Source organism: Leptidea sinapis, chromosome 42, assembly GCF_905404315.1.
Source record: "Leptidea sinapis chromosome 42, ilLepSina1.1, whole genome shotgun sequence".
Lineage (NCBI taxonomy): Eukaryota > Metazoa > Arthropoda > Insecta > Lepidoptera > Pieridae > Leptidea > Leptidea sinapis.
Genome location: NC_066306.1, coordinates 2,526,802 through 2,598,890, shown reverse-complemented (window position 1 = coordinate 2,598,890; position 72,089 = coordinate 2,526,802). Strand labels below are relative to the sequence as shown.

Sequence of the window (72,089 nt, the reverse complement as noted above, 5' to 3'; positions counted from 1 at the left end):
GTTGACTGAGGTTGAGGAATGTAGATTGAGACCAAGTAGATGTTTATCACATTCGCTGCAACAATATTTATACCTGGATGAGGATTAGGAAGGATAATTGGGGAAAAGGGAAGGGAGCGTCTTTTAAATAAGGCGCAGCCCACACCAATGCCTTCTGCCCGATCATCTCTGAGGTCACATAACCGGGGACCCTGAAGTGTGATCCAGGGACCAGCCATGTCTCAGAGATAGTGATAGCAGAAGGAAGATATTTATTAATAAGGTGAATTAGACTGGATTTCTTAGGACGAAGGCTTCTAGTGTTCCATTGCAGAATGGACACTGGTGCTATGAATGTTACTAAAGGAAAGGATTTGAGACAGTTGTTGGGCAACATTGGACGGTAGGGTAAGATTATTTTTTGTTATAAGTGATAATATGTTGGACAGGAGCACCTTCAAGAGGTTGTCACCCTGTGTTGATGAAGAAGAAATAAATAGGGGTGACTGAGGACTTCAGAATATGGCCTAGTCGACTTTGGGCAACGATTTGCTGCCTCTTCATAGGAGATATTTTCTTGAGACATAATTATTATTAATAGCCTAGAATTCTCAGGGCATCCCTTATTGGTAGCAAAATGATGACCTGAACAATGTATACAATTGGCATCTTTTTCTATAACATCACATGTATCACTAGCATGAGATTGGGAGCATTTAAAGCATCTGGGCTTAGATCTACAGACGGTTTCAATGTGCCCAAATCTGCAACAATTTTGACACTGGATCGTAGGGAAGAGGTATGTATCTACAGGAAGGGAATTATGAAATAGGAAATTTTTTAACTATTGTTTGTGTCGGAATCCAACTAACTTTACCCTCATCAATAACTTTTCTATTAAATCTCCTAGCTTTTAACATCTTGCCGAAACCAGCAGGAAGATCAACTGACTCCACAAACTCATTCATTGATAAGTCCACCGGAACCTGGCGGACTATACCCATTTTAGTGATATAAAAATTTGGGATAGTAGCTGTGTATTTCCTAACAATATCGGGTTATCAAGGAATTTGTTCGCATCTGCAGCTGATTTAAAAGTAATAGCTTTTTTGTTTCGCCCTACTTTTTTTATACCATCAGTGCAGATATTAACAATTTTGTGCCTGTGGAGTAGCTGGCCGAATTTAATAGGTTTAATGATAAGTCCTGAGGAAGGGTCTTCTTCGTTACGGGAAACATGGATAAGGAATGGTATTTTGTCTTGAGCAGTATATTCTTTGATACCGACTAATAGTCGGTATTAAAGAATATAATATATTACGTTGGATTATTATAGACATTTTGGATTGACGCTAATGCCAAATCCGTGTCTGTCTTTTTTTGCAATTGCGTCTGTAGAGCTAGCCTCTAGACGCCCTTTCGAACCGGCCACCATAGAAATATCCGGTGGGTCCAGGGGTTCTGGAGGGAAATATTCACTTTCACCGTTCTTCTCAGGTCTGAGGCATTCATTTTGGAATGGGTGGTAGTTTTTGACTTTCAATAAGTGATGTCACATCCTATTTTGAATAAAAATATATGAATTTGAATTTGAGCTATCTCCCTTTTTTTCAAGATTATAGACTGCACATTTTATACAATCGAATGAATCGCTTTTTTCTCGTTAAAAGAGTTTCGCTAGCCTTACGATTTATATTAGAGGATGAACCTCGGAGTAATATGGTTCTGTCATGTCATCTGTAGAGTGTGGACTGCGAGTAGTGACTTGTGACCACAGAACACTGTGACCCGTCACGACGTAAGTTGACGAACTCATACTCCGTAATGGGAGAATTAAAAAAAATTACGGACTTAATTACAAATCGTAGGGTATGATATCTGTTTTAATGTTTTTTTTAATATTGGTTATATTTAATAAATACTATTGAATATATAAAACAATGTGTGAGCCAGGTGTTATAAGAAAATTGGATGAAGAAGTTGTAAATCGAATAGCTGCTGGAGAAATAATTCAAAGACCGGCTAATGCTCTAAAAGAGTTAATAGAAAATAGGTAAAGTGTGTGTTTCTTGTCATATCACAATAACTAATTATTTATTATTTTATTCGTTGTAACCAAAACAAAAATCGTAAAGTCGTTGGGTTACTTAATAGGACTTAATGAAACTTTTTTTTTATTCCATTCTCTAAATTCTGTTTGTTGCTTGCGGCGGCGTCGTTTACTGGGTCGTCTCCCTCCCACAAATATATGCGAGAACAATGGAACAATTAATAAATCATTGCATTTGTTTGATGTGATTACTAACTATGACAGTAAATATTTACTTAATATTCATTACATCTTACACTATTAATTAATTCAAGCTCTAAAGTTTCAATCCAATATATTATGATATTTTATGCAGAAGTTTATTTTTTATGAAATAGTTCATATTTATAACACTTTTTAGTTTTGAATTTTATTCATGATGATGATGAGATGTACCATACAAGATATTTTTTTGTAAGTAAGTATATTAGAGCTATTATAAAATACTCATTAATTCATATGATGAAGTATTTATAATGATGATTGTAATGGGTGCACCAAAGTTCACCTAAAATTTCAACTCTGATAATTGGAAATCCGAAAATGGTCTTCCTAACATTTTTCATCCTAACAATCACAATTTCTAATTAATTGTCTCTCTAATGTTAATAATTCCGAAGCATTCAACTTCATAATGTCATTAGCAATAAACATCTATTATACTTTTATTTGTTTTCCTATATTTTCTCAACATAACCATTGTTTATACTATTATTCAAAGTCATATCTTTTTTGTTTAGATTTCTTTTTATTCATAATAATCAATATTATATACATTAATTTTGCATAACTTTATTTTCACATAACATGTAAGTATAACATATAAGAATAATAGTACCGTGGTACAAGTAGCTTTCATATATACATTTCAATTAAATGAGTTTAATATTAGCGGCTATAGCTTTCAAATAATCACTTTTATTGGTGTATTTTGCTTTACAATTCAATATATTTCCTTCTATTCATATAAAATAATGAATAACATGAATACATATGAGCCCGGCCACAGGCTGGGCTACTACCGGTATTTATAGTTATATTTCAGAAAATAGAATCTAGATCTTAAAACCAAATTTTTTTTCCAGAAACTAAAGGTAGGTTAGGTTAAGTTAGAACATAAATACATATGAGTGATTATTTATAGTAATATCAGAAAACAGAAAACAGAATCTAGATGAGATTAAAGATTAAAGGTATACCAAGCTGAAACTTGTCTGAAAACCAAATCCTTTTCCAGAAACTAAAGGTAGGTTAGGTTAAGTTAGAACATAAATACATATGAGCCCGGCTGTCGGCCGGGAAACACCCATTATATTATATAGTAATATTTCAGAAAACAGAATCTAGAAGACTCAAAGTAATATACCGAGTTTAAGTACTTAATAAAACCAACGAAATCGTGCCATTTAAATGTTATTTATTAATTTTTGAACATTTTATTTATTTATTTAAGATGTACCAACAATAACTCAACTTAACATTAACAATTGATTTGCACTTACATACTAATTCTAGGTTGGTTATTCTAATTAGGTACATTCAGCATTTTTATTATGAAAAAAATTAAGTAACTTCGTAATAAATCTTAATTCTAGAAACTATACAATGTAAATAATTATAAAGTGGTAAGTGTGGAATTACAAAAAATAAAAGTAAGAATAATAAGTCATTAACAATCTAATACAAACTATTATCTACCGTGGTCGTTATTTTTTCTAAAACTTTATTTCTAAATGACTTAAACGTGTCGTGAAAAATGTCAACGTCATGATTCAACATTTTGAGGTTATGAAATAAAAAAAATCTAATTTTTTATTACACTTGGTAAATGTATCTTTCTGAGTATGAGTGAAAATATTATGGTATGTTTAAGGATAAAAGCGTTATAATAAAAAAACAGTAGGATTTTAAATATATTTACATTAATGATGTCATTAATTACAATTTTCGGAAACATCAGTGTTATGAGCATCGCCGGTAGCACTACAAATAATATGAATGAAAACTTTAGAATGATCATTCGGATTACAAATAGTTAGGAAGAACAATTTCGGGTAAAGTACTTTAAGTTAGCCAATATGGAGCCAAATGAATTGCACTAAGTTTAAGTCTATCAGCTGAGCTGATAACACACTTAGCCTCTTGATTGGGCCATTGTGCGTTTTTAAAAATGTCTTCTTACTCCCACCAGCCCAAATCATTTCAGAAGTCTAGCAGTCTTTTTAAGTTTCTGCAGGCATCTGGAAGCGATGCTGGTGACTGTTGTTCGGCCACACTGCTGTACTCGATAAGCACGTGTTCTGGCGTTTCCTCTGCCTCCATGGGGGCCTCTCCATATGACCTCTTTGGGGGCACCGGAACCACATTCTTTGTTTGACTGCAACCTTTGCTGTTTCTCCATTCTGTTAGGAGGGATTGTTCCATTTTCTTTCGTAGCCATTTTTTTATTTGGGCCTCAGGTATGGGTAGTAGTGGCTCAGGTCCATATGTTACGGCTTTGGATCCCCTTTTGGCTAGTTCATCTGCGGCATCATTGCCCTGTGAGTTGCTGTTTCCTTTAATCCATTGCAGAGTGAATCTGTTCTGGTTTGCAATGGATTGAAGAAATTTTATCTATGTGGCACTAGATAAGAATATATGGTGGTATAACTAGCCAAAGCGCCTGTGGTTCCTAATTCATATCTATTCAAAAAAAATTAATCTACAAAGTGGCTGTGTGAGACGCAAAGTGTAGCACGGTTGTAGAATGCCAGATGTTGTAGTGATAGGGGTGGATTTCACATTTTGTCGGTATATCTGGTTATAAAATTCCGCTGCTGGTATCAATAGCTGAACAACTCCTTTGCATGAAATATGTGGTAGAAATGCAGCATGAAGATCCAGGGAGACCACACATCTCTACGCAACTTCAAAGAATAAAGCAGTTTGGAGATGACTTGATTGTTGATGATTCATTCAAGAACAGTACTCCATGGAAGGCCGAATTTGAGTCTTATATACTATTAGGTGCTGGCTTTAATGCAGTACTATCTTGTCTTACCGAGTACTAGGTGCAATTTTAGAATATTGTTAAAATCAAAATAACTGTTTTTTTATATATTAACTGGCTCCATCGACTGAATATCGACCATTCGACAAACATCAAGGTGGAGAGATTTTTTATTTTAATTTAGCTGATTGAAGTATATAAAGAGCTGATTTAAAAGGAAAATGATCGGTTGAAATAGCTGTGGTTTTTTTTTGTGAACTGAAGAATAGGCAACAAGAGTTAGTACGGTTAGTAATAAGCACCCATAATATTAACTACCTTGTTAGTATCTAATCTAAGTTAGTATCTAATTCTAAGAAAATGGTCACTACCCTAGAGAAGGAGATGCAAGAGGAAGGTTTGGCACACTGATATTTTGTGCTGGTGAAACTCTACGAGTGGCAGATCCATCATTGAGGATACATAAATTTATGTCATCAAGAAGATCTAAAAGGAACGAGGAAGATGGGTCAATACAATGAGAACCCCAGATGGTGTGTCGGCAATTAAAATCACCTAATACCACCATGGGGCTAGGTATTGAGGAAAGGATATTATTTAGTTCGAGAATGATGTTAGAATTGGGGTGAGGAATATAAACAGAAACAAAAGATATATTAGCAGCGCTGGCAGCTACTACATGTAAACCTGGATTATGTATAGGCACAATAATTTGGGAGAATGTCATACATGTATTAATCAGCAGTGCACAACCTGCGCAACCATCATCCCTGTCATCCCGGAGGCAAGAAAAGCCTGAAATCCTAAAATGGGACCCAGGCATGAGCCACGTCTCCGAAATGGCAAGGATAGACAATTTGTGTCGATTTATCAAATATGACAAATCATGTTTATGACGGCGAATGCTTCTACAATTCCATTGGAGAATCTAGAGACCTATAGGAGCCATTATTGCGCTAAAGGACTTCAAGTAACTGTTCAACCAGGGCAGAGACATTGTTCGGTAAGGCGTCCGAGAATTTGGACTGCATATTAATAAGAGAGCAAAGAAGTAGTTCAGCAAGTGCATGTAAGTGTGCATGTAAACATTCGATCTTTAATCAAGAATTATGATAAGTTATTAGTCTTGATCAAATCATGTAAAACTCCTATTGATTTAATTGTATTAACGGAGGTCAACTTAAAAAATAGTACCATCAATTTATATAATATACCAGGCTATAGAATGCACAGTGAGCTTCGCTCTTAACAAAGGGGAGGAGGGATAATAGTCTACGTTAAAAATTATCTTAAATTTACAACAATATCCACCAAAACAACAAGCTTTGAGACAATAACTGGCACGTTAATTGATGCAAATAATCACCCGGTCACTCTCTGTGCATTATATAGACCACCACACACGGATAAATTAACTTTCATAAACGAATTATCACGAATTTTAGGTAATATTAAAACTGATGATGCATTCGTGTTAGGTGACACGAATATTAACTGAAAATGTGACCACAGCACAAAAACTAAGTATTTGGACATGCTCTCCGAACTCGGATTATTATGGGAATATCAGATTACACTAGAATCGAATTAAGATTAAATAAAGTCACAAAAAGTTGCATTGACCACTTGTTTACGCGTCTCATTCATTTGAATCCGTGTACGGCGACTGTCGATACAGTTCTGGCAGATCATCGTATTATTGTACTAGCTTGCGAGTGTCCAGGCATGAGCAATATACAGCGTGTTCCAACAAAAAAACATCTTTATTATTGTGATAGTGAAACCTTGCAACAAGAATTAAATAAAATAGACTGGTCTAGCACAGTAAGCATGACATGTCCAAGCAAGATATATAGCTTTATAAATTCAGGTTTTCAACATGCGTATACTAAATCTCGCAGACCTAATAAAGATAAATACAAAGTGAAGAATTTTAAGCAACCATGGATAAAACCGTATATTATTCAGTTATCAAATCAAAGGGAAAATATTTTCAAAGAATGGAAAAAAGATACATCAAACATGTGTCTTAGATATAATAAAATTCGAAATAAAATAAATAAAATAGTGGAACTAGAGCGAAATAAATTCTATCAAAACAAAATTAATATGAATGCAAAAAATCCCAGGGAATTATGGCGAATAATAAATTCTGTTTGTGGTAGAATTTCGCATAGTATTGATGATGTTATATCTAATGCATTTAATACAGCAAAAGAATCACACTCGGATATTGCAAATCGCTTTGCATGCGAATTTAAGGACGCAGTAAAATCTATACTCCCAACCTGTGACGTCAAATTATTAGAACATAAAACTAACAATAAGTCTAATGTGAGCTTAAACTTCAGAAGAGCTGGGAAAGAATCAGTAGAGAAAATTATCAGTAACTTGAATAACTCAAAAGCTCCCGATACTGATAGTATAAAAATTAAAGATTTGAAATCTATTTCTAGCAAAATATCAAGTACAATCTCACATCTTATTAATTGCAGCATTCTAACAGCAAATTACCCTGACGAATTAAAGCTAAGTTTTATTCGCCCCATATATAAAAACGGTAAACAAGATGAAGTAACTAATTACCGACCCATTTCTATACTATCAGCCATCGATAAGGTAGTGGAGAAATACATAAGTGCCTTGATGCAGTCATTTTATTCTAAACATAAAATAATATGCAAGAGTCAATATGGTTTTCAGCCAAAAAAAAGCACAACATCCCTTCTATCAGATTTTTCGGATACTGTTAACCAATACCTGGATAATAGGAAGCATGTGCTAGCACTATTTATAGATTTCTCCAGGGCTTTGGATACCTTAGATCATGGTTGCTTAATAAACAAATTAGAAGACTCCGGTATAAGAGGTCATCTACTTCAATGGTGTGGAAATTACCTCAAAAATAGGTCATACTATGTAAAGGTGGGAAATGCTTCTAGCAAGGTGATTCCCGTCACTGAAGGCACAGCTCAGGGATCAATGCTCGGTCCGCTTCATTTCATTGCTTATGTTAATGACATGACGAGTGTTTTAAAATATTGCACCTCATACCAATATGCAGATGACACATGTCTGTTAATAGGTGAAAAGAATGTCAAAGACGCTCTCGATAAACTTCAAAGCGACTTCGATTTAATCAATAAATGGTGCCATGACAACGGACTTGTCCTAAAAAAACCAAACTAATACACATTCGATCCCCGTACATAAAATCAACAATTGATACTACCCAAATAGTAAAAGCGCATAGTCACATTTGCTTTCACCACAACTTGGACCCTAGTATTTGCAGCTGTCCTACAATTGACTCGGTTAAAACGCACACATATCTTGGATTAATTATAGACCATAAATTTAACTGGCACCCTCAAATAAATTCAGTTTGTGATAAGCTTAGAGCTTTCCTCGCAAACATTAAAATAATTAAAAGTAAACTACCTTATAAAATTTTACTGTTGCTTTATAACACATTGGCCGATACAATAGTAAGTTATGGTATTAGTTCGTACGGTAGAACTTACAAAACGTATTTAAATGAGATCGAAAAGTTGCAAAACGGAATTTTAAAACAAATTGTTTCAAAAAACATAAAAGAAACTGGTGAAAAAGGTGCTACCAGTACAATCTAAATTTTACTACAATATATTAAAAGAACAAATGTTCAATGAGAACATTATACAAAAATATAATCATGAAACCATTACACGCAATCAAACAAATAAATTTTATAAAACGGTGAAAGCCAGAAATGTATACGGTGAGAGAACTACAGCATACTTAGTACCCCGCCTACTTAATACAATCAATCCTGAAATAAGAAACAAGATAAATACAAAAAATATTAAAACTAAATTAAAGTTATTCTTTTTAAACAACCTGTATATTGGTCATAACTTTATGTCTTGAGTTGCCTTTCGTTGTCGAAGCCATGATTAGTGCGTAGCGTGATGTGCTATCCGCAATTGAGTACTTAACTATTCGTTATAAAGTTGAGTATTGTTTACTAATTAATATATCTAAACAGACGGTCATTCAAAAATTCAATACATTGCGGTGGCAGGCCATGCCACTCACCCGTGCTACAATAAGTACTGTTGTTGATGTACCTACATTAATTTTTTCGTTTGTATTGTACCTATATTATTAAATTGTGTATTTATAAGTTAATATTAATGTTTATTGTAATTGTAATCGATAATAGTATTTCTTCTAACATGCCGGACAAACCTCTGTGGTTTTTGGCCTGTTATATAATAATAAATTGTAATTCTATTTTTCATAATAAAAAAATAAAAAAAAAAACTGCTGCTGCTTGTACTCGTCAATGGGTAATTCCATCAAGGCGCTCAAACGTTCCCATGCAAAATCAGTTCTGCTTCAAAATATTCTAGAAATGACATTACTGATGCTCAGTAAATATCATGCGAAACTGTTTTAATGTACGAATTTGTGGAGTCTATAGAAGTTCTCGTCTGTCCTCGCGTTCTCGGCTCTTTTGTCTCGCGCCAAAAACCGACAAAAATTGGAGAACAAGACGGGAACAAGGAGAGCTCCAGTTTGTACATCTGGTATGACAGGAGAGGGTATCTGTGTCTCAGTCAAAAAAACTAGGCCCTCTTCAGATGGAAGAGTATGGCATTTAGATTAATACGTAGCCCTTGTTACAAAAGTCCATGGCGAATTTAGTAGTTGGCGGTTTGAGCCTCATACTCTGCTTGCCCCGAGCTAGCACGTTTTAGCCACCATTAGTAATGGTCCTAAAGTGGCCGTCCAGAGCTGTTTCTCTAGGACTCCTTAATCTGGTACAATCCTGTTGTACTCTTTTGGAATCGGTTTTTAAGTGGAAGCGTTGTACTACCCCAGGTGCGCTGCCGCTACTTTTTTTTATGAAACTAGGCGACGAGACGAGCAGAACGTTCAGATGATCGTAATTGATACGCCCTGCCCATTACAATGCAGTGCCGCTCAGGATTCTTGAAAAGCCCAAAAATTCTGAGCTGCACTATAATTGCGCTCGTCACCTTGAGACATAAGGTGTTAAGTCTCATTTGCCCAGTAATTTCATTAGCTACGGCGCCCTTCTGACCAAAACAAAGTAATGTTTACACATTACTGCTTCACGGCAGAAGGTATGGAATTAGTATATTAGGTATGGGAGAACCATTCGACTGGTGTCAGCTCTGGTGGTTTCAAAATATATCTGTCTTATTATAACAATGTTAGATATTTTATAATATCTAGATAGGGCCTCTTGCTGACTAGACACCCGATGAAAATAGGCCAGGTTTATTAGTTTAGTGCGCGTGACAAGGTAAGTGTTAAACGCGTGATTTGTATGTCACTTTGTGTTCTGGATGCCTATAATAAGATCAGATTGGAGCTGGCACAGGACCGTGATACATGGAGTAAAGCAGGGGAAGCCTTTACCCAGTAGTCGAATTATGTTACAGTGCGTGAATTCCTTAAAATAGAGGTTAATTGTTAACCTCAATTTTTTGTCATTTTCACAGCTGTCACAGTCTATCTATACGTATGAATTATTCAAAATAGGATGTGACATCACTTATTGAAAGTCTAAAACTACCAGCCATTACAGAACGAATGCCTCAGACCTGAGAAGAACGGGAAAAACTACAGTTGGGAGACAGGAGCTCAAACTAGGTAGAACCTGTGCTATGAGTCTCCTGGTCCCCCCCCCCCCTCCTCCCTCTTAAGTAATTACATCGTTGCATTTAATAGATGGTCTATATTATTGAGACTAAATATAAAATACATTTGTGCATTATTATGAAAGCTTCCCAGAGAGTGTCATTCTCTTTTCTGTTTGTCTGTGTTCAGTGTGAGTAAAGATGATGGATATTAAATGAACAGTAACATTGGGGCTCTAAGATTTTCTGTTTCATCATAATCGTGTTTAAGTAGCCATGTTATTAATTCTTTCTTGCAAGAATAATATGTTTTATTAATGAAATTTAATGTATTATTTCTCTTGTTACATAAAGTCGGACCTTGCTAGCAGTATAACTTCCTAACGTAGGCAGTCCTAAAACGAGGTTTGTTTTTCAAACTTCATATCGCCGGTATTGTCTTTGTTTGATGATATCTATATAACTAATAATATAACCAAAACAGGCTGCCTTGTACCCTGGGCCTACTCCTAAACCTGTTCGAGCCAATGACAATATCTGCTCGAGTAGTAAGACATCTAATATTTCTTTCAGTTTGGACGCTAAAGCAAATAATATCGTAGTCACAGTAAAAGCTGGAGGTCTGAAGTACTTGCAGGTAACAAATTAATAATTATTCTTGTATTAATGCACTATCATCATGCAATTTGTACATAATATAAAAATCTTTTTTTACCAGTGGGAGGCTCCTTTGCACAGGATGCCGGCTAGATTATGGGTACCACAACGGCGCCTATTTCTGCGGTGAAGCAGCAATGTGTAAACATTACTGTATTTCGATCTGAAGGTCTCCGTAGCTAGTGAAGTGTCTCTAGGTGACGATCTTATTGTAGTGCCGCTTAGAATTTTTGGGCTTTTCAATAATCCTGAGCGGCACTGCATTGTAATGGGCGTGGCGTATCAATTACCATCAGCTGAACGTCCTGCTCGTCTCGTCCCTTATTTTCATAAAAAAAAGTCGAAATTTTTCAATTCCTGCAATAACTATAGTGTATATATTACAATAAAATTATATATTCAATTCCTGCTGCCGAATTCCACCTTCGCACGACACGCTACAAGTAAGTATATCATCTCCACCATCTGGATGTGTGGCGTTCCTCCACAGTGCGGTTTTCAAGGAGCTTTCTTACACGTTCTACAAAGCTGTGGAATGAGCTTCCTTGTGTGGTGTTTCCGGGACGATACGACATGGGTACCTTCAAAAAAAGCGCGTACGCCTTACCTCCTGTGATTCCTCTGGTGTTGCAAGAACATGTGGGCGGCGGTGATCACTTAACACCAGGTGACCCGTACGCTCATTTGTCCTCCTTTTACATAAAAATATATAATTTTTTTCTAAACTGAAAAGTTTGCGCGAAAGACACTCCCAAAGTGGTAAAATGTGCCCCCCCCTGTAACTTCTAAGATACGAGAATGATAAATCTAAAAAAACTATATGATTTACATTACCATGCAAACTTTCACCGAAAATTGGTTTGAACGAGATTCAGAATTTTTTAATACGTCATAAATTGTATAATAAATAATTTAAAAAAATACACTATTATTAAAACATCGATCAAAGTTACAACAACTTTTATGTTATATTACTTGCTGCTACGGAACCCTTCATGGGCGAGTCCGACTCGCACTTGGCCGCTTTTTTAAAGTGATAACCCTCACTTCTGTATCACTTTAAAACATAACAAATTCTTTAGATTTGCAAGACGGACATCTCAAGTCAATTTCCTAATATGCAAGTATTTGGGTTGAGCAGGTTATCAACTGTAAAGTGGATCCTGTAGATGAAGCCACAACCTGAGTGTTGAACAAGACATACAAGACTTATGAACGATACGTCACTCGAACGGTAGTAATCACGGAAGTAGCGCTCGCACGGAACGTGAGAGGTCGTGGGTTCGAGTCCCGCATCGTTCATCGTTATTAGCCGTTTTTATTATTTAGGTCTCTCTCTTTATTACTCCAGATTCAGGATAACGGCACGGGCATCAGAAGTGAACACCTAGACATAGTGTGTGAGAGATTCACAACATCGAAACTGCGAGAATATGAGGACCTGCAGGCGATCACTACTTATGGGTTCAGAGGAGAAGCGTTGGCCAGTATTAGCCACATAGCGCACCTCACTATGCTGACGAAGACCGCTGGCGACAAGTGTGCTTATAAGTGAGTAACTTAGATGATGTATACGTCTAGATAGTCTCTTGCTGTTAGACAACAGATGAAAAGACGCCGGGTTTATTACTTTAGTTTTCGTGACAAGTTCAAGTTCAAATTCAAATATTTTTATTCAAAATAGGATTCAAAATCACTTATTGAACGTCAAAAACTACCACTCATTCAAAATAGACTTCCTCAGACCTGAGAAGAATGGGCGCAAGAAACTCAGCGGGCTTTTTTTAAATAAAAATATGGATTACAATGTGATATTGTACAATAAACATTTATAATTAAAAAGACTGAGGGTGTTCACTTCATTAACAGTCTGTGGTACCTAGGTAACACTGAAAATGTTTACAAAATGAAAAACGGCTTAATGTAGAAAGTTGCCAATGCTTTTATTGTTTTTCGAAGTAATCTCCGTTCCTCTCTACACATCGTCGCATTCGATGGAACCACTGAGAAAAGCAGTGAGCCCATTCTTCCTTAGGGGTCTCTTCTATGGCATTTTCGCACGCTTTCACAGCATCTTCAGGGCTCGTTAGCGAATACCTAATTTTATCTTTAGTTCTTGGGAATAAATAAAAGTGGCAGGGCGCCAGGTCAGGACTGTATGGCGGATGACTCATTATCTCGACACCTGCCATAGTCAAATATTCAACAGTCCGTTTTGCGGAGTGCGCTGAAGTATTGTCGTGGTGAAGGAGGATCCTGCTTCGAGGGCGCTGCTGTCGATTTTTTTTAAGACAACAGGCAAACAGCGATTGACATACCATTCTGCAGTAACTGTCCTTCCATCTTCTAGCACAACTATCGTGAAATGACCTTTCCGACCAAAAAATGAGGCAATCATCTTTTTTCTTGACTTCTTCCTTTCTTTACCTTAGTTGGCCGATCCTCGAAAGGAAACACCCACTGAGCTGATTTGAACTTAACTTATACCAATGCCTAGGCTTGCCCGTATCTGCTGATAGGTCACTCTTTTATCTTCCTCTATCATGCGTCGCATAGCACTGATGTTATCTTCAGTAATCGCTGTCCCTCACGCGGATCATCATTGAGATTGTTACATCCACGCTTAAACTCGTTAAATCAATTGTAAATAGTGGCACGAGATGGGGCTTCATTAAGAAATGCTAATCGCAGCCTATCATAGCTTTGTTATTGAGTTAGCCTACAACGAAAGTCATAATAAATCATTGACCGAAAATTTTCTCGCGTTAGGTTCACTACGTGTAAAAGAGTTTTAGATTTGCCGCCAATTCACAAAAAAAATTACAAATGAATGCAATAGGTTACCAAAGAGTTCTAAAATTGAAATTCACAAAAAGTTTTCATATGCAATGTTTCTAACTGGCCAGTTCTAAACATTTTCAGTGTTACCCACGTAATACTTAATATCTTTCAGCTCAGAACTATAAAATCAATTTTAATGATGTTTTGTGTGAAAAGTGCACTTCCCTCTTTAAAAATCTTTTCTGTTTGTTCGAAATATTTTAAATATATATCATGGCCAAGGAATTATACTTACTTCAGTATTCATATCAGTAGGATTTATGCCTGATGTAAGAATGAAGTTTGCAATAGCCGATTGCAACTTTGGAGTTTTCATACTGCCACCAAACACAGCTGTTTTATTTAGATTGGGTTAGAGGAAGTAGGGGAAGAAGGGGTTAGAGGAAACTGCTTATCACTTCTAAAATCATATCTAACGGGGAGGCAACAAATGACACAAATAGCGAGGTTAGTACGGCATGATAAAACAGAAACACCATATATATCGGAGTCAAAAACCGTAACCACTGGAGTACCGCAGGGAAGTATATTAGGTCCATTGTTGTTCATAACATATATAAACGATTTCCCTACGGTAACCAACCATGAGATGATTTTATTTGCTGACGACAGCACAGTGATATTTATAGGTGAAAATTTAAATTCTTTTGAAAGTGACATTAATAATACTATAGGCAATATTATAAACTGGTTGACATGTAACAATTTACTCATAAATCTTGACAAAACTAGAATAATGACATTTGTAAATAGACGCAATGAGATAGCATTGAACATTAATTATCTAAGTAAAAAAATATCTGAAATAACACAAACAAAATTTTTAGGCCTACATATTGATGATTGCCTAAATTGGAAAACCCATATTGAAAATTTGTGCATGAAGCTAAATAGATTTTCATTTGCATTGCACATGCTGTCTAAAGTAGTAAACCAGTCCGCAGTGTTAGTAGCTTTTAACGCATATGTCACATCAAATATTCGGTACGGGATCATATTTTGGGGAAATTCCACAGATAAGGATAGAGTCTTTAAATGTCAGAAAAAATGTATAAGATCTATATTTCATTTAAGCCCTACTGATTCCTGTAAACCATATTTTGATAAATTTAAAATACTTACTTTCCCGTGCCTATATATATATATATGAAGTGCTAGTATTCATTAGAACAAATGATCAACTATTTAGTTACTCTGATAGTAAACGCAGAAAAAATAAAATATGTTTCACGCAGCATACAACGGCACTTTTTGGTAATAGTATATTTAATATGGCTCCTCAGCTATATAATAAACTACCAGCATCATTAGCGGACCAAAACTTAAATATTAACTCTTTTAAAAATAAAATTAAGGAATTTTTAATGACGAAGAAATATTATTCAGTTAAAGAATATTTAACAGACATGAATGTATAGTCATTAGAATAAGTTAATTCAGATATTTCAAATTAACATTTTTAGTAAGCAAATTTTTATTTTTCACATTTTTATAATATTATGGTGGATAGACTTTTATGAATAATTTGGTTTTTATGTTGTATGTTTTTCACGGTAAACTTAGAGTAAGAATTGTAAAATATTATTTTTGCATGCCTACCCGGCAGATTGTTAGCACCTATGATTATAATGTAACACCAATGTACCCACTCAATCTATGCAATTAAATGACTTGATTTCCATCAAAGTTATCAATACCTGAGCAGATTCTCCAGACACATTTTACCTCCAATGTACACTATCTAACAGGGATTCAATTTATGTATAACGGTCTTCGGGTAAACCTGTGGGAATAGGTGTTCCACAGGGTTCTATTCTCGGTCCTTTCTTGTTTCTTATATATATTAACGATCTACCGTTTGTAGTAGATGATAGCCATGAGATTGTATTGTTTTCTGATGATACTTCACTTATTTTTAAAGTGAAGCGACGTGCAGATATTGATGACGAGAAACAATGCACTCTCAAAGATAGTGCGTTGGTTTAAGACGAATTATCTGCACTTAAACAGTAAAAAAACAAAGTGTTTACGGCTCATTACAACAAAAACAGTGGAGGTACAAACCAACATGCTTATAAATGACCAGAGATTGGAACTTGTGGACACTACGGTCTTCTTGGGTATCACGTTAGATAAAAAGCTTCAGTGGGGTCTACACATTGCTCATATAGCAGATAGACTCAGCTCTGCGGCATATGTAGATTATAGTTAGAAAGATTAGAGAGTACACGAATGTTGCGACCGCTAGATTAGTGTACTTTAGTTATTTTCATCATGACGTACGGTATTTTACTATGGGGTCATGCTGCTGACATTGATATAGTGTTTGCTCTGCAAAAGAGAGCTGCTCGTGCTATATATCAGCTTGGTTATAGACAGTCTCCCAAAGAAAAATTTAAAGAAATAAATATTATGACTGTTCATTGCCAGTTTTTTTATGAAAATTTAATATACGTTCACAAAAATCGTCACCTTTTTGCTCTTAACAGTGATTTTCATTATTATAACACTAGAAATAAGGGATTGGTTGTAACAAATTCTAGTAGGCTTCATAAGATACATAATAGCTTTAAGGGTAAATATTGGCGTATACTATAATAAAGTCCCAGCCACTGTTCAGTCATTATCTATAAATAAATTTAAATGTTTTATAAAAAAAAAAGACTCTGTCGTTAATCCTATTTCTCCACTGCTGAATATCTAAATGATTGGACAGCCTGGGACTAGATTGTGATTATTTTATAGCGATAGAAATGACTGTACAATATTGTATATTTTTATTCAAAAGAGCGTAAAAAAGAATGCTGGGAGAGTTTCTTGCGCCGCTTCTTCTCTCTCAGAGCGCCATTTGTTTCCGAAGCGGTAGTAGTATCTAGTAGTTATTAGAAATGACATCAAAAAGAATTCTAAAGGAATCAATTTTGAGAAAATAAATGCGTTTTATGCCTTTTATATATAATGAAAATGGTCTTTGTTTGAGGCTCAATCGCGCCTAAACCACTGATCGTATCGGCATGAAACTCCCACCATTCGATGCGAAAAATATCCTAGATGGTTTATGGCTACTTATTTTTGGAATTCCAACGTTCCTTCCTTTTAAAATTCGCCCGCTCCTAGTAAATCGATATGAATGATCTAAGGGAAAACCAATAAAATCAAATTATTAATTTTAGAGTTTCATATGAGAACAGTAAATTGAAAGGGCCAATAAAGCCATGCGCTGGTAACACTGGTACACAAATAACCGTAGAGGATTTGTTCTACAACGTGATAGCTCGTAAGAGAGCTCTGCGCAGCCCCAATGAAGAGTACACCCACATAATGGAGGTAGTCGGCGGCTACGCCGTTCATAACAGTCATGTTGGATTCACTTTGAAGAAGTTTGGGGAGAAGACTGACATTAAAACACCGATTAATTCTTCTGTCATAGAGAATGTGCGAATTGTAAGTACCTAATGTTAAGTTTAATACTAGGAGGCTCCTTTGCACAGGAAACCGGATAGATTATGGGTACCACAACGGCGCCCATTTCTACCGTGCAGCAGCAATGTGAAAACATTACCGCGTTTCGGACTTAAGGGCGCCTTAACTAGTGAAATTACTGAGAAATGAGACTGTCTCTAGGTGATGAGCGCAATTCTAGTCCCGATTTTTTGCGTTTTTCAAGAATCCTGAGCAGCACTGCATTTTAATGGATAGGGCGTATCAATTACCATCAGCTGAACGTCCTCCTCGTCTCGTCCCTTATTTTCATAATAAAAACTTTTTTTGAGCCCTCCCCCGTCGATGGTCATATTTGTGAGACCCCTTAACCTAGTATGATGTCACATATTTCGCAATTCGACATTTAAAATCTTAGATTAAAGATTGGTCTTCGATGCGCTCCAACTAGATACCGCAGGCGTAGTCGCAAAGTGCGGCAGCTATCTCGAATAATGTGTGACGTTGACTTGCCACATGTTCTGGTAAACTTGCTAATAATTGAAACTAAAATGCCGGGTTGCGTAGTAAAACATTGTAACAATAATATTACCTACATGAAATAAGAAAGACACTGGGAGCACATATCATCAGTAAGTATTTTGTATTTTAATAATTTCAATGTAAGATAACACGAAGCGTATGTTACAAAATTTGTAAGATTCCATTGAGTGTCAAAAAGCCACGCACACAAGGATCTAATAATTGCCGTTATAAGAAAGCTATTGTTCTTAGGTAGTGCGGTATCTAGCTGGAGCACAGCGGAGACAAATCCTTAATCTAAGTTTAAAATTACACATTTCTAAAAAATTATGAATTAAAACAGCAGTGTTGCGAAATTATTGTTATTTCCGTTTAAATTATATTTTAATGAAATCAACATTTAATCAAACAGAGGCATGAAAATTAACAAAACATAAAAAATAGGTATTTAGTTGTAATACTTAGATATAAAATATTATCTTTTGTTAAAATGTGATGTCACAAAATTTGGGAAATCTTGTCCAATTTAACCCCCAGAAGACGACTCAAGTTTGCACGTTTACCACAAAAAAACCCCATTTGTCGTATCACCGCTCTTCGACAACATATCCCTTAAAGCCTCGCTTAGTCGAATAAGCAGCCTTCGTCGCAGACATTTGTCGAAGGCTTATTACAGTATTAATGATTACGTAAACTATAATTCAATATGGAATTGAATAGAATAATGGTTGTTTTTTTTTATGGATTTTATGTTTCAGCCTTGTATTGTTTTAGTGGATTGCATTATTTTAAAAATATGTATATGTTTAAACTTTTGTGTAACTAATATATATGTCTCTGAATTGTATTTTTTGTGATTGACGTTGACGAGCAATCTTTTGATTTTATGTCAATAAAATATTTTTGACTTTGACATTGACTAAGTATCGGAATGCTGGGTCTCGAAAGCCAAATTGGCGTCGAAGAAGCTGAGCGTCATAAATACAGCACGGTAATACTGCTAGTCGGCCCACATTCTCTACAAAGCGCAGCTCCGGTCACACATGGAGTATTGCTGTCATCTTTGTCTGGCGCACCCCAGTATCAGCTCGATCCATTTGATCGCGTGCAACGCAGAGCAGCTCGAATAGTCGGGGAATGACGTTGCATGCGTCTTCTAACCGCATTTATCACGGGATGTGTTCCGAAGAGCTGTTTCACCTAATTCCTGCCGCCAAATTCCACCTTCGCACGATACGCCACAAGTTAGGATATCATCCCCACCATCTGGATGTGTGGCGGTCCTCCACAGTGCGGTTTTCTAGGAGGTTTCTTCCACTTACTACAAAGCTGTGGAATGAACTTCCTTGTGCGGTGTTTCCGGGACGATATACGACATGGGTACCTTCAAAAAAAGCGCGTACACCTTACCTCCTGTGATTCCTCTGGTGTTGCAAGAGAATGTGGGCGGCGGTGATCACTTAACACTAGATGACCCGTACGCTCGTTTGTCCTCCTTTTCCATGAAAAAAAAAACACATATTATCATAAAAAAACATTCTTTTCTAGAGCAACTTGTTCACTTAATAAGTTTTGTATATCTCATTGTAACACAAAAGTAACAGGTGAAGTTGGTTCCTAAAATTTTCTGACGTTTGCGTCATTCGTTATTTGTTTTTGGTTTCTTCGTCCATTATTATGATAGGCAAAGGGTTCAAACCCGTACAGCTGTATTCATTATTTAATAATTAATTGTCAAAGCCATCGTTGCAAGATTTTTACAATATTGTTCTTTCTACAAACGTTGAATAGCACGAGGAATAAATAATTTTAAGGATTTTTGCTTTGTTAGGCCAAAGAAGTATAACTTTATGCGTGCATATATAAGTACACACACATACTTCTTTTTTTGATAACATTTGTGTGAACTTGTAATTGGACTCTAGTCTATGTTTTTCCCAATTTGTTATTTAGTGCTGTAAGTTCATTTCTAAGAAGTAAAATAAAACTATCGATATTTTACTCCGGAAGAGAAACTCTCCAAAAGTTTTGTAGTTCAGCTGAATATATTTGTTTGCGTGAGTATTTAATTCCACGTTTTTTTTTTCTAGATTCACGGCAATGCAATAGCCAGAGAACTTTTGGAGATAGAATTAAATGATGATCAGTTAAAGATGTCTGTTAAGGGTTACGTCACCAATGTCAATTATTCTAACAAGAAGGGAACTATGCTATTGTTTATCAATCACAGATTGGTGGATTGTCAGAGTAAGTGTTTCTTACTAGAAGTTTTTGCACAAAAGATGCTCTCGAGATGTGGTGTCTGAGAAGAATGCGTAAGGGGTATCGTTTTCTATGCCTATCTGTCCATACTACAAGAACTCGATACATAAAGCACTGCTTGGTCAGCGTCTATAGACAATAGATGATGCTTGATGTCGAATACTGTACATAGCCCGTGGGTAAGATCGTGATCTTAGCCACCTTTCGGTCTTTAAGGCCTAGGTCCGACTGAAACACCGGAAGATATACCGGATTGGGGCTACGGCGCATTTCTTGTCTCTTTTTTTAATGCATCCATAGATGGACCCTCTCCCCTTTTCAGAGGAACCACTCATTAACTCTCGTCGTCTGGAACTCCTTTTTCTTCTTCTTTCTGCGTCTTCCTTACCGCCCTGATTAACTCCTCCATCTCTCTCCGATCACGAAGCCAACTTGCGGAAAATCTCTCTTACCTCGAGAAATTCCCCTCAGAGAAGACCATGTCTCCGTCATGCACTGGTCCCGGATATTCTCTCTAGATTATCCAGTAGTTCGCCTCTTGCTTGGTCGTTGAGTATATTACAATCTCGCATTCTTTTACCAGTGAGATGCTTCTTTGCACCGGATGCCGGCTAGATTATGGGTACCACAACGGCGCCTAAGTCTGCCGCGAAGCAGTTATGTGTAAGCATTATGGTGTTTCGGTCTAAAGGCCGCTGAAATTACTGGGCAAATGAGACTTAACATCTTATGTCCATCGAACGCCTTATGCAGCTGTGCAGAAAAGGGTCGTGGCCACATGAGATGGATTGATCACATAAAACAGATGTGGGCGGCGGTCCATTGTACAAATGTGATTATTAACTTTCAAGTCTCATCTCATAATCATATAATACCGCTCTTTTTTGCAGCAATGAAGAAAGCGATAGACTCTGTTTATTCCACTTATCTTCCTAAAAACGCCCGCGCCTTTGTGTATCTCAGTATTGAATTAGGTAAGTATTAACATTGTTACTGATTCACTAGAAGACTTATTGTATCTGAATTATCAATAAATAAATTTAAATATTTTATTAAACGCAGACTTATGTCGAAGGCTTATTACAGCATTGAAGATTACGTAGACGATATTACAATATGGAATTGAATAGTACCTAATATAGTTGTTTTTTTATGGATTTTATGTTTCAGCCTTGTATTGTTTTAGGGGATTGCATTATTTTAAAAATATGTATATGTTTAAACTTTTGTGTAACTAATATATATGTCTCTGAATTGTATTTTTTGTGATTGACGTTGACGAGCAGATTTATGTGTACATTTTTTTGTACGAAATGGCCGATATTCATTAAATAACTTGGTGGAAAGTGATCACCGACACCGGTGTTCTCTAAGTGTCTTTCAACATCAGACGAATCACAGAAGTAGTGCTGACTTCTTTTTATTACGACTGTTATGATTAAGTTACGCCACCGGTCGCATGTTCCAAATATGTTATTTTTTTATTTTCGGTTTACGTTCAGTACCTAAGTAAAATAATTTATCTTCAATAAGTAAATATTAGTGATTATATTCGTACACAAAATCGGTGTTATCACAAAAAAAATATTTGAACATGGCGTACATACGTGTTTTGTTAGACAGTGATCTAACTATAACAACGTCTAAAATAGAGTTTATCTTATTCTATTACAAAACAGTGTTTAGCTTGTCCTTAATTAAAACGTCATTAAGGCCAACATAAACTGAAGTGTACACGAACAATTAAAGGAACGGAACGTAATTTATGACAGTTGTCATCTATCTGTCATCATATAATCTAAATCTTCCATATGAATATAATCTGTCCGTTAGACACACCTTAGACAAGCTTCAAATCGTGTTTAAATATTTATAATAAGCAAGTTGTGATTTGAAAGTCGATCAAACGAAAAAGAGACAGGCACATACATTCTTAATATTTAACGTCGGAGAAAATAAGATAGGAAGCATTATACAATGTTTTAGTACCAGGCGAACATAGCTGAAGTAGAGATTGTCTTAAGTATGACGCGATACCGTATACCTTTATATGTTTTGACGTGGCACAACATAGACACCAGGACAACATATAATATGTATTAGTGATGTATTGGTGATAGTAATGTCTTTCATAGTGGTTGAAATCAGTTTAGGGATTCATGCACATGCACGTGCAGGTTTCACTTGTGACATGTATACTTTGTACGCTCGTATTTTTTTAAAATAAGTGTTCAACACATATTTTTCATTTTAGATCCGAAGAATGTGGATGTTAATGTGCATCCAACGAAACATGAAGTACAGTTCCTGTATGAAGAGCAGATTATAGATAAAATTAAATGTTGCATCGAAGCCAAATTACTGAGCTGTAATTCCTCGAGAGTCATGTATACACAGGTAATTGTCATTCCTGTGCTTTTGTAAAATAGCAAAGTGCCATCAAATACCCGATCTGAGTTTTCTTATTCCAAAAATCCAATCAGATTCATTTTAATGCTGATCAGATGAACTGTTCTTCACCATCACTTCTTTCCTATAATAAAAACAACAAAATTATTTAAAAAAGAATAAATTATATTTTATTTATTCATGCGTAAGTGATAAGTTAATGCCATTGTATTATATGTAATCAAACCAATTCCTGTATGTGCCTAGTACCACCTGTAATCAAGTAATTATTTCTCTATTTCTCTTGTCTACTTATTTATTAAATGTTTTAGGCAAGGTTACCCGGAGCAACGTCGGTTGAAGAGATCGTAAAGAAAACAACAGACGGTGCTAAGGTTTACGCCAAAGATTTAGTTAGAGTTGATTCTGATACACAGAAAATTGATAAATTCTTTCAAGCTGCACCTAAGGCTATAAAAAGTAATGACAAAACTGGAAATATTATGGAAGAAACTACAGAGATTGATAAATTGCCTGCAGTTGTGAGCGAAAGTAATGAAGAAATTGAAAATTCAATGATTATAGATGAAGGAAATGGAAAAACAATTGAGAAGGACAAATGGGAAAGCAATCTAAATGTAAATCAAGCTAATTTAAGTTACGTTGATCCTAAAGAGTCTTTTAAAACGAGAACATTTAAATATGAAAGAGTTGAAACAAAGTTAACTAGCGTAAAACAATTAAGATTGGATGTTGAAAATAACTGTAATATGAATTTAAGGGAACTGTTGGCAAATTTAATATTTATAGCGTGCATTGATTGTCATAAAGCCTTAATACAACATTCCACAAAGCTGTACCTGTGCGACACTACGAGACTGGCGTAAGTTGTGCTATCATTTTACTATTACCAAATTTAATTACTAGCAAATGCTATCAAAGTAGATATAACGTATGTTGGCTATGGTAAAGTTACTGAGAAAGTAGTAATGTTAATCTGTAAATTGGAGAAAAAACGATTGAAGGAATGTAAAACTAGGATAAATATGGAAGAGTAAAAATGAGATATGATACTGTCTTATGTACTAAAATCTAATTGAAACATTTTGTTGGGGAGTATGATATTTACCGAAGAAATGTAAGTAGATGTTTAATTAGAGTTAGAAACTAGAGTACGGGCTGTAAACATTAGATATGGAATCTGAACAATCGGAAATTTGGATGCTGTAAAAATGAAGTAGAATTGCTGTGAAATTGAAAGAATGCTAAATTAGGATGAATGCTGTAAAGTTGAGATAAGTTTGGTGTGAAATTGAAAGAGTGACAAATTAGGATGAATGTTGTAAATTTGATAAAGGATTGATGTGATGTGATATTGAAAGGTTTAAAACTGAATCAGATAATGAAAATGAAGAAAGACCTACACAATAGTAAAACATACATAAAATAAAATTTGCTAACTTGTAAATTGAATGAATAACACAATGTCTTTGTATTAATTATAATAAGTGTGAATATACCAAATATTTAAATTAACATTTTAGGGAGGAGTTGTTTTATGAGACTTTACTATACGACTTTCAAAATCTAGGATTGATAAAACTATCTGATCCGTTGCCACTTGAGGAGTTATTTGTGTTGGGCCTGAGCTCGCAAGAGTCTGAATGGAATTCTGAATTAGGTAAATTTTAATTTCGTTTCCTGTAGTGTTGCCATCGGTCACATCTGGCTGATGGTTTCTAGAGTATTGTTTAGCCTTCCAAAATAGATTTTTTGTTGAACCAATTTGGATAAAACACAAAATATTATTGAGAGCTTTTCAAAATACATCAGTGAACAAAAATCAAGTCCAGTAATGGCGTTAATGAGAAGTTTTCTAGCCGCTATCGTAGTTATTTCTAATTCAGAGACAAACTAGAGTCGGCCCCAAATTTCATATCGTTGACATTGACATTTCATTTCGAAATAAACGTCATCGCGACTGATATTAGAATAGTGGCCAAACAAATTTCTTTATTTCTCAGAGATGTTCGAAATTTGAATGAAATAATATTATCGAGATCGATTTTTTTATTTAGCAATAAAAACATTGTCACAGATAAGAAATGTCTATTGTTATGGTGGTCATAATGTCAAAGAGGATGTAAATACTATGTAATGAGAGGCGGTCTGCCTAAGTAACAATTGAAATTTAGTTTACTATGAAACGTGCAGCGTTTTGACATAAGTTTGAAATAGTAGAAATTACAGTATGGCGATTGGCGAAGAAGTATAATCCGGCTAAGTTTTAAAAGCGAACAGTTGCTTAAAACGTAGTGGATTTCGTCTATCTCCTTTTATTACAAGATTATAGCCGTCATCTGTTAATCTATCAATGACTGCACGTTTCATACAATCGAGTGTAACGCATTTTTTTAGAGTTTCGCCAGGCTGGGCATGTAATAGACTTGAACGTATTATTGAGGGCTTATGATATTTAAGTATATACCAGTAATAATAGTTGCATTCATTATCAGGTGGTATGAGAGATATCGCTAAACAGATGACCAGTTTTATTGTTGGCAAAAAGGCGATGCTCCTAGAATACTTCTCGGTCGAATTGAGCTCTGAAGGAGAGCTGCTTGCATTGCCTTTATTGTTGGGTAAGTTTTATATCTTTATGTGATTGTCAATGCGTTTTACTAAACATCGGATTAATGGTTAGGCTCATTGGCGTACAATAAATAACTAGTCTCACAATCACACTGAATAATTGTTTGAAGTAAAACTCTTAGGCAGAGTTTTCGTTCAGTTGTGTTTCGTCTGCGCTTTAAATACAACGACACGCAATGACAAAGTGTTCGGTGAAAAACTGCCTATATAACAGCATATCCAAACTTAAAGTTAGTGTAAGTATATGTATACGGTTTAATGCAAGCGAGTGAAAGAGAAATTAGATCGTTCGCTGATAGAAGCCAGTTCATCATTGTTCTTTGTATGTGGATTAGACCTTATTTAATTGTAATTTTTTCAGATGGCTACACTCCCTTCATGGGCGCTTTACCCACTTACCTAGTGCGATTAGTAACAGAAGTTAACTGGGATAATGAAAAACAATGTTTCGAAACATTCAGCCGCCAGACAGCAATATTTTATTCTCAACCAAATACAGACAGTTGCTCCGACGTGGCCAAGTCAGAGCAGTGGAAACAGGAATACGTGATATACCCGGCCATTAGGAAATACTTTCTACCGCCTACTAGTTTTGTACACAATGGTGCCATAGTACAGATAGCAAATCTAAGTGACCTTTATAAGGTGTTTGAGCGATGTTAAAGATTTTATGAAATAAATGTTGCTTTTTAAGTTGTTTTTATTATTTTCAAATCATCAAATATGATTTAGATATAAAAAATTACACTCATAAGACGTGTCTAATTAATTGATATATTGTACCATTCACCAACTCTTACGACGAGTTGGAGTGTTTTTTTTTTGGGGAGAAACTGATTTAAACTTTTAAATCATCATTAAAACTTGTAGCATCTAACAATATTTTAGATACTTATAATAAATCTGTAGAGATCAAATTTCTGTACAAATAAAAAAAATGATCAAAAGCGAGTCAGGGGGATGTGAGAAGAGAAATAGAACAAGTCCCGATTTTTAAGGAATTTCTTAATTCTCTGTCTGTTTGTACGGGTTAATCTCTGAAACTATTGGACCGATTTAATTGAAATTTTGCATGATGATACTTTACATCCCCGGTCAACATCTCAGATAATTTTGGGTCCCGGAAAATTAAAGAGTTCCTGTGGGACAGTTAAAAATATCTATTTACTAAAATAGCATAGTACACAAAAACGTATAGACATAATTTAATAAAATTTGGCATGTTGATACCTTATATTGCCGGTCAACATCTTAGATACTTTTCATCCCGGAAAATTAAGGAGGTCCCGTGGGAAAGTTGAAAACCTCTACTTATGAAGCGTAGTACAAAACAACTTATGCACATTATCGAATAGATTTGGCATGTTCATACCTTATATTACCAGTCAACATCTTAGGTACAATACATCTCGGAAAATTAAAGAGTTCCTGTGGGACAGTTAATAACCTTTACTTATTTATATGGCGAAGTACACAACAATATATGCACATAATTTTGAATATTGATACCTTGTATTGCCGGTGAATACCTTAGATAGTTTTCATCCCGGAAAATTAAAGAGTTCCCGTGGGATAACTAATTAGTAAAGTAACTTATTATATGCTCATAATTGAATAAAATTTGGCATTTTGATAATTATATTGCCGGTCAACATCTTGGATAACTTTCAGCCTGGAAAACTAACGTGTGGGAAAAATAAAATACTATGGTTTCTTATATAGCTTAGTACACAACAACTTCTGCACCTAATTTTGTAACATTTATCAACCTTATAATGCCGGTAAAGCAATGTGTAAGTATTATAAAATTTAAAAATCACATAAAAGCGACAGGTTCCCGCGAGAAAGTAAAAGATAGCCCAGCATCGCGTCATTCATATTAAATCAGTATAAAATGTTAATTTGTACATGAAAAGTGCGAAATAAATGATTTTGTATTTTTTATTGTATTTTTTAAATCAATTGTGTGTGACGAACATCATTTTCACCTGAGGCGAAAAGTGAGAACGACAGGTCATTTAGGTCAGACATAATATACAGGGTGTCCCGTAATCAGTGGACCAACGGGATACCCGTGATAGGGGTGGTCATCATCTATCGAAAACACCAAATTTTACTGTTCTAGGGCCAGTAGTTCAAAAGATATGATTTTTTAAGCATTATTTTGAAAATTCTACCCTTATCAACACAAAAGTTGAAAAAAAATATTTTTTATTTTTATTTTGCCCTGTTTCTTAACTTAAGGTGGCTGAGGAAACATGTGTCTTCACAATTAAATCCATTTTTGTGAATAAATATTGCCAAATTAAAAATTAAAAACCAAAACATGCGCAAATATCAAATAACTAAATTTGCAACGTGATGTTTGAAGCAAGCTAGTGCAAAAAAAATGTATGACAGCCTTGCGGACCATTATTTAAAAAACATCTGCAGTTCATACTGATTCCAAAAAGGTATAATTAATCATTATTGTGAAACAATAAAAGACAATAATTATTTTAAATCAACATTAGATAGCAATTTCTTGGCGGAATTTACAATAAAACAAAAGTAAATAGTTAGAATTTTTTTATTTATTTCTTATAATAAATGTTCGAAATGTCTTCCTCTTACTCTAAGGCATAGCCGGCATCTTCTTATAAAATTTCTTTTTAAACTTTTTAACGCCCTTTCATTATTTTTGACTTTTTCACTCACCACATTCAGTTTTTGTCTTAGCTGTCTTTCGTTATCGTTAACGGTTTCATATACGGATTCTTTAAAATATCCCCATAAAAAATAATCCAATGGATTAAGATCAGGTGATCGAGCTGGCCATGGGATTGTACCTCCTCGTCCAATCCACCTACTTGGGTAAGACTCGTTTAAATATTCCCTCACTTGTCTGCAATAATGAGCGGGTGCGCCATCATGCTGTAACCACATCCTCTCACATACCTCCTGTGGTACATTTGCTAATAAATTACTTAAGTCATTTCTTAAAAATTGCAAGTACCGAGCACCATTAAGCCTCGGTGGGAGCTCAAATGGACCAATAAGTTTACCATCTAAGATTCCAGCCCACAAATTGACTCCAAACTGGTGCTGGAATCTATCTTCTCGTACAATACGTGGATTCACAACAGCCCATTCATGTAAATTATGAATGTTAAACACTCCAACTCTTTTAAAACACGATTCATCGCTCCATAATATTGAATTGAAAAATAGTGGATCTTGTCGGCATCGGCGAAGCATCTCTGCACAAAAATCTATCCTCCGTTGATAATCAGCAGGTAATAGTGCCTGCACTCGTTGAATATGATAAGGGTATAAACTGTTTCTTTTTAAAATGCGATGTACTGTTGTTTTTGCTATACCAGTACGTCTTGAAATACGACGAACACTCGTAGAAGGTTCTTCTGTCACTTCGGCCAGTATTTGAAGTTCATCGACTCTTCTAGGTCTTCCCACGTTGTTTGCAGCTCCGGGAATTCTGCCTTCTAAATACGCGTTATTTACACGGAGAAAAATTCGATGATCCGGATAGCGGTCGCGATTAGGATAGCGCTCACGATACGTACGGGCTGCTTGCCGAGCGTTTGCATTACACAGACCGTAAATAAAATACATCTCAGCATATTCACGAGGAGTATAGGTATTAGGCATTTTATAAAATCCGGGCAAACAGTATCCAAATCACAAAGACAAACAAGGTCCAATTCAAGCGTCAGTCACCAAAAAAAAGAGTCGTAATGGTAGCGAAGTAAAAAACACGTGTGCAGCTACGAGCTATGAGCAAGTCTCTGATGAAACTAAGAATAATTTGAAAAATTAGGGTGTGGGGATCATAGGCGTCGGCCAATAGGACCCCGTAAACGAAAAAGGTACCTGAGCGAGAAAGAGATAGCATATTGTGTTATCTCTCTCTCGATAACAAAATAATTCTCAGAATAGATAGCGCTTAAATGTTTCTCGCAATTGGAGTCTAAAATTGGTTATTAAGTTATTTTTTTTGTAAAATGTAATATTGTTATACCTTTTTGGAATCAGTATGAACTGCAGATGTTTTTTAAATAATGGTCCGCAAGGCTGTCATACATTTTTTTTGCACTAGCTTGCTTCAAACATCACGTTGCAAATTTAGTTATTTGATATTTGCGCATGTTTTGGTTTTTAATTTTTAATTTGGCAATATTTATTCACAAAAATGGATTTAATTGTGAAGACACATGTTTCCTCAGCCACCTTAAGTTAAGAAACAGGGCAAAATAAAAATAAAAAATATTTTTTTTCAACTTTTGTGTTGATAAGGGTAGAATTTTCAAAATAATGCTTAAAAAATCATATCTTTTGAACTACTGGCCCTAGAACAGTAAAATTTGGTGTTTTCGAGAGATGATGACCACCCCTATCACGGGTATCCCGTTGGTCCACTGATTACGGGACACCCTGTATAGGTACATCGATACATACTTAACTAAATCTTACAACCCTGTGAAAATCTCAGCCCTACCTTCTAGCTTTCCAAAAAGTATCTACTAATATTATAAATACGAAAGTTTGTAAGAATGTATGTATGACTGATTTTCATGATTTTTAAATTGTTGGATTTGCCTCCGTCCCGAATCGCAGAATAATATAAAATCATTGAAAAATTTACAAAAAAGAAAATACTTTCTTTCATTTCAAAACATTATCACAATTTTTCTGAGGATAATCTTTTTTTTGGAAAAGGAGGACTAAAGAGCGTACTGGTGTTAAGTGATTACCGCTGCCCAGATAATGTTCTCTTGCAACACCAGAGGAATGACAAGAACATTGCCGGCCTCTACCTCTGGATCTACTAAACCGATTTTGAAAATTCTGTTACGAATAGAAATTAAAACTTTTGTGAGTGTCATGTATATATATATATATATATATATATATATATACTATATATTAACCCAAATAATGAAAATACTTTTTCATAGTAGTAATATTTGTTAAATACGTCTGAGAAAAAACCGTCCAACCCTAAAAATAATTATATAGCAAAACAACGTTTACCGGGTCAGCTAGTAATAGTCGATGTAAATGGCAAACGGTCTTCGGATAAACCTGTGGGAATAACAAGGTTCTATTCTCGGTCCTTTATTGTTTCTTATATATATTAACGATCTACCGTTTGTGGTAGATGATAACCATGAGATTGTATTGTTTGCTGATGATACTTCACTTATTTTTAAAGTGAAGCGACGTGCGGATATTGATGACGAGGTAAGCAATGCACTCTCAAATATAGTGCGTTGGTTTGAGACGAATAATCTGCACTTAAACAGTAAAAAAACACAAGTGTTTACGGTTCATTACACCAAACATAGCGGAGGTACAAACCAACGTACTTATAAATGACCAGAGATTGGAACTTGTGGACACTACGGTCTTCTTGGGTATCACGTTAGATAAAAAGCTTCAGTGGGGTCCACATATTGCCCATCTAGCAGATAGACTCAGCTCTGCGGCATATGCAGTTAGAAAGATTACTCATTTGCCCAGTAGTTTTACTAGCTACGGCGCCAAACTGAAACAATAATTCTTGCAGATTATGATGCTTCACGACGGAAAAAGGTCGCCACTGGCACAAAATTTCGAGATATAGGGAATAATTGCAGTTCAAGTAAAAGATAGTCGATCGAAACAATATTTTATTACAAAACAATCTTACGATCACGTGTCGACGACGTAGTTCGGATGGACAACGAGTAATGGATCGTCCTCAACTTCGGTTTCTGTTCGTTGTGTCGTTTTTAAGCCGGTCGTGGACAGAGGAATTATAACTTGGTCCTGAAAATATTAAAAATTTTAGGCTAATTATTATTATAAGTATAATACATTTTCTTCTTCACTTCTATTGGCGCATTAGGGAAAAATTATCAGAGAGAATTTATACGATGCGCGCGCATACCGTCACGTAAATTCAACACCCTGACGTTAGCTGGTTAACTAGACCATTTGTATCATAGGTCAGCTACCAAGCATCTTGTAACTCATATGTCTACTGAACCAAAACCAATGGACGTCAGTTTAATAAATTTCATTAAATAATTTCTATTTATATACAAGTCTTAATTAATAATTTATCTCTAAGGGCGCTTTCGCACTACGTCCGATCCGAATCTAATCCGTACCCGTGAAAACACGGTCCGAAGTAGTTGTACAACTATACGGACCGCGGAGAGAGTCGACGGTTCAATCTATTGCGACAATGACGCTTACAATGTTACTTTAAATATATATTTTATAATCTTCTTTGTTGAGTAAAGGGATAATTTAAAATCAAATCACTCACATGATACATAAGTCGATCAATGACTTTCTCCACGAGTGTCTTCCGCTCCAGCAGGTCGTCCTCCGTCTGTATCAGCTCCTGCCCGACCAACTTCTCCAGGTACCAGCTGACCAGGGCACTCTTGCGCATCCCGGAGCTTTCTGAGCCTGAAATATTTATATTTCCCATAACTAAGGTATTAAGGTGACCGTTTATAAGAATCGAATGGTGTAATTTTTTTTAATTATGCCTTTTTTGCGTTTCTTATCTTTCTTAAATAAAATCTTTCTGAAATAATTATCTAATATCAATGTCACACACCATTACAAAAAAATTGACAACGCTTCATACTAAGAGCTTTAAATTATGAATGTTTGTTAATCTTAGGAACTTACATACTTAGCAGTTAGCAATGAAAAATATGTCACTATCTTACTTTCATTGATTATTATGTCCTTTGATTAACTTTCTAAGTGTAAGTTTGGCAACGTCGCTAACATTAGGACGTGGCATACTAGTTACAATCAAGACAATGTATATTTAAAAATATTTTTTACACCCATAATATGCATTTTAGAACATATGTTTCCTGGACTTTTTAGCTAAAGATACCCAAACACCCTATCTTAAATCCAATGGTTTTCAAGTTAAGTCAGTTGTTTTTTTTTTCACTATTCTCCATCTTTCACGACACATTTTATTCTGCGACTGTATTTTTTTTAATTGAAATGGATAGAGCAATTCATCTTCTAAAATAAAACGTATAAACAAACATACCAGACGCTCAGATTACAAAAAAGAGATACAACAAAAGGCAAAACACGGACTTTTTATGAAAAATACTTAAAATTAGATTAACTTGAAAACCATTGGATTTAAGATAGGGTGTTTCATAGTCAAATCAGTCAGAAATGATCTAAACTATAGACCCATAAAGGATCTAGGTCGACTTACGAGGTAACCCTGTATTATGGGTTAAAAGCTTCAAGTCATAAAAATATTTTTTTCCTTTCATGATATGGGGTAGATCCTGTAACATGGGTCATAAAAACTGGAAGGGAAAAAGTTAACAACAACAGATATCGCGGAGTTGAATGCAGAGTTCAAGAATGCGATAGTGATGTGATCTAACTATAATTATTGATGACTATAATAATAAGTGTGTCGATAAATTTAAGCAAAGTTTACCATTTCACCCAAGGTAAAATGATGATAAAATTATTTTATAAATTTTTTCATCATTTTAATTTAAATTTTTGTTCTGCCTTGCTTCAACACACTTGTCTAAAACATTTCTCGTGTTTGGCGTAAATAAAATCTCGTGCTTGGCGTAAATAAAATCTCGTTTTTTGGAACGGAAACTGATGGACTCAGTTTAGTCATTATTAAAATAAAATAAAAACTGGACAGCAACTTTAGTATTAACACGGTAACACGGTGAGCGACGACTACGGCACATCACTACACTGCAGACGCGGCAAGAGACGGGAGATGCTCTCACTCTTTACCTCAGGCCCCGACTGTATTCAACTCGCGCGCTATCTCTAGGTTCACGGTTAAATCACTTGTTGCAGACCTCCCCAGCTAGTGGCCGCTGCCAATCACCCGACCTTTGGAGAAGATAATAAAAGATCCAGATCCAGCAGTGGCCGTGTTCCGGCTGATGATGATACAATATAAACCTACCTCCAGCCTCGGTCTCGATCTCCTCCTTCCTCATATACACCACCAACATGTTGCTGAGCGCCTTGTACTCCTCGAACGATAGAGTCAGCTTCTTCTTGGCACCACTGTCGCCGTTTACTTGCTCACTCTCTGTTGATGTTACAAAAAAATATGTTTTAAAGTATTAATATTATGTTATCCTTATATATATTCAATTCCATTATCCTCGAAGGCCTGACAGAAGTATAGTGGTGCTGTTCTTCAAACAGGGCGATAAAATACTTTTGAAGAACTATAGGCCCATATCACTTCTGAGCCATGTATACAAGCTGATATCTAGGGTTATCACGAATCGTGTCGAGTGCAGGTTCGACGTTTTCCAGCCTCCCGAACAAGCCGGATTCCGAAAAAACTTTAGTACCACAGACCACATACATACGCTGCGGCAGGTTATACAGAAGACAGAGGAGTATTACCAGCCACTATGCTTGGCGTTCGTGGACTATGAGAAAGCCCTTGATTCGATCGAGACCTCGGCGGTGGTTCATTCTCTCCAGAGGTGCCACATTGATTATCGACATATCTTATAGGATATATATAGATAGATAGGCGTTGAAGTGTTTGTATATAAACAGACATTAAGGCGATATCATATCGCCCAAGCTGTTCACCGCTGCGTTGGAACATGTCTTTAAGCTTCTGGACTGGAACGGGTTGGGCATCAATATCAACGGCAAATACATCACTCACCTTCGATTCGCAGACGATATCGTAGTCATGGCAGAGACCATGGAAGACTTAAGCCATATACTCTCTAGATTCCCAAGGAGTCTCAAAATGAACAACAACAAGATGAAGATCATGTCAAATGTCCATGTCGCACCCGCTCCCGTATCAATTGGGAATTGTATTCTCGAAATTGTTGACGAGCACGTCTACTTTGGACAAACAATCCAGTTAGGCAGGTCCAATTCGCTAAAGAGGTCACTGGAAAAATCTAATCGTCCCAAATACCATAATGTCTGAAGGCAAAGATTTTCAACCAGGCCAGTGACGTAACGTTACGCAGACGTGTTCGCAAATTATGGGCCTGAAAAGAAAGCTCATGCTATGCAATGGAGAGAGCTATGCTCGGAGTTTCCCTGCGAGATCGAATCAAAAATGAGGAGAATCAGTCACCGACACAGCCCAAATGATTGGGAAACTGAAGTGGCAGTGGGCGGACATAGTTCAAAGTACAGATCCCCTGCGGTGCAATAAAGTCCTCGAATGGCGACCACGTACGGCGTACGTGGCTTCCGGCTGAAATGATGGTTGCTTTTGGAACGAAATTTTAACTTTATCTGAAATATAGCCTAACGTGGATCTTATTAAATCACTTTTAAGCTGAACTAGTATAAATACAGATTCAATATAGAAGTATTGACATACCTGTCCCATTGTTGGGCTCCTGGTCTACGTCCATGCCAGAGTTGTATTGCGGATCCTCTTCATCCAAGTGTATGTCCGGCTGCTCCACACGGATTATTGACTTGTTCAGCAATCTGTATAAAACATGGAGTTAAACATGATATATCGGCCAAGTCGGCGGCGCAATCGATGCCGCCGGATGCATAAGATCGAGTCTTAGATCATTTTACGTCTAGATGGACTGTGAAAGCTGTGAAATAGTCGAAAATAATTGAGGTTAGGTACCTCAATTTTTTCTTACCTCTATTACCTCTATTTTGAGCAATGCACGCACACTAACACAAAGTGACATACAAATCGCAAGTGTAAGATTTAGATTGTCACGCACACTAAAGTAATATACCTGGCCTATACAGGGCAGTCCCAGGCCCAAGAGTGTCATGTTATGACGTCAGCACAATCGGGCCAGACTCGTCCAGGATAATTACCACACTCGAACAGAATAACGGCTTTAAGTAGCGGCCTATTTTCGCATAGGTTAGTGTCGAGGACCGGAGGGCACCCCAAACAAGATTATAAGGAGGATATCTGCTGTCGCCGTCTCGGCAATTTTGAGGGTAGGGACCTGTCTACTCTCTGGCTGCGTGTAGATTTTAAGAACCGCGTCCGTATCTATGCGTGTGTCTACAGGTCCCATAGTGGTAACGCAGAAACCGATCATCTCATGGGCTGCGTTCAAGCGGCAATTGACGACGTGCTTGCACAGATCCCCTCCGCTGATATTACGATATCAGCGGAGTTGAAATCACCCAAGACTACGGCCTAGGGTGATTTCAACGGGTACAATGCCGAATGGCTTGGATCAAGTACCACAGACTACGCAGGGCGATCTGTGCATAATTTTGCATTGGCGTTTGGTCTGCCCCAATTAGTTGAGACGCCAACACGGCTCCCGGATGTGGATAGCCACATGCCGTCCTTATTAGATCTTCTGTTGACTAAATATCTCGATCCCACCAGCGACCCACCGCGTTTGGTACTACAATTCAGCAGATTGGGATAGGATTCGTTATTTTTTTGCATCCGGGTAGAATTTTGGGGCAAGGTTTGGTTCCCTTCGGATAATCCTTTGGGTATTTTTATACCAAGGTCTGTAGTACCGATCGGTAGCAGATCACAGCCCTGGTTCAATGCGTCATTTAAAGCAGCATCTGACTGCCTAAAACAGGCGTATCACACTTGGGTTGCGGCGCTGGGCTCAAATGATCCAAACTGCAAAGTTATAAAGAGGAAATATAACCGTTTCTCCAGATTTTTTAAGCGGCAACTCGCCCGTGGGAAATCGAAACACGTCGTCAAAATCGGCGAGCAGCTTTCCAGTTACCCGACCGGAACGTGCAAGTTCTGGTCTTGAACTTGAACCAGCCGTTCCTGCTGTCACATGCACAAGGCACATGAGGAATCACATCCTGGCCCATACGGCAAAAGCGAAAGCCGATCTCCTGCGCGCTCTTTTTGCCTCCAACTCGACTTTTGACGACAACGAAAAAACACCGCCGACCATCCCACGGTGTCAGAGCACCATGCCTGAAGTACAGTTCAGACAGAAAACTGTTAGGCGAGCTTTCGTTGGACGCCAGGAAGTCGAGTGGGCCGGGTGGCATTATTCCAATCGTGCTTAGAACGTGTGCCCCTGAGTTGACGCCGGTGCTAAGGCGTTTATTCCGGCATTCATTAACAAAAGGCGTAGTCCCTTACTCATGAAAATCAGCCCTCGTCCATCCGATCCAAAAGAAAGGACAGTTCGACAGATCCGGCAAACTACAGGCCTATTGCTATTACCTCCCTGCTCTCCAAAATCATGGAGAGCATAATTAACCGCCAGCTCTTGATATACCTTGAGGGTCACCAGTTGATCAACGACCGGCAGTACGGCTTTCGTCATGGTCGGTCGACTGGCGATCTTCTGGTATACCTAGGCCTGGCAGTCAGTAGTTAGATAAAGCGAAGGCCATTGATCGTGTATGGCACAAGGCGCTTCTCTCAAAACTTCCATCATTTGGGCTTTCCCAGAGCTTTTGCAAGTGGACCTCCAGCTTCCTCACTGGGCGCAGCATACAGGTCGTTATCGACGGTTATTGCTCGAATCCCAAGCCCGTGAACGCTGGAGTGCCCCAAGGTTGTGAGCTATCTCCCACACTGTTTCTTCTGTATTTCAATGATATGTTGGACACCTCCAACATATATTGTTATGCAGACGACAGCACGGGCGATGCCGTATACACGGGCAATGCAGGTCTCTCTATGGATATCGTCGACTAGTGCCGGGAGAAACTTGTGTCTTCTATCGAGTCCTCTCTTGAGAAGGTCGCAGAATAGGGTAAATTGAACCTTATCTAATTGAACCCCCAGAAGACTCAAGTTTGCGCGTTTAACACTAAAAACAAACCCATTTGTCGTATCATCGCTCTTCGACAACACTTCCTCGGAATACTGGGTCTAGAAATATCGAGCGATTCGGATATCGGCAAAGCCAAATTGGCTTGCAAGAAACTGGGCGTCATAAATAGATAACGGCAATACTTAAAGTCGGCCCACATTCTAGCGCCGTACAAAGCGCAGGTCTGGCCACACATGGAATATTGATTTCATTTCTGGTCTAGAACACCCAAGTAACAGCTTTTTATCCATTTGACCGCAACGTAGAGCAGCTCGAATTGTCGGGGACCCAGTGCTCAGTGAACGACTGGATTACTTGGCGTTGCGTAGAGACATCGCTTCATTGTGTGTCCTCTATTGCATTTATCACGGGGAGTGTTCCGAAGAGTTGTTTCACCTGATTCCTGCCGTCGATTTCATTTCGCCACAAGTTAGGATATTATCCCCATCATCTGGATGTGTCGTGTGGAGCTTTCTTCCACGTACTACAAAGCTGTGGAATGAAGTTCCTTGTGCGGTGTTTCCGGGACGATACGACACGGGTACCATCAAAAAAAGCGCGTGCACCTTCCTTAAAGGCCGGCAACGCTCCTGTGATTCCTCTGGTGTTGCGAAAGAATGTGGGCGGCGGTGATCACTCAACACCGGTCGATCCGACCCGGACGCTCGTTTGTCCTCCTTTCCAATACAAAAAAATATGTAAAAAGTTATCCAAGACTCGACCATTGTTCGTTCCATCGTGCATTTGGACTAACGTGATTATTATTATTATAACTTAATGATTTCAAAAAAGTTTTCGCCACCGTCAGTCATAAAATTGTACTGTCGAAACTAAAAGCTATTGGTGTAAACGTGGCGGCATTTCAAATATTCCAACCCCGTGTCTCCACCAGATGCCAGGTGTAGGGGTGTACCTGTAGGCCTCGTGCACGTGGTGCGGCTGCACGCGCGCGCTGCAGTGCATCTTGGCCATGGCCTCGGCCAGGCGCACCATGGACTCCAGCTGCCGCACCGTGATGCGCCACGCGCCGTGCGACGACCCGTCCCGCGCGCGCAGGGCGCCGTAGTACTCCACCAGCAGCTTGCCGGCCTCCTGATACACGGGCTGATGTTCATTGAGGCCCACGACTATCTTACCCGTTCATTACGCACGAAATAGAGGAAACAATAACCTGCAGTTATCGCGCGAGTTGAATGCAGTCAGTGCCTGGTGTAAATAGCGGGAGCATCTGCGCCCGCCTCGCCTCGCGCGTCGGCTGTGTGGTGATGTGACGTAGTACCGTGTTATCGAGTTAATACTAAAATTGCAATCCCGTGTTATTGAAGTGTAACTTCTTTATCGACGTATGAGAGAAATTTTTTAACAAATCGTCCCGACTTTCGGTTACGCGCCATTTTGTTTTTTTACTTCCAAGATGGCCGCCACGCAAAATTATGATGTCGTATCGGAGGTTCTCGAGGATGCGGAGAACAAATTTGGCATCATTTTTAATCGACTTCAAAATAGGAAGAGGTTCTCAATTCGTCGGTATTTTTTTATGTTTGTTACCTCAAAACTTTCCACTGGGTGAACCAATTTTGACAATTCTTTTTTTATTTGAAAGCTGGTGCTTCCCGTGTTGTCCCATCTTACAAAGACATCCATGATAAAACCATAAAAGTCTTAAATTTGCTATACATACGTATAGCAAAGTGAATAATAAATTTACAAATAACTCAATATAGCGCTAACCGATTTCGATGATTCTTTCTTTATTGGACAGGATTATACTTCGAAGATAGTTTGGTGAGAGATGGTTAGGTTCTAATTACGGAATCCATGACAAAGTAACGGAACTCTTCAATTCTTAGCAGCAAATTAACGATACTCGACCGAATATTTTTTATGCTATCCGGATATCCAAGTCATCTACCATAACATACTTATGATCAAGTAATTGTCGTAGTCGAATATGATGATCAATGGGACTCCTTAACGGCTTACAGTAAGAGTGTGATCTGTAGCAGAATTTCTAACTGTCTGTAATCAAATTGCAAAGCACTTCAGTTCATTACTGCATTGAAAAATTTAGTATACTTTTTAGTGCATATTATTATATCTATTGTTTTCAAATTGTGTTTTTGAAGTCGAATGGTTTTTTGTTAAAATTTAATTTAAAACCAAGATAGCTGCCGCGCAAAATATGGATATCGTTTCCGAGGTTCTCGAGGGTGCAGAGAACGAATTTGGGATCACATTTTAAATCCATATAATGCAGGTTTAGCGCGTGGCCGCGAGTAAGTAGAACATCTACTAATTACTAATATTGACAAAAACATTTGGTTTAGAGAACAGGTTAGGATAATTAATATAAACGAGATTTAAAATTTAGTTTTCTAAAGAAGTTTCACTTCTGACGTGTGTACTTTGTACACACAACTTTTTATTTTTATTTTAATAATGACTGATTCGAGTACATCAGATTCCGTTCCAAAAAAAACGAGTTTTTATTCATCGTCAAGCAAATCGAAAAATGTTTGACATGTGTGTTGAAGAAAGGTATATTAAAAATTTGAGATTTAATTATTAGTTTAAAACAGTAAACATACATTGTTTAAATTTATCGACACTCATGATTATGGTCATAATTAGGTCACATCACTATCGTATTCCAGAACTCTGCAATCTGCATTCAACTCGCGCGTTATCTGTACTTACATTGCCTAAATATAATAATTAAATTATCTATTATGGCTACAATGACCCACTGAAATATTCACACAATACACACATACAGGGTTAATGATATAATTATACATAAATTATTAAAGTTGAGACGACTTATACTTTATATCAAATTAAATCAAAAATATTTTTATTTCATAGGTAAATCATATTACACTTGAAATATGTAATTTTTTTCAAACATCCAATTCGGAAGACAGATTTCCTCAGAGAAGAACGAGCAAGAAACTCAAAGGTTGCTCTTTTCAAAACAAATAAGTTGTTACAAGTTCTTATTTTAAATGCAATTTATAAACAATTACATTACAATATATATAAAATGATGCACCAAAAATACTCAAACGTCAAAAAGTAAGAGGCTTATCGTTGACTTTGCTGTTCCAATAATCTTATCAATGGTAACTCACTATATCCGTACACGCTCTCTGTCAATGGGACGACGTATAGCTTACCAGCGATAGAAGTTTGTATGGAGGATGTCAGCCATACTGTCACTCTTTAAATGACATCATGACTTCGTAGCCCAACCCACATGAATGGAATACATAAATATTTATTAAACTTGAATCACGAATTCCTTAACATGTGATGTTTGTGGCTTAGAACGTTTTTCAGGAACTACGTCTAATTCACGCGTCCCAATATAAGGCGATAAGAATGACTTATCGGGTATAGTGGGACGGCTTCAGATTATTGACAGCTAATTACTGACAGTAGAAGGTAGTAATTTATCTCTATCTAAGTGTAGTAAGTCAATCAAGTATATTCCCTAAAGCGCTGAGTGAGGCTTGGTATCGATTCTTTGCGATATTTTTTCATAATTTCCTGGATCAATGAGTATTTAGTAATCTCAGTAGGTGGACTGCATATTTGTGTTGCTAATATAGTATAGTACTAATTTCGATACTCGCTTAAATGCCATGAAAGACGTGGGGCGGTTCGTTTGCTTCCCTGAAATATCGTCGAGGATGGCGATGGCTGGTCCATGAATCATGCTCGTGAACGGGTGCTACATGTGGTAGCTGGATGATCCTGCTATCGGGAAGTCTGCTTCATGTTTTTTTGATTAAGTTATTATTTTTTATAATTGCTAATAAAATGCTCGTATATTGACTGTGTGTGGATCAATCCTCTATCACAACTTTTTTTACTTAGTATATATATATCACAAGTTTTTACTTAGTAATTTACATTTACCTTTTTTTAATCGTATATCTTGTTACATCACTTTGCATATATTGTAATTGAAATGATTTGAAGAACGAAGAAACTGTAATTGTTGATTGTCTTGCCTATCCTAGGATTTAAGTGCATTTTAATACCCAAATCATAATAATTCGTGTCATTTTACATTAAAGCTCAACTCTTTTCTGAGTGGTGGTAGATATAAAAAAGAAAAATAATTACATTAATAAGTGACATTACTTGAACTACATGAATAAAGTTAGTTTGATTTGAACTTATAAAATTTACAATCCGATCAATTTACCCTTAGATAATTTATACGTCTAGATATCAGTCTCTTGCTGTTAGACAACCGATAAAAACAGGCCAGGAATATTAGTTTAGTGTGCGTGACAAGCTACGTCTTACACTCGCGATTTGTATGACACTTTGTGTCAATGTGTGTGAACTGCTCGAAATAGATGTTAATTTTTTTTCGACATTTTCACAGCTGTTATAATCTATCTGAAGTATAAATGATCTAAGTATCGACCAAACCCGCCCATCTTGTAACACTGACCTCCGTGATCAAAGGCTTGAAGGACCTCGAGAAGGCGATGTACCGGAGCAAGTCCTCCCTGGAGTACACACAGTCGTAGGTCTCGTGCTTGTTGCAATGCAGGTCCACGATCTTCCTGGCGATGGCGTAGTCCACCATCTCGCTGGTCTCGTCGATCAGGATGAAGAACAGGTCGAACCTGGACATGATGGGAGCGCCCAGGGCCACGTTCTGCTGCAGGGACTTGGCGCGGTCGTAGCGGCCGCCTATAGGGTTGGCGGCCGCCAGGATGGACGTGCGAGCGTTGAGGGTGGCGCGGACTCCGGCCTGCAACATGGTGGTTGATACTAATGTGGGGTGATAATAGTATCACGTGAGTGTTTTAATATCTAATTATCTATAATATGAATCCTCTATAAAATATTCCGAAGCAACTTCCTGGTAAAATTAGCAAAGACGAGTGTTGTAATGGTTACTAGGACTGGCTTTTTTAATGTTGGCGGCAATAAGCTAACTGTTGGAAGTTAGAATCTTTAATAGAAGATTTAAAGCACGGGTATCGATAAAATTAATTTAATCAATCTACATAATTATACTGATAAGTAAAAAACAACATACATAAGATACAGCACTGGTTTTCAGTGGGAGACTTAACAAGTGAAGTCACGGACAACGAGTATTTACCTATTCCAGTATATTATACAGTTAAATACGCAGATAAGGATAAAACAAATAATTCCATCTACTAGTCTCCACAAAAATGCTAAATCTTTCGGAGAAGTTGTATGAAATATATTACTAGCGTGGTTTAGCGGGCGGAGAAGTTGTATGAAATATATTACTAGCGTGGTTTAGCGGGCGGAGAAGTTGTATGAAATATATTACTTGCGTGGTTTAGCGGGCGGAGAAGTTGTATGAAATATATTACTAGCGTGGTTCAGCGGGCGGAGAAGTTGTATGAAATATATTACTAGCGTGGTTCAGCGGGCGGAGAAGTTGTATGAAATATATTACTAGCGTGGTTTAGCGGGCGGAGAAGTTGTATGAAATATATTACTAGCGTGGTTTAGCGGGCGGAGAAGTTGTATGAAATATATTACTAGCGTGGTTTAGCGGGCGGAGAAGTTGTATGAAATATATTACTAGCGTGGTTCAGCGGGCGGAGAAGTTGTATGAAATATATTACTAGCGTGGTTTAGCGGGCGGAGAAGTTGTATGAAAATCTGTACTAGCGTGGTTTAGCAGACAGAAAAGTTGAATGAAAATACATTAGCCTTCTTTACTGTAAAGTGTGAACTTGTAGTTTTTTGACCACCTTTTTTTAATCACTCACCTTAGCCAGAGATATAGTCTGTTGTTCCATAGCCTCGTGTATAGCGACCTGGTCTCCGGGGTCCATCTTGTCAAACTCGTCTATACAGCACACGCCGTTGTCGGCTAACATCAGCGCGCCGGCTTCTATCACGAAGTCGAAAGACTCTTCGTCCTAACATAACGGAATTTATTAGTGATGTTACTGTTGGGATAAATTGGTTGTTCGACTACTGTAACTATATTATAACTCCTGACCATTTTTGTGAGAACGCGTTAATCTCGAGATTCGATTGTCGAATAAACTAGAAGTATGAATTTTCAGTAAGCAAGCAGACATTGTATGAACACATCATATTTAAAAAAACCTATTCAATTTGAACCAGTAATTTACGAATTAGTCAACATTTCTTAATTTTGTCACTCATTGACATGTATATAAGATATATTTCTTGAGAGACACATTGTATTTTGATTAAAAAAAAAGCGGCCAAATGCGAGTCGGACGCGCCCATGTTTTACCCATTTTAATAATAGTGTATTTTTTTTAAATAAGTTATTTGTATTTCGTTCAAATCAATTTTCGGTTTTTTGTTAATAATTTAACAAAATGTTAATACGGTTTACAGAATACTACATCTACTTACTAAGTTTCAACAATATAGTTCTTATAGTTTTGGAAAAAAGTGGCTGTGACATACGGGCGGACAGACAGACAAACAGACATGACGAATCCATAAGGGTTCCGTTTTTCGTTATTTGGCTACGGAACCCTTAAAAAATAGCATGTATCATGCGAGGGCCAATCGAGGCGAGGCTAATCTATTTATTAAAACATAAAGTATTTTTAATATTGATATGATCACTATAAGATGTTGTTAGGTTAGTTGATGACATAATAATTTGAGTAAGAAGGACCCTTATCTTAGGATAAAATAAAGTGACGGACTTGGTAATTACATGGATCTCACAACATTTTTACGGGTAAGGGACGAGACGCAGGACGTTCATTGATACGCCCTGCCCATTACAATGCAGTGCCACTCAGGATTCTTAAAAACCCCAAATATTCTGAGCGGCACTCCAATTGCTCTCGTCACATTGAGACATAAGATGTCTCATTTGCCCAGTAATTTCACTAGCTACGGCACCCTTCAGACCGAAATACAGTAATGCTTACACATTCCTGCTTCACGGCAGAAATAGGCGCCATTGTGGTACCCATAATATAGCCGGCATCCTGTGCAAAGGAGCCTCCCACTGTGTGTGAACAGTAGTAAAAATTAAATTACATAATATTTAAATAGAAGAGAACAGTTATTTTCAATTACAGTTGTTACAACATAGATCTTATTTTAAACAAAGTAGTCAATAAAATGCAAATAAATATTAATTATCGTCTAAACATTAACTATTACGAATTAGTTGTCTACTTAGCTAGCCGCAGATAAACTTATATTAATGAAGGATTTTGTATAAACTACTTCGTAAGTGAAATTTTAAGATGCGCGCGCATCACTGTAACACAAAAGAAACAGGTTGAAGTTGGTTCCTAAAATTTTCTGACGTTTGCGACATTCGCTATTTTTTTTTTTTTTTTTTTTGGTTTTTCGTCCATTATTAGGATAGGCAAAGGGTTCAAGTCCATACAGCCGTATTAATTATTTAATAATTAACTGTCGAGCACGTAGCACGAGGAATAAATAATTTAAAGGATTTTGTTTTGTTAGGCCAAAAAAGTATAACTTCTTGCGTGCATACATAAGTACACACACACGCTTTTTTATATTTATATAATTTTTGAATGTCTATGGGAGTCTCGTTTAAGTATGTCAGGAATGACGTAGTTGTTTGCGCTGGTACCCAGGGGCTGTAGAAAGTTGACGTTATAGTTTGCTCTAGGCGTGTGTAATTTTGTGGTTTTAAAATGCATATTCTATTCATATCGTAACTATCGTGCACATACATACACAGTAATGTGAGTATCAGACCGCCTTTTAATTAGATTAATAATTAGTAATACTGCTTTCCGCTTATCTCAATAGCCTCGTACGCATAGTATTTTCAAAAAATGATTTTTAATCAAATTCACTATGATACACATATATTCATTTTTACCGCCATCTAATTAAAGAGACATATTATTACAGCAATTACTTTGTTGATTTTGCTTTTTTTTTATGGAATAGGAGGACAAACGAGCGTACGGGTCACCTGTTGTTAAGTGATCACCGCCGCCCACAATCTCTTGCAACACCAGAGGAATCACAGGAGCGTTGCCGGCCTTTAAGGAAGGTGAACGCGCTTTTTTTGAAGGTACCCATGTCGTATCGTCCCGGAAACACCGTACAAGGAAGCTCATTCCACAGCTTTGTAATACGTGGAAGAAAGCTCCATGAAAACCGCACTGTGGAGAACCGCCACACATCCAGATGGTGGGGATGATATCCTAACTAGTGGCGTGTCGTGCGAAGATGAAATTCGGCGGCAGGAATCAGGTTAAACAGCTCTTCGGAACACTCCCTGTGATAAATGCGATAGAAGACACACAATGAAGCGACGTCTCTACGCAACGCCAAGTGATCCAGCCGTTCACAGAGCACTGGGTCCCCGACAATTCGAGCTGCTCTGCGTAGCACGCGGTCAAAAGGATCGAGCTGATACTGGGGTGCGCCAGACCAGAAATGACAGCAGTACTCCATGTGTGGCCGGACCTGTTCTTTGTACAGCGCTAGAATGTGGGCCGGCTTGAAGTATTGCCGTGCTCTATTAATGACGCCCAGATTCTTTGAAGCCAATTTGGCTTTGACCTCCAGATGGCCACGAAATTGGCAATCGATCGAGATTTCGAGACCCAGTATTCCGATACTAGGCGAGGCTTTAAGGGAAGTGTTGTCGAAAAGCGGTGATACGACAAATGGGGTTTTTTTAGTGGTAAACGCGCAAACTTGAGTCTTCTGGGGGTTAAATTGGACAAGGTTCAATTTACCCCATTCCGCGACCTTCTCAAGAGAGGACTCGATACAAGTTTCTCCCGGCACTGGTCGAAGATTTCCCCAGAGAGACCTGCATGGCCCGTGTATACGGCATCACCAGTGCTGTCGTCTGCATAGAAATGAATGTTGGAGGTGTCCAACATATCATTGATATACAGAAGAAACAGCGTAGGAACTAGCACACAGCCTTGGGGCACTCCAGCGTTCACGGGCTTCGCTTCGTTCGGATAGCAATAGGCTTGTAGTTTGCCGGATACGAACTGTCTCCTTTTCTTTGGATCGGATGGACAAGGGCTGACTTCCATGAGTCAGGGACTACGCCTTTGGCATAAGAGGGCCGGAATAAACGCGTTAGCATCGGCGTTCACTCAGGGGCACACGTTCTACGCACGATTGGAGAAATGCCATCCGGCCCGCTCGACTTCTTGACGTCCAACGAAAACAGAGCTCGCCTAACAGTTTTCTGTCTGAACTGTACTTCAGGCATAGAGTTCTGACACCGCGGGATGGTCGCCGGTGTTTTTCCGTTGTCGTGGCTATCCACATCCGGGAGACACGTTGGCGACTCAACCAATTGGGACAGACCATACGCCAATGCAAAATTATGCACAGATCGCCCTGCGTAGTCTGTGGTACGTGATCCAAGCCATTCGGCATTGTGCCTATTGAAATCACCCAAGACTACGATTTCAGCGGAGGGGATCTGTGCAAGCACGTCGTCAATTGCCGCTTGAACGCAGCCCATGAGATGATCGGATTCTGCGTTACTAATATGGGACCTGTAGACACACGCATAGATGCGGACGCGGTCCTCTAAATCTACGCGGAGCCAGAGAATGGACAGGTCCCTACCCTCAAAATTGCCGAGACGGCGACAGCAGATATCCTCCCTAACGTACACACATACCTACCGGGGTGGCCACCGGTCCTCGACACTAACCCATGCGAAACATAACGACACTAGGCCGCTACTTCACGCCGGTATTCTGTGCATTTTCATGCAGGATATTGAATATAAAGGCGATGGGGAGCCTTCATCAGGAGTGGCCACGGCGACTCACTTGGGCGTATAGGCGGAGAACAAGATAAAAGTCCGATATCAGTTATAAAATCACTTTACTTCACGATCAATAATCCACATTATACTTTAGTCCAAAAATCATTCCCGTATAATTTAAATAATCACTTTCACTTCCGAAATCAATAACAATTATTTCAAGATTACGTGGAACAAGATCGATTCGTCGAAACTGTGGTGCGCTCACCATGGCGGTTAGACAATGAATGCCGCCCACTTAGCTGTGCTGATCAGCGACACGACGTTCCGGCAGAAATGACAGATGTCAAATCTAGTTCCGACGTATTCTGACACTGACAATTTGACTGCGCCGTCAAATATAATAATTATTGTTGTAAACATTGTTGTTGATTGATATAAGAGCTTAAGGTTATATATGCTTTTTTGAAAGATTAATAGGACATAGTTAAGCAGAAAGGACTCAAACCACACTTTGGTCAATATAATGTCTGAAGGTCGAATCTGTCATGTAGTGAAAACCTTATTTTTAAAATGTACACAGCAACTGTTTGTTTTCTTTTTGAATATTTATATGAAAGATTATTTACAGCAGAAACTTCACATGCCTATAACTCAAAAGTGCCTTTGTGTGGTTTGAGTCCTTTCTGCTTAACTACGTCCAATTGGACACAATTCCAGAAAAAACGTTCCAAACCACAATCATGTCGAAATTGTGTTGAGAACACAAAACTGGGCACGTGATTCATACTAACGGACTGACGAAAAATGGCAGCCCTACTGTCACTCTTTAAACGATATCATGACTTAGTAGCCCAACCCAAATGTATGGCATACAGTATTATTTATTAAACTTTAAACAAGAATTCCTTAAAATGAGATGTTTGTAGCTTGTAATGTTTTCAGGAACTACGTCCAATTGTAGCTTGGAAAAACAATTATAAAGTTGTGACATCAAAATAACACTAACGGTCCTTTACCCCCGTTCCCAATATACTATCTACAGATAGAGATAAATTACTACCTTCTACCGTCAATAATTAGCTGTCAATAATATGAAGCTGTTCCAATATACCCGATAAGTCATTCTTATCGCCTTATATTGCGACGCGTGAATTGAAATTTCCATACAAACTTCTATCGCTGGTAAGCTTTACGTCCTCCCATTGACAGACAGCGTGTACGGATAAGGTGAGTTACCGTCGATAAGTTTATTGGGACAGAAAAGTCAACGATAGTTACGATTTTTATCTCAAGTAAGAGATACAGTGAATATTGAAAAAGGCCGTTAGTCATTTGCTAGTATGAGTATTACCTTAACAACAGCCGCTGTGAGTCCGGCCGCGGAGGAAGCCTTGCCGCTGGTGTACACGGCGCGGGGAGAGATCTCGCTCACCTGCTTCAGGAGCTGCGACTTGGCCGTGCTGGGGTCGCCCACGATACACACGTTGATGTCGCCGCGGAGGGTCGTGCCTGCAATGAACGAGGCACTCATTGATACATTGACAGGTGACGGCTACAATCTTGTAACAAACGGGGATAGCCGAAATACATACAAACATTTATCTGTTACATTTATAACCATAATAAAAGTACGATTTCTACCAGGAACAAAGATAAAGTTGTTATTTATTAGCTATTCAGTTAAGTCGTGTTGGGGAGGCTTTTAATGGTTGTATAACAATATGCTTTTGTAAATGAACCCAGAAAAAAAAATTGTGTGTGTAAAGACCGCTATATAAGTTACCCCTTCATTGGCAATCGCATTCAATTTATATACTGGGACACCCAGAATAGGTTTTACAGCATTTATCATGGGGAGTGTTCCGAAGAGCTGTTTCATCTGATTCCTGCCACCGAATTCCACCACGACACGCCACAAATTAGGATATTATCCCCACCATCTGGATGTGTGGCGGTCCTCCACAGTGCGGTTTTCAAGGAGCTTTCTTCCACGTACTACAAAGCTGTGGAAAGAACTTCCTTGTACGATGTTTCCGGGACGATACGACATGGGTACCTTCAAAAAAACCGCATAAACCTTCCTCAAATGCCGGCAACGCTCCTGTGATTCCTCTGGTGTTGCACGAGAATGTGGGCGGCGGTAATCACTTAACACCAAGTGACCCAAACGCTCGTTTGTCCTCTTTTTACATAAAAAAAATAGCTGGGACAAGAGCAAATTGGAATGACTTTAGTTGTATGCTTTTTTTAGTTTATTTGTTTTAATGTTGCGCCGTCGCCATTGTATTATTTCTAAGAATATTTTTCAATTTATTGTTAGCACTTAGTAGGTACTTATTTATTTTGTAGTTATATTAGAAGATCAGTACAGCGCTTATATTCTATGTGTAACACTACATATTGTAAAACAAAGTCCTCCGCCACATCTGTCTGTCTGTTTGCGATAAACTCAATTGCTACTGCACCGATTTTCATGCTGTTTTCACCAACGCGATGTCAGAGATGTTTCCCCTCTGATATAATGGAAGTAGATGGAACAATAGACTTCGCTGTGGATGTTCACACAATGGTATAATAAATTTATATGACAGGTAACGCGTGAATTTCCTTTGGATTCTTTCGATATTGTCTGAATATATTTTATAACAGGGATTTTTGACCCGTACGACGAAGTGACGTGACGACGTAATGACGAAGGACGTAGGCGCAATAGATAAATTTTATAGTTTTCATGCTTTTAAAATTCTGATAAGCACGAATAATAACGTTAACATGGTCATCGAATAATAATTTATTGTCATGAATTACACCTACGTCTTCAATAACAGCTAAATTATGATTTTTGATCTTATAGTTATAATTAAGAATGTTTCGTTTACGCGAAAAGTTTATAAAAAAGCGAAAAGTTATATTTTTGAGACTTGTTGAGTGTGCAATAGTTATCTAGCCTGTTCAAATCATCTCGGAGAAGTAAAGCATCATGAAGATTGTTAACAGTCTAAAGATTTTCATGTCGTCAGCAAATAATAAAAACTCTGAATTTGAAAAGCATGACTTGATATCGTTGATGAATATAACAAATAGCAGGGGTCCCAACAATGATCCCTAAGGAACCCCTGAAGGAATATTAACCTACGCCGAGGTATAACCATTCAGAACGACCGCTTGAGACCTATTTAGAACGCAGGAAGAAAACCATCGATACAAATCACCATGGATGCTAGAGAATATAGTTTTGACAGTAGTATACTATGGTCAATACGGTCAAAAGCCTTGCTTTAGTCAGTATAGACTGTGTGAACCTGAGAACCTTTATCCATATGAAATGTTGAGTAATCATTAAAAGTAATTAAATTTGTCACAGTTGACCTTCTTCTCAAGAAACCGTGCTGTTGAGGGATAAAAATGCATTTTATATTATTGTATGTCTAACTATAGTGTATTTCTCTACATCAGCAGTATTCCTCTCTTATATATTAATGATGTAAGGTCTATGTGTATGACTCCATCCATCACTCACCCTTGATAGTAGTCTTGGCCACTCCACCAAACAACATCAGCAGTATTCTTCTCTTATATATTAATATATAGTATAGATATATGTATATATATATTAATATATAAGAGAAGAATATATATATATATATACACCTATGTGTATGACCTCCATCCATCACTCACCCTCGATAGTAGTCTTGGCCACTCCACCAAACAACATCAGCAGTATTCCTCTCTTCACTTCATTGTTGCCGTGTATACTCGGAAACAGGCTTGTTATTAGATTGTTGTACAAATTGCGATCCCTGGACATTTCATATATCTAAAACAATCACGAAATAATAGCCATTAGTGGGTGGAAATAGCCCAACTAAACTATAGGACACAAATCTACAAGAGGTCTTTTCAGTTTATACGCGTCTAAAGCGTAGCCTACCAGTGAGAGGTTCCTTTACACAGGATGCCGGCTACATTATGGGTTCCACAACGGCTTCTATTTCTGCCGTGAAGCAGAAATGTGTAAGCGTTATTGTTTCAGTCTGAAGAGCGCCGTAGCTAGTGAAATTACTGAGCAAATGAGACTTAACAAAAAAAGTTAAAATTATTATATAATTTTGGGTTTTTCAAGAATCCTGAGCGGCACTACAATGGGCAGGGCGTATCGATTATCATCAGCTGAACGTCCTGCTCGTCTCGTCCCTTGTTTGATAAAACTATCTAGCTACGATTGTGACAAAGGATGGTCCGTACTATTTATCCCTGAAGTCAAATAAACTTTATTCAATGAAGCTTAAATGAAGCGCTTTTGGATTCAAATTCAAATATTTTTATTCATAATCACTTATTGAACGTCAAAAGCTACCATCCGTTCAAAAGACTGCCTCAGACCTGAGAAAAACGGCCGCAAGAAACTCAGCTGTTTTTTTTTAAATAAATATAGTCGATATAGAATCGTCACTAAATATTTGTTATAAATTACTAAATCTATCTTAACTTCGTAGTTGAGCTCGTGAGAAGAACGTACAAAAAACTCAATGGCCACTCTTTTCAATCGTGCCTCAAAACGCGTGTAATTGTAACTGTGTTTTTAGATTTGTTTTTGCGTAAAAGGTACATTTTTATTTTTAGATTGCGTGCTCTGAAAAGGTCACTAAACATCGGGTTAGCTAAAATAATAATAGAAATGTAACATACATTTTACCACTTTGGAAGTGTCTCTCGCGCAAATTAATAAATTTAGAAAAATGATATTAAAAAAACCTCATTTTTCAAGACCCATCCATAGATACACGTATGGGTTTGATGAAAAAAGTTTTTGAGTTTCAGTTCTAAGTAAGTGTATTCTAACCCCCAAAATATATTGTTTTTTTTTTCTATTTTTATGTGAAAATTTTGGATACATTAAAAACATGAGAAAGAATAGTTCGTTGTATCCAGACACTATGACCCTAAACTACAATGTATCATCAAATCCTAACGATATACCAGACATGTTTGGAATACATTTCTCTTCGGTATATGAAAATGATATTAGTGATAACAACAACGACTTAAAAAATCCAGAATCATGGACTGAACCACTAGACATCATAGGACATTTTGAATTCACACCTGAATAAATCGCAAAGAAGCTTAAAATAATTGATACCACTAAAGGCAGAGGTCCAGATAATATACATCCACTATTCTTAGTCAATTGTGCTAATATGCTAGGCTTTCCCCTCGCATATCTCCTCAATGAATCCCTGCTGTCAGGAACATATTTGTTCAATGAATCCCTGCTGTCAGGAACATTCCCAGATGTCTGAAAGGAAGCAAGAGAATCTCTATCCTATCTTCAATATCTAAAGTATTTGAATCACTGGTGCATAACGTTATTTATTCACATGTACAAAAATATATTACCACTAAACAACATGGATTTATGGATAAGAGATCGACCAATACAAATCTTACACTTTTTGTCCGAATTGAAAGAAACTGTAGATCAAAACATACAGGTAGACGCGGTCTATACTGACTTTTCAAAAGCGTTTGACAAGGTTAACCATAAAATTCTCATTGGAAAATTACATAGATTCGGGATAACTGATAGCCTTCTTAAATGGTGTGCTTCCTACCTTTCTGAGCGATGGGCGAGAGTAGTAATGGATGGAAAAGAATCTCAACCAATTGTTGCGTCTTCTGGTATACCTCAGGGCTCCATTCTGGGGCCTCTATTTTTCAATGTCTTCATCAATGACATAATACGATCTGTAAATCACAGCGACGTTTATCTTTTTGCAGACGACCTCAAGTTGGTCAAGACAGTGAGAAACAGCTCTGACGTGAAATGCCTTCAGAATGACATTGACAAAATTCATGATTGGTGTTTCAAGAACAAAATGTTTCTAAACACTTTAAAATGTCAACATATAAAGTGTGTTAGAAAGCGATGCACTTTGCAATCCGAATACTTCATTGACGGACAAAAACTACATGAAGTACCAAGTATTCGAGACCTCGGTATCCAAGTAAAGCAAGCTACGTTTTTCGGATCATATTGATAAAATCTCGGCTGAAGTAAATCGATCTCTGGGCTTTATTTTAAGAAGTACAAAGGGCTTCAAAAAACCAGCTACAGTAATTAAATTATATAACTGTTACGTTAGGAGCAAGCTTGAGTATTGTAGTACAGCTTGGAACCCGACTTATAAGGTGCATATAGATAGACTGGAAAGGATACAGAAAAAGTTAATTGGTAGTCTATCGTACCGATTCAAGACTCCAAATACAGTCAGGACATATGCAGACAAACTGAAGCACTTTCAATTACAGCAGCTATCCTCGCGACATCTATGTGACTTGTTTGAGCCAAGTTTCTGTAAAACCAATCTAGGACGTGATTCACCTATGGTACGCATTTCTCGTCGCTATAATGACTATACAAAGAAAAGTCCAAATATCGACATTAATTTTGATAGTCTTAACAACTTTAAATTAAAGCTTATTAAGTGTGACCTATCTACAGCCTCAGAATGTAATACCTAGGTAGTCTTATATAATAAATTGATTGGAATACTGCATTCACAGATTTGTAATTAATATAAATAGCTCGTAATATACTAATTTTAATTAATATTTTTTTTTCTTTTTTTTCTCCTTACTAATAATTTTTGTAACACAAAGCATGCTGTGATTACCTTTAATTGTAGGAAAAGTTAAATTTTATAAGTAAATGCAATGTAATTATTAAAACTGTAACTACTATTTCTTATGTTGGTGATCCATTAAATTAAAAAAAAAATCTTAATGCGGTTCACAGAATACATCTACTTACCAAGTTTCAACAGTAGTTCTTATAGTTTTGGAAAAAAGCGGCTGTGACATACGGACGGACTGACAGATAGACATGACGAATCTACAGGGTGGCGCAATAGAACGTGCATATTGCATCATCTTTTTTCGCGGGGTAGAAAGTGCGCGGGCGGGGGGAGTCTGCATCGTTGGGTAGGCGGGCTCATGGAGTTTTAGTCACTATAAGTCACTTGGATGGGAAGCGTCGCGCATTTTGAGTGCGCGCATTTTACGAGAACTCTCGATCATACATCGTTACTAGGCGTTTATATTGTTCTGAATATGGACTACGGCAAATTAATGAAGCTCCGAGTGCTAATTTAATTAAAATATGGGTACAGCGTGTTGAAGAGACTGGTTCAACGTTTAAACTACAAGCAAAAGGTCGTCCAAGAACATCTAGGACCGACGACAATATTGTGAGAGTTATGCAGTCTGTACGAGGAGTTCCACAAATGACTACTCGCAAGAGATCGTCTGTCTTACACTTATCGAGACGAAGTTTGCAACGAATTTTAAACTTGGATCTTAAACTGCATCCTTACATCTTTACTTACTTTAAAAACATCGATCAGCTCAAGGAGAATATCCGTGGTGAAATGGCAGCAATTACACCAGCATTAGTGAAGAAAGTTTTCAATAACTTCCGTTTGCAATTAGAGGAGTGTCGTCGTAGAGAGGGTCATCATTTAGACGATGTTATTTTTAAAAAAATAAACTTCAGTTATTTCTACTATATATATATATATATATATAAACCTGAGTTTTATTTTTACTATACCTTTTATATTTATTTTTTAAACAATATTTTTAATATGCACGTTCTATTCAAAGTTTTAGTTAGTCAAATATACTATGAGGGTAGTTGTATAAATTTATAAGTAAGGTCATTCACCTTATCCCATTCTTTGTCGGTCATTTGCTTCCTCATGTCCTCGGTGGTGACGTCATCAGCGGCCAAGTCCGCCGTACCGAAACGTCTGCTTGTAGCTTGTACGCTGCAAGCTAGAAATGCAGTCCTGAAATATAATGGCATTAGTCGAAAAAGAGCAGAGAATTATAATTTAACAACTATTGGAGACTTGATCCTGTAATAATATACGATATATGCGAGGGCGGCACTGAAAATTTTGGGAATCAAGGAAGTGACAAAACATTACTATTTAAAAATGTATTTATTGCTTTTCGAAGTATTCTCCGCGAAATTTGACACATTTTACCATACGATGGAACTAATCATTGGAGCAACCATTCCATTCGGAACTTGGGGTCTCCAAAATGGCCGTTTTGTAGGCGTCCACAGCTTCTTCAGATTTTTTTTATGGAATAGGAGGACAAACGAGCGTACGGATCACCTGGTGTTAAGTGATCACCGCGCCCACATTCTCTTGCAACACCAGAGGAATCACAAGAGCGTTGCCGGCCTTTAAGGAAGGTGTCCGCGCTTTTTTTGAAGGTACCTATGTCGTATCGTCCCGGAAACACCGCACAAGGAAGCTCATTCCACAGCTTTGTAGTACGTGGAAGAAAGCTCCTTGAAAACCGCACTGTGGAGGACCGCCACACATCCAGATGGTGGGGATGATATCCTAATTTGTGGCGTGTCGTGCGAAGGTGGAAATCGGCGGCAGGAATCAGGTTGAACAGCTCTTCGGAATACTCCCCATGAGAAATGCGGTAGAAGATACACAATGAAGTGACGTCTCTACGCAACGCCAAGTCATCCAGCCGTTCACAGAGCACTGGGTCCCCGACAATTCGAGCTGCTCTGCGTTGCACGCGGTCAAATGGATCGAGCTGATACTGGGGCGCGCCAGACCAGTGATGACAGCAATACTCCATGTGTGGCCGGACCTGCGCTTTGTAGAGCGCTAGAATATGGTCCGGCTTGAAGTATTGCCGTGCTCTATTGATGACGCCCAGCTTCTTCGAAGCCAATTTGGCTTTGCCCTCCAGATGGCCACGGAATTGGCAATCGCTCGAGATTTGAGACCCAGTATTCCGATACTAGGCGAGGCTTTAAGGGAAGTGTTATCGAATAGCGGTGATACGACAAATGTGGTTTTTTTTGTGGTAAATGCGCAAACTTGAGTCTTCTGGGGGTTAAATTGGACAAGGTTCAATTTACCCCATTCCAAAACCTTCTCGAGAGAGGACTCTATAGAAGACACAAGTTTATCCCGGCACTAGTCGACGTTTTCCCGAGAGAGACCTGCATAGCCCGTGTATACAGCATCACCAGTGCAGTCGTCTGCATAGCAATGTATGTTGGAGGTGTCCAACAAATCATTGATATGTAGAAGAAACAGCGTGCGAGATAGCACACAGCCTTGTGGCACTCCAGCGTTCACGGGCTTGGGATTCGAGCAAGAACCGTCGACGACTTGTATGCTGCGCCCAGTGAGGAAGCTGGAGATCCACTTGCATAAGCTCTCGGGAAGCCCAAATGATGGAAGTTTTGAGAGGAGCGCCTTGTGCCAGACACGATCAAAGGCCTTCGCTATATCCAGGCTAACTGTCAGGCCTTCCCCCTTGCTTTCAATAGCCGCCGCCCATCTATGTGTTAAGTATACCACAAGATCACCATGGCGAAAGCCGTATTGTCGGTCGTTAATGAACTGGTGACGTCCAACGAAAACAGAGCTCGCCTAACAGTTTTCTGTCTGAACTGTACTTCAGGCATAGAGCTCTGACACCGCGGGAAGGTCGACGGTGTTTTTCCGTAGTCGTCAAAAGTCGAGTTGGAGGCGAAAAGAGCTCACAGGAGATCGGCTTTCTCTTTTGCCGTATGGGCCAGGGTGTCATTGCTCATGTGCAACGGCGGCATGGACGGCTAGTTGAAGTTATCGAGAGTAGCTTTCGACAACGACCAAAACTTGCGTGTTCCGGTCGTGTAACTGGAAAGCTGCTCGCCGATTTTGACGAAGTGCTTTGACTTCGCACGAGCGATTTGCCGCTTAAAAAATCTGGAGGCACGGTTATATTTCTTTTTAAGAACTTTGCAGTTCGGACCCTTTGTGCCCAGCGCCGCAACCCAAGTTCGATACGCCTGTTTTTTGCATTCAGATGCTGCTTTAACTGACGCATCAAACCAGGGCTGTGATCTGCCACCGATCGGTACTACAGAGCTTGGTATAAAAATATACATGCCCTGCAGTATCACATCGGCTACTGCAACGGCGCAGGCACTAGGATCATCCGAAGGGAAACAAACCTTGTCCCAAGGGTAGGATGCAAAAAAGGAACGCAACCTATCCCAATCTGCTGACTTGTAGTGCCAAACGCGGCGGGTCGCTGGTGGTCTGCGACGTTGGCGTCGGATGGGCACTACACTCCTGACCAGGCAATGGTCGGACGTTCCGAGAGGGGCGTCGACAAAGACCTGGTAACCATCGGGATGTGTAGTCAGCAGAAGATCCAATAAGGACGGCATGTGGCTATCCACATCCGGAAGCCGCGTTGGCAACTCAACCAATTGGGACAGACCATACGCCAATGCAAAATTATGCACAGATCGCCCTGCGTAGTCTGTGGTACGTGATCCAAGCCATTTGGCATTGTGCCCGTTGAAATCACCCAAGACTACGATTTCAGCGGAGGGAATCTTTGCAAGCACGTCGTCAATTGCCGCTTGAACGCAGCTCATGAGATGATCGGTTGTCGACCTGTAGACGCACGCATAGATGCGGACGCGGTCCACTAAATCTACGCGGAGCCAGAGAGTAGACAGGTTCCTACCCTCAAAATTGGCGAGACTGCGACAGCAGATATCCTCCCTAACGTACACACATACCCCGGCATGAGGCATAAAATTGTGCTCAATTTTGTACCCGGGGTACGTTAAATATGACGTATCGCTAGGTCGAGATATCTGCGTCTCCGTAAGGAAACACAAGGCCGGCTGCGCCGTCTCAAGGTGGTACTGGACGGCGTTTAAGTTGGAGTGAATTCCCCTGATGTTACAATAGTCCACATTAAGCGTGGGAATGGCCTCCGGTCCTCGACACTAACCTATGCGAAACATAGCGGCACTAGGCCGCTACTTCACGCCGGTATTCTGTGCGAGAGTGGTAAGTAACCCGGACGAGTCTGGCCCGATTGTGCTGACGTCAAAAGACGGTAGCGTGACTCTCCCACTTTCAATAAGCCCGTAGTCGCCTCTTACGACACCCTAGGGCCTGGGACTACCCTATTCTTTTTACGCCCCGGGGAAGCACAGGGCAAATTCAGGTGATGAAAATCTCTGACCACGTAATTTATTCTTTATTTCAGGGAAAGTATAGAAATCATTAGGGCTTAGGTCGGGGCTGTACGGCGGATGGTCTAATAATTCTATGTTTTCTTGCTCTAAAAACTCTTTTGTTCTGTGCGCGGTGTGAGAACTCGCATTGTCGTGATGGAGGATGATGCGGCGGTGGCAGTTCTCTTTACGGAGTTCAGAAACGACTTGTGGCAAACAAATGCTAGCATACCATTCTGCATTAACCGTTCTTTGTCCCTCAAGAGGAATATCGCAACATGGCCGGTTTTGGAGACAAACGTGGCCACCATTTTTTTTGCAACACTCCGTGAACGAACAATTTGTGTTGGCTTTAACTCATTTCGAACACCCAAACTCGTAAACGATTTTCGTTTCGGGTTCGTACGCGTATATCCAGGATACGATGTTGTATACCGCATTTGAGGATCCTGCGTGGAATCTTTCGAGAGTTCTGACGCACCAAGTAACGCGAGCCGCTTTTTGCTCTTCACAGAGCAAATGCGGTATCCATCGGGAAAACAACTTTTTTACACCTAATTGTTCATGCAAGATTATTTGTATTTGACTCATGCCAATGTCTAAAGTTGCCTGAATTTCGCAGTATGTCACATGTCAATCTTCCTCAATCAGCTTACGCACAGCATCAACGTTTTCTTTGGTGACTGCACTTTTTTGACGACCTTGACGGGGATCATCACTGAGCTTGACACGTCCACGTTGAAATTCAGCAAACCAGCGATAAATTGTGGTTTTGGATGGGGCTTCATCACCAAATGCACAAATCATCCGGTCAACACACTGATTTTGTGTTAAACCACTTCGAAAGTCATAATTAATCATCGCTCTAGAATTTTCTCGAATCAATTCCATTTTTCTCATCGACTAAACAAGTTTGACAAGACCGAGAATCCTTTTTTAAATAAATAAATGGTATTCGATTTTTAAAACCAAGGAGTTTTCAATTAAAAAGATTTTAATATGACAGGAACAGTGGAAATATTCTATTCCCGATACTTTTGGTGCAGCCTATGTAGCACTAAATGCTAAGATTAAGTATTGGTCCCCGCTACGCTCCAACTAGATATCGCACTACCTAAGAACAATATCTTCTTATTCGAATATGTAATGGCAAAGATCGATTAAATAATTCCGAAAAATCCGGCGTTTATAAACTAAGTTGTGACACTTGTAACAGGGTATATATAGGTCAAACAAGTCGAAATTTCGAAATTAGATTAAAGGAACATATTGCCGCATTTAGGAATAATCATCCCGAAAAATCACACTTCGCGAAACACTTAATCGATACAGGTCACTCACTCTGAAACAATAATAATTTTAATATTTTACATACATGTGAAAAAGGATTTCGCTTAAATGTGTTAGAGCAATTAGAAATAATAAAACACAAAAATAACACGTTTACATTGTTGAATGAACAAACAAATTTAGTCCCATCACCTTTGTTACGTATCTCTTCCGGGGGATTCTCATACGTCACAAGAGCCGACCAATCACAGCGCGTCATTTCATGGGACGAGGGTATAAAAGAGTGGCTTCCGGCTCATTTGATTCAGTCTCGTGCCAGATTTTGGCGAGACAACACGTCCTGAGGATGCCTCGTGTAGAGGCGAAACACGTGTCGAATTGTTTTTTTTTGTATTTATAGTACTAAAATAAAATTATACTGTTTACAGACGTATTATGTATTTTATTTTACGTATATGTCAGTCATCTATAACATTACTAAAATTTCACTAGTTTCTATTGTGTAGTTAAGAAACTATCACACTTTTAATAAGCGACATTTATATTAATTTGAAAAGAAAGTCTGTGGTGTAATAAGGTGATGGATGTCCTGGGGGGGCCTGCAGAAGATATCAATGTTATTCCCTGGAATTATACTGCATTGAGCTTATTGATATTACAAGGACACGAACCCTGCGACCTTTTTTTCCATATAGTCCACTCAAAATAATCTATTAGATAACCCATTATGACAACACACTAATATTCCTGACCTGTTTTTATCGGTTGTCTAACAGCAAGAGACTATATAGATGTATAAGATATCTAAGTTTTCAATGTACAATTGTTTTTCCAGAAGCGCGTTATTAACTCACTTGTAATGTAGCTCTCTGACTCCCAATGCCTTTAATCCTTTGATTCCTTCCATTTGTCCTTCGGTAGCCATCTTAGTCCGCGTTGTCAGCTCTGCTTTGGCTCCTGGCATTGACAAAGATCCAACATCTGGTACCACTATTAGTGTTCCAGTGAAGTCATACCGGTCTCCAGCCTGAGAATTATAAAACAAATACTTTAAGCTTGGTGGTCTACTTTAACAAGACATTAGTTAAATTGTAGTATACCTTCACAGAATCCACAGTAGGAAGAATAGAATGTAAACAATTTATTATTTTTAAAACAAATTTAATTTGTATTTTATACACCAAAATTTATGAACAATGCGGGACTCTCTCTCAGGTTCTGTCCGAGCACTCTTAACAACGGAGCCAACAATTTGAGTGATGTATTGTTGATAAATCTTGATATGTCTTGTTCAACTCTCAGGTTGTGGCTTCATCTACAGGATCTACTTTACAGTTGATAACCTGCTCAACCCTAATATTTACACATTAGTAAATTGACTTGACATTTTGCTCTTTCAAATCTAAGCAATTTATTATGTTTAATGTGATAGCTTCTGGGATTTAATTTGTTTATTAGAATATATTGTATGCTATATTATTGTATACTATTTGCAACGTCTGGTCAGTTGAAATGACAAGTTCATAGTGTTTTTTATTTATAGCAATGTAACAAGCCAACATTCATGAATATATAACACTTAAAATCATTTGTGTCACTTTTCCTTTATAGCTTCGGGGTTGCTGAAGGTAAGTTTAATCTTAGTGAATCAATTGTTGACTGATTTGAGGGTTCACAAATGGTTTCTAGCTCAATTCGTCTTCGTCGAAAATTCATCATCATCATATCAGCCCGAAGGCCTAACTGCTGGACAAAGGCGTCCCCCAAAGATCTCCACGACGTTCGATCCTACGCTGCCCTCATCCAACGTGTTCCGGCCATCTTGACCAGATCGTCGGTCCATCTTGAGGGGGCCTAAAAACAATGCACTTTCCGGTACGTGACCGCCATTTAAGGACTTGCTGCCCAACCGGCCATCTGTCATCGAGCCATGCGCCCTGCCTACTGCCACTTCAGTTTCGTAATTATTTTGCTATTTCGGTGACATTGGTTCTGATTTGATCTAGCAGGGAGACTCCGAGCATAGCCCTCTGAGCGACCATGATGTTCCTCATCAGGCCCACACTTAGTAGGTAATCACTGGCAACACACACTGGTTGAAAACCTTCTTCATTAGACACTGGTATTTCTAGTCAAAATTAATTAACCTATATCTTTTCAGCAGTGTAGTGACACACAGCAGTGTATTGTTATATGTTTGCAAGGCATGAAGATTGAAATAGCTCACTAGCTATTTCAATCTTCATGCCTTGCAAACATATAACAATACACATATTAAGTGCTTGCATTTGTTTGCTTGTAGGCAGAATAAGATGTCTGAGTGTTGCCCATCTAGTTCGCATCCTGTGTTCAAGAGCCACACACTGGTAAGTAGCAGTTTGTTGTAATAATCTCTTAGTGAAATAGTGAAACTTAGTGATTTTGCTGAATAAACAATTTTCAACACTCGGTCAAAGCTTCAAATATATTATAGTGTCAGAAAAAATATATGTAATCTACAAATTCAAAAATTTCGTGCATCTCTCTTCTCTCTCATACAGTGTTTTATGATCATGTATATCGTTGTTTTAATACTGATAAATAGCCAGTATTTAAATAAAATTTAAATTCATACTTTTTTACAATTTGTGACGTATTTTTGAATGAATACCTACCTATTTTGAAAAAACTTATAAACATGATAAATTAAAAATGGTTCACTGTGGCATATCTAATGCATATATATATCACAAAAAATCATAACTATCACCTCCTAACAGGCGAACGACGAATTACCAATTATCGCCCTGTATATTTATAATCTGTAAATACAAGAAAATTTGCTAGAAACTTTCTTAGTGATTTTTGTTGTAGGTTGATACTTCAGCGAGGGCCTTGGGCCAGAATCGCCATAGGTGAAGTTTAAGCATCATTATGAGATTTTAATTTTTTTAAAGTACTCTAAGCATAATTACCTGCACAGATTCGACAGCTTCAGCCCTCAGGATAACCTCCAAGGATCTTGGAATACAGCCTCGAGGTAACTCTGCTTGGGTTTCTTGTACGCGGATCTTTTGAAAGTCCACAAATACTGATTTGTCCGCATCCAACATAAATCGGCGACGGTTCGCACACACTGGGTTTCTGCATATTGTCGGTATTGTGTACTAAAATTGAAAATTAGCTATGGGAGTACAACAGCACATCATTTATATACTCATAAGGATGATATTGAAGTATACTTAGGTTAGAGACATTTTTTTTATGAAAGAGGAGGGCAAATGACCATATGGGTCAACTTATGTTAAGTGATCACCACTATCCACTCTTGCAACACTTAAGGAGAAACAGGAGCACTGCCAGCCTTTTAGGCAGTTGTACAAGGTAAAGGTACACAGATTCATGTTTTCTGATATTGTACAATGTATATGTGCAATCTTATGAGACAAAATATTATATCAAATATTATTAATAACTATAGTAAATTATTATAATGACATAGTCTTTTAATTAGTATTCTCTCATAAGATTGTACATATACATCATACAATATAACAAAATGTATACATACATATACCACACTCCCGGAACTGGATTGTGTAATTGATTGGTTATTTTAACAGTAGTATATTGTTAACTTGACAGTAGTAAAATTTACCACATAGTTATTCAATTCGTTAATATTTTTTTTTGCTTAATTCGTGCCATGCCGTGCTAGGTACTTATCGAGGAATGTGAGATGGGTGGCGTTCAGTCACAAGGGATGTATAACGTGCATAAAAGCATATTTTACAAAAAAAACTAAATTAATACTTGTTACAATTATTATAATAAAGAATATGTAATGTTTATTTGATATTGATAAAAAAGAATATATTTAGAGTAATTTTTTTGTTTCATTGTAAAAATACTATTTCTTATGCTTGTTTGTGATAAAATATTATTACATTAACAGATAAATAATTTATTCACACAATGCTTTGTGAAAAATATATTAAAATGTAATATAAAATAAGTTTAGTTAAAATACCCATAAGAATCCCCCATTGTTACAATAAATCCATTGTGATATTTTTAACCTGGTAGCGACAGTTCGTGTTGCATTATGGGGTGTTCCTCCACCCAAGTTAATCATATCTGTAAACACTCTAACTTGCACTAAAGAATGCAAGCAAAGAAATGAATGAGTGTGGTAAATAGAATAAGACTACTACTAGAAGATTCAAAAGTTGTCAGTCACATTAATTTGTTTTTGTTTGCAAACCAAGCAAGTTTTATATGTGTTTTGTATAATATATAAATAAAATGTATATTTATGATCATTAACAATTTTATTTCGAAATTTTGGTTTTTGGTTAATTATTACAACATTTTTTGTAAAATAAAATAAAAAAGTTGTTTTATAATTATTCTAATTATATAAACTTTATATATAGCAATGCAAAACCTTACAAATACATTATTTTTAAGCAAATGCTTCAACATTGTGCAACACTACCCAGAAATAAACACACAGATGCACCTATTTTTGAAAAATGATTACACAATTAAAGACAGTTTTATTATTTCCATGTGGTATTTGATTTCACTCAGATATAGTGAGAGACAAACATATAATTGCATTCATAATATGTATATTATTAATTACATAGATTAGTATAAATATTCTAGTCAATATTGAATTAGCTGCTAACTCCTGTAATAACAAGTTCTCACAAAGGGATTTTAAAAACCAAAATTGCTTACTAAAAATTTTGAAGAAAATTCAAATGAGCTTAATTAAAATTGGTTAAATTCTGGTAGCAAAGATTGCAAACTTTTATTGAACCAATTTTTGTTGCTTTCAATTTGTTCAACTTCTGTTCAAATCGCAAGCTATTTAGCAGTTGATCATCTAAAACAGACCCATGTGAACATATTGTAAGACTAACAAAAAATGTAACTAACCTTAAACTGTTGTTCAACACTTTTTATCACAGTTTGACAGTCAAGACAAACAAATGTGCCCATCACCAGCTCCGGATGCACAGGGTGAGTCCTCACTATCTGTCCGGATATTCTTATGAGAGTGCCTATCTTTGCTGTGGTTAACTCTCTCACTTTATGTCTTGTGGGAACATCAACAAATGAAACATAGCATTCTTTACCCTGCAAGTCTTTTTTCATACCACTCTCAGCTAGACTTAACACATAATTCAGTATCGCTTGGTTTAAAAATGGATAGATTCTGTAGTACTCTTCAATTATTGTAGTTGCTAAGTTTTGATTATACTTCTCTACATCATCAAAGCTTACTTCTAAAGTACTTAGTTCAGGTTTTAACAGCTCCTTTGCTTGTTTTTCGTATTTTAATTCATTGTCTTCTTTGAATCTAGAATTTTAAGCATTTAAAGAGATTAATAATATGATTACCGGTACTAACCTATAAAAAAAGTAACCTTAACAAATTTAAGCATAAAATCTACGAAATATGTACTATTTATGTATTTTTTTTAAAGTCCGTAATTATTAAATAAACTTACTCTTCTAAAAAGTCCTGAAAAAGTTTCTGACAACGCACTCCAACTTCATCTTTAACTTGACTCTGTGTAGCATAAGTATCAGCTACATCCATTTTTAAACGCGCACAGATAGACCTTAGAAATAAATACCGTTCAAAAGATAGATTGAACTAATAGAATTACAACAAAAACTTTTATTTCCGACTTATAAACAAAAACTGTACAGCATTGTTTTCAATTTTTATGTTTAGACTTTTGACAAGTTCACGTTTTGGCGGGAAATCAGTGTGGCTATCTACAACAAAAAGTTAAACTCTCCTTGAAATAATGAATATGTATTATTAATTTAAAGTCTTGGTAGTAACACAATCAGCTACCAAAATAGAAAATAAAAATATTAAATCATTTTTCCATATTATCTTCAATTACAAGACAAAACCCCGTTATGTTTATGGGCAATACAAATTCCAATTGGGTAATAAATATGTAGGTTAGTTATGACTTACCCAGCGAGCTAACAAGTGCTTTACATGTACATGGCAAAGCTTTTTCTTCACGATTAGGCCACCTAAAGTAATTACGTAAGTATCCACCTCTAGTTTGTGCTTAAAGTCAATGATTTAAGACCCAATGTAGTATAGATAAAAATATCATGTTTACAACTATACTATAAATAGACCGTTTACCGTAAGATCAAAGTTGCTTTTGGAAATTGGCAGCAATGCCTACGTTGCTGCCAAAATATACATGAAGCATTTACCCCACTTTGTGAATGGTGCTTGCCGGCGAAATTATCTAAACTTATGTACCTACCTCAGAGTAATACAATGCCACTTAGCTTGAATGTTGTTTAATGTTTTCATAAATTCTTAATGCGTATATATGAAAATGGTTATATCACGCTCTTCATATTATTCAATAACCCTTTGATCCCAAACAAATGTATGTAACGGATAAAAACTCGCAGAGCTACTAGTTAATTACAGATTTGGACTTCCAGCCCAGCCAGAATGCGGAATTGTTAAGAATTAGGATGAAGCTTTGATATGGCAATAGCACCCACCTATCATTAAATCTCACGCGGCACGGCAGCCAATTGTCGATACTCTATTGTTTTCTAAGTATACGGGATTTCAAAGAACTTTCTTATACGTTCTACTAAGTTGTCTAATGAGCTTCCTTGTGCGGTGTCTTCCTTTTCCATAAAAAAAAAAAAAATAGTTGTCAGTTGTCACTGCAACAGTGACATGTTTTTGTTTACTTTTAGAAAATTGTATATAATTTATAAAAAAATGTAATACACTATCGAAGTAAAAACTCGCTGAAAAGATAAATGCTCCAGAATAATTTATACAGATTCCTTAAAATACTAAGATTGCAGCCTATTATTTTTTACATCGGATTGCTGTTAAAATCTCAAATTTATTACCTAACCTAAAAATGAATGAAGAAAAAGTGGACTTCTTATTTAGAGCAGCGTCTGTTTTTTCACAATCTAACAATAAAATACACGATATATTAAGAAGCCATTATTTGTATGTATATTACTCTCATCATACATAGAAACAACTTTACTTTTTATTTATTGCTGCAATACTTCCTTCTGTTGCAGTTTACGATGCAAAACTCTTATCAAGGAAGGTGAAGCATCCGAAAAACGAATAAGATGCGGACATTGTCGTTTAGAATGGAAGAGCCGTTTATGCCGTGTAATGCAGCAACCTGATAATTATTATGGAAGCACACTTAGTTAAAGATGAACCATTGTGTTTTTTTTCATGTTGCAGGTCAAGTCAACAAAGTCAAGCAAGAATAAAAGACGAAGGAACAGGTCCGATCCGGATAAGAATACTAATATGTATAATAAAGACCTAGTGGGTGTACACATCAACTTTCAAGTGAATTCCTATCCATTTTTCGATTGACTAATGAAGATATTAACTACTTTCAGGAAAGGACCTGTGCCTTCTGTGGACATATCACAAAAATTCCCATTCATAGAGTTAACCAAAAAAATAATCTGGAGCCTCCTCCAACCTTGATTAAGGAGCTTAAACCCAAAGTATTAAAAACACAAGAGGCAGGAAAAGTTATTGATGTTTACAGAAAAACAAAGGATGTGTTTTCTTTAAAAAATGAAAAAAATTCCATAAAGTCCTTAAAAGATGTTAAAGTTATAAAAAATAATAAGAAGAAGAAGGACAAATTTGCTGGACTTTGTCAAAAAGCTGTATTGGCATCAGCGAAAATAAAAATGAATAAAGATAGGCAAAATAAACTCAATTTATTTCTTAAACCATTGTAAATACTGTGTTTATAAATATTATAGTTGATAAGAACCCAAATTGGTTTTTATTTCATACAATAACAAACATAACAAATTTTAAATGTGTACTTATATTTTGCATTCCCTGATTTCTTATTAAAAATTCATTTACTGTTCCTTTTGATAAATAATAAATGAATATCCATTACATTAGTATTAGTGTGCCCAGTTATCACATGAAATGCTCCATTTTGAAACATTTTATAGAATGTGTAAGAATCATTATTATCCACACATGATTGAACATCCAGATTCTCCTTTTCTGCATCTAGGACCAAATTCAAATACCCTAATGCTCCTGCAGCATCTGTAGGTCCATCTATGCCATCAGTTCCAGCACTTAAGAAATATATGCTAAATTTATTAAGTTTATGTCTATTTTCATTTAAAAGAATTGAAAACTCTAAAGCTAACTGTTGATTCCTTCCTCCAACACCGTTTCCCTTTACTTGCACAGTTGTTTCTCCACTAAGTACTAAACATATGCCATTTTCAACATCTGTACTTAACACAGTAAACTCATTTATGTTTGGTAAATTCAAACCATTTAATTTATTTTTCAGGCAATTCAAATCAATATGTTCATCACAATAATCACAGAACATTTGTGTGATTTTCAAGTAATCTTGTGCAACTTGCTTAACATTTCCTGTTATTGTATGTGAAAGTACTATTGGTGTATAACCTATAAGTTTTATTTCTTTTATAGAAGCTTCCACACATATTTTGTTTGAGCCAATAATATAGTTTTTGACATTGTTATCTGGAAATGGTTGGATAAGTTCTGAAGATTGTAAAACATGTTTAACAGATTCCGGGATTTTAGTAAACAATTCATATTTTTGTATAACTTTCAATGCTTCATCTGATACATCTTTGTTTTCTACTGTGGGCCCACTTGCTATTAAGTCTAGTGGATCACCAACAATATCTGAGAGGATAAGAGAGACAACATGAGCTGGCTGTGATTCAATAGCTAGTTTTCCTCCTTTCAAATCAGAAATTCTCTTGCGCACAGAATTTAATTCTTTAATATCAGCTCCTGCATTTCCTAACATTTTGATAACCAAGGTTTTTTCATATAAAGTTATGGGACTTTTAGGAAGTGGCAGTAAAGCAGATCCACCTCCCGATATAAGAACTAATAAAATGTCATCTTTCGTAAGACTTGTTATTAAAGATTTAACTTTTCTACTTGTATTCTCAGCTAAAAGATCAGGTAAGTTGTTTCTGGCCCCTTCAATATATAATATCTTTCTTTTTGACTCATCATGTTCTAGGCTTTCGATAGGCACACTAACAATGCCCTGTTTAATTTTAGAATCCAGCATATTTTCAATCTCAATAGCCATATTTTTTACAGCCTTACCAAATCCTATGACATAAAGTTGCTTATCTTTTAAGTTATACTCATGGCCACAAACATTCAACACTTCTGAATTATATTTCAATGATTTTTTAATTAAGTTTGCAGGCAGTACGGCTGCTACACTATTCGTAAATATTTTAATTAAATTTTCTATTATAATTTTGCACATTATTATTTGTTTAGTTAAATAGTATTTTTAATAAGAATTAATTAAGACACCGCTAGACGCAAGTATAAATTTATGTATATTTACTTACGTTACTTGTTATTTTGTTATCTTATCACTTAAACTTACATTTAACCTATAACGTTAGGTAAGAAGGGGAGAGTAGGGACGGTTGCCTTGTCTTGTGGCAATGATATTATAATATTAAAAGAGGTAGATATGTCACTAGCGCGCCGAAAATCAATCGCCTAAATTGAGTCAATTGGCGCATGGGGTCGTAGACCGTAGTCGCTCTCTCGATACGAAAACGGTACGCACGCGTTTGTTGTTGACAGAATTGCTTTAATTTGATACAGGTACAACATTAAAATGCCGTCTTGTGTTATGGGAAGATGCACTAATTACGAAAGTAAAATAAAATCATAGAATTACATACAACAAATAAGAAATCATGAATTATAACATTTTATTTGATTTGATTATTTATCTAACAAAATAAATATGTTGCCATGACAACGCCAAGCCGATCATAGATTAACGTACAGAAATGACAAAATATTGATGCTGTCTGTTGCGGGATGATCGAGGTAGAATATTTTAGGAAATTATGTAAAAAAGTCATTGTTGCAGTGAATGTAATAATTTTTAATAAACAAGTGCGTATATAGGTAGCTGAACTATCAAACTACTAAAACAAGTTTTAGGGTAGGACGTAGGAGTTATATCCCTTGCTAACTGCAGAAGAATCAATGGATCATTTTCTTCTTCTCCCATTACCTTATTGTAATAAACCCTCAACAAAAAACCTTCATAAATAATATAAGATACAAAAAATAATAATTGTAATCTTAAAACTTTTTGGGAGCCGTTGTTAGTAAAATTGTAAAAATAAACTTAAACCCTTACTGTAGATACCTTTCGGTTTTGTTGTGGTGTCTGTATTTTTTTTTTATTATTTTATGTATAAATAATTAATGTCATCAAAATAGGGCTATATATTATAATCAATATTAAATTATTTTTTTATAAATTCAATGACACATTATCTACCTAATTTCAATGCAGTTTTACTACTTTATAACTTTTACTACATGAACTCATGAGTGAATCGTATTTTAGACATAAATCATTGTGTACGGGTAAAAGTTATATCTGTTGAATTATTACTCTATGTTGTTTCAACTTAAACGAAGACGCAATCAGCAAGTTAGACTTATCTCTTTCTCGCTTGCGATAATTGTATCATGCTATGCTTCTTTCAGATATAATCGTAACGTAGTGTGCTATTGAAATGTTAAATGATTAATGTGTGCCTATTTCCCAATCTTTTAATTTACGTTATTGGCAAAAAGTAAACGCTATTGCCAAAAGAAGAAAAAAAAAAATGTGTGCCTAAGTGAATCATTTAGTACATCGAATTAGTTCTAGGTAACCTATCTATATTTTTAAATATCATTGTCTTGTGGATGATGATATTATAGTATTAAAAGAGGAACTTTTAAATATCATTGTGGAGGGCGTAATAAATTTAAATCTTACATATTTTTTTTCGCTTTAGCTTATAACTAACAAAATATATTTTTTAAGCTATTGCATAGAATCAAGAAATTCCGTAACGAAAATAAACCCTAACACCCGCCAGTGTTCTGTGATCAGCGCCATCAATCGGAAACCGTTATGTTGTCGTATTATACTCGACAGATTCGACACTCGACACGTTCGATTAGGACATACGAAATAGTTTATAAAAGTGATACTAGATGTCGCATAATCTAACACTATTTATTTTTAAATTAATCTTAATTGGAGTGTCTTATTTTCATAAAAAATAAAATAAAAAAAGTAAGTTGGTACGATTTTTAATAGGTTACTTTCAAATTACAAACAAGTAATAAATTGTTATTGTTTAGTTCTTCCCTCTTCACGATCATTATCTCTAAGCTACTTCATAATTTATAACAATAAAAGTTCTGAAGCTGCTTAGTTTTAAATACCTAGGTAGGTTTAGTATTTTTACAATAATCATTACAGAACAATTTCAAGACTAGACTTAAACACTGTTTAGTATTTATCGTATACAACTCCTTTTAAAGAAAGCTAATTATCGATAGAAGATCTCCTTCCCTACGCCGACCTTGGCTTTGAATAGCGTGGCAGTCAAAGAGACACCGTCGGCACGTGTATCTCTTTGACGGCCACGGGCGGCGCAATTCAAAGGCAGCTAGGCAAAGCGGCAATGCCTTATGATATTGAAATATTCAAGTTCATTGAATTATTGACCCAGTCCCCCAAATCTTACAGGACGTTTAAATTTGTTCAAAATGAAAAGCCTACTTTTTGACAAAACCACTGCACGGATTTCGTTAATGTTTGGTATATCGTCAGCTAATCTTAGCTGCTTAGCATCTGCTAACAAGTATGTACCTACATTTATTTCACATAAGCTGTTTCCATACTATATATAATTATTGGATGCGCGATCTCGAAAGTCTCAGTGAGTAGTGAAAGAGTGTTGAAAATCGGTTGTAATTTGCACTTTTTATTAAGAAAAAACAAAAAAGTGAAACTTTACCGTTAAATTGTGCCAAAACAAGATCGGTGACGTATTCTTTTCAAACTGTAGTTCTGTGCGCCTTGTCTGCCCTCACTCTTGGAGAACACTTCCTGATTTTTCTGGGTAGGCCCGAAGAAGAGGAGGAAAAAATTTATTTTGCGACTGAATTAGACTACAAAACTATTATTTTTAGATCGTGATGCTGTGCACTACATCTGCCTCCTCTGTTTAAGACCATTTCCAAAATTTTCTGGAAAGGCTTCGAAGCAGGAGAAGAAAAATATTAATTTGCGCCTAAACAGGATCGTCAATCCACAGTCTTAAATTACGGTCCTGTACCTCTCGTTAACACCCATCTTTTAACATCGTAACATCTTGACTGTTGCTTCTCAATATATTCTTGATAATGTAATGTATGTTCATAGGCACATAAGTGAATTTGCCAGAAACTGTCATAACCATAATGTTAACACCAGGAACAGACATAAACTGATGATGCCTACTACTCGGCTAAGTCGAGTAAGTAAGTCTTGTGGGGCGATGTATATGCTTTTACAACAAGATCCCAGAAAATGTTCAAAACAAAAGTATTACGTTATTCAAAAGAATTGTTAAATGGCAAAACGTAGTCTAATCCACGGAGCACTTCGTGAATAAATCGCTGGAATGTTTGTCCCGCATTCTTCAGACCAGGACACATGCGAGGAAATTCCAATAAACCCATTGGTGTGATGATAGCTGTTTTCTCTATGTCCTGTTCCCTGGTCTTCAATTGTTGGTAAGCGCGGTTGAGGTCGA

The 72,089-nt window shown here is 37.1% G+C and overlaps 3 protein-coding genes and 1 long non-coding RNA gene across 5 annotated transcripts; 2 read left to right on the top strand and 2 right to left on the bottom strand.

The window, feature by feature from the left end:
- Nucleotides 1–1,804: 1,804 nt before the first annotated feature.
- On the top strand, nucleotides 1,805–26,164 carry LOC126976762 (DNA mismatch repair protein Mlh1). 2 transcript variants are annotated; one of them, XM_050825327.1, is made up of 11 exons: nucleotides 1,813–2,032; nucleotides 11,282–11,345; nucleotides 12,717–12,916; nucleotides 17,380–17,650; nucleotides 20,260–20,416; nucleotides 21,322–21,405; nucleotides 22,686–22,828; nucleotides 23,152–23,702; nucleotides 24,364–24,500; nucleotides 25,336–25,461; nucleotides 25,833–26,164. In XM_050825327.1, exons 1-11 carry the CDS (start codon nucleotides 1,920–1,922, stop codon nucleotides 26,132–26,134), a joined length of 2,148 nt encoding a protein of 715 aa, XP_050681284.1. In that variant the 5' UTR covers nucleotides 1,813–1,919; the 3' UTR covers nucleotides 26,135–26,164. The 2 variants fall into 2 exon arrangements, with proteins under 2 accessions (XP_050681285.1, XP_050681284.1); XM_050825328.1 differs by lacking the exon at nucleotides 24,364–24,500 and having other exon boundaries at nucleotides 1,805–2,032; nucleotides 25,833–25,982.
- Nucleotides 26,165–31,126: 4,962 nt separating this feature from the next.
- LOC126976754 (DNA replication licensing factor Mcm6) lies at nucleotides 31,127–65,164 on the bottom strand. Its single transcript, XM_050825318.1, has 14 exons — nucleotides 64,898–65,164; nucleotides 64,323–64,746; nucleotides 62,351–62,542; nucleotides 60,251–60,423; nucleotides 54,762–54,885; nucleotides 50,714–50,852; nucleotides 48,384–48,541; nucleotides 43,059–43,211; nucleotides 41,747–42,052; nucleotides 38,192–38,370; nucleotides 34,860–34,972; nucleotides 33,450–33,578; nucleotides 31,785–31,930; nucleotides 31,127–31,279 (listed from the first exon to the last, which is right to left on the bottom strand). The coding sequence occupies exons 1-14, from the start codon at nucleotides 64,987–64,989 to the stop codon at nucleotides 31,163–31,165; spliced, it is 2,445 nt and encodes an 814-aa protein (XP_050681275.1). The 5' UTR covers nucleotides 64,990–65,164; the 3' UTR covers nucleotides 31,127–31,162.
- A 952-nt stretch (nucleotides 65,165–66,116) lies between these two features.
- LOC126976852 (uncharacterized) lies at nucleotides 66,117–66,976 on the top strand. The gene is made up of 4 exons (XR_007731987.1): nucleotides 66,117–66,411; nucleotides 66,489–66,585; nucleotides 66,664–66,750; nucleotides 66,828–66,976. It is a non-coding gene; the product is annotated as an uncharacterized LOC126976852 (long non-coding RNA).
- A 169-nt stretch (nucleotides 66,977–67,145) lies between these two features.
- On the bottom strand, nucleotides 67,146–69,230 carry LOC126976791 (glycerate kinase). The gene has a single exon (XM_050825393.1). The coding sequence runs from the start codon at nucleotides 68,738–68,740 to the stop codon at nucleotides 67,307–67,309; it is 1,434 nt and encodes a 477-aa protein (XP_050681350.1). The 5' UTR covers nucleotides 68,741–69,230; the 3' UTR covers nucleotides 67,146–67,306.
- Nucleotides 69,231–72,089: the final 2,859 nt, after the last annotated feature.

Coding starts and splice junctions, on each gene's coding strand:
- LOC126976762 (XM_050825327.1), top strand. CDS start 1,920: ATGTGTGAGCCAGGTGTTATAAGAAAATTGGATGAAGAAGTTGTAAAT. Junction 17,651..20,259: donor TCATAGAGAATGTGCGAATT/GTAAGTACCTAA, acceptor TTTTTTTTCTAG/ATTCACGGCAATGCAATAGC. Junction 25,462..25,832: donor TGCATTGCCTTTATTGTTGG/GTAAGTTTTATA, acceptor TAATTTTTTCAG/ATGGCTACACTCCCTTCATG.
- LOC126976754 (XM_050825318.1), bottom strand. CDS start 64,989: ATGGATGTAGCTGATACTTATGCTACACAGAGTCAAGTTAAAGATGAA. Junction 60,424..62,350: donor AAGCTGTCGAATCTGTGCAG/GTAATTATGCTT, acceptor TATAATTCTCAG/GCTGGAGACCGGTATGACTT. Junction 31,931..33,449: donor GATCGAGACCGAGGCTGGAG/GTAGGTTTATAT, acceptor TAAATATTTCAG/GCTCAGAAAGCTCCGGGATG.
- LOC126976791 (XM_050825393.1), bottom strand. CDS start 68,740: ATGTGCAAAATTATAATAGAAAATTTAATTAAAATATTTACGAATAGT.